Raw genomic sequence first — 72,089 nt, forward strand, 5'->3', positions numbered from 1 at the left:
AAAAGCAGATTTTATAATAGCTGTGATTGTAGATCTAGAACAGTGGCACAATGGCTGTACATACAGCTAAGTTGTGGCCTCAGCTGGTATATATTTTATTTTTGTACTACAAGAGGTGTTCTGAACCTAGTTCAGAGATAGAAAGGAAAGAAACTGCTATTTTTATCCTCAGCAAGTGTTGCACTAAACTATTCACAAGCTTGCACTCCATAAACCTGGGCATGTACCTGTTATGTGATTAGCATTCAGTCTCCCGGCTTGGCTGGCAGTAGATAAAGGGGGCTATAACTACAGAGGCTTAATCAGGGAAAAGTATACTCGTTGCTGTTGTTCATCCATTTAAAGCAGCAGTCTGTGTTTGCAGTATGTAAGGCAGACAGCACTCCATACAGAATGCATACTGGAGAGTTCATGTATTTACATAGATGAAAATATATACAAGCTAGATTTTCCCTTACAATATACCAAGTCATGACTGCCAGTTAATCTCCTGTTGACTCATGTAGCCCACAGCATTTCAAACTTTACAAGTGGTTTTTGTCCCACATAGTACACAAGTAGCTTGAATTACTGGCAATGTGGTGAGAAGCACTAGGCATCTCAGAGCTACTCATAATTTTATAGTATGCATTCACCGCATATTTCCTACCTTGCTCACAGAGTTAGCTTTCACATGTACTATGGGTATAACCAGCAACAGCTTTTGGCTCAGGTAAGCTAGTCTAAGAACAGTGACTGGTCTACAATAGCTATTAACTCTTTTCTTCTGCATATGCATCACACTGCTGATTCCGCAGCATAGAAGTATCTAGCCCTTCTTTAACAGTTTTTCTCCTTGAAATGCTGTAGTATAGTTTATTCTTGTTCTTAAAAGTTGAGGAAGAGGAAAAAGACAAAAAAAAAAAAAGAAATCCAGATGTTATTACTGTATTTTACATAGGGGTCATAATCTGCCCTGTTCCTGCCCTTTTGAGATACCCTTTTCTTTCTATCCCTCAAAAGATACACGGTTGTTTACTCTCAGATCCATTTTCATGTGGTACATGTTTGTTTTTGCCAGACCAGTGACACTGGTAAATGTGCTTGGAAGCTGATGCAAAAGTTCAGTGAAGCCCGTGGTAGATACAGGAACACTGTTTATGAGATAAAATGGTTAGTACAGCATTTCCTCAGAGCTTTTGGCAGGAAGCAGGCGCTGGTTCAATTAATAGAAAGAAAGGCATGGGGTGTGACTGTCACTGTAACTTGGTAGTTTCCTGCCCAACAGCATGCCCAGGGGATTTTATTCCAGGGCAGATGGGGATTTTATGCCGAGGTGGGGCAGATCGGCAGGAGGGATATAGGGGCTGGGCAGCCCAGGACACAGGACAGTGTCAAGGCACTCATGGGCACTCCAGTGACAGTTCACATCCAAGCTGCATCCAGATGAGTCCATGTGGTGATCTATTATATTGATCTCCACTAAAGAAAGAATTGAGTAATTTAAATGACATTATAGGATGATTAGCCATTAACCAATGGCTAATTTGGCCCTGTGTAAATTTGAAGAAGCTTTTGAAGAGACTACCCAGGTGGCCCTGCATGGTGGAAAAACAGGCATTTCCACACACCTATTTGTATTCAGGTACCAGAATAAAGTGCCTTAGACTCAGCATTTTACAATCTTGAACAGCAAGATGCTGAGCAAAGTACATAGCTGCAACAGCTTTAGCAAATACATATGTAACTTAAGAAAAGATTATAATTTAACCCTACAGAATCTTTTTAATGTCATAATATCTAGGGGAAGATTTTAATTGTCATGTCTGATCTAATTATTCATTTGACATCTGCAGTCCACTGAGAGAATTTATGGAGATTCCCTTAAAATGTCCCTTAAAAAATGTCATACACTCTCAAAAGAGCCTAGCCAAGACCCTACGAAAATAGTGGCCTCTGGTAATGTTTTTTGCTATCAATCAGAAACATTTGAATCATGTTGTAGATTTAGTGTGTACCTTTCACTGTAAGGGGACAAAAATAAATTTATAACCTAAACAATCTAATAATTTTGCTAACAAAGAAATTTACCTTTCAAAACATTGATCTCATGGCAAGTCCCAAGCATCTTTCAGCAATAGGAAAGGTTAAGGCATCAGGGCTGGCACAAGGTTATTCAGTTAGCTTTGTGTATGAGTTGATTTGGTTTGGGTTTTTTTTGCAATCACTTGTCTAGACTGATGGGTTAGTATGTAAACATGAATACATATTGAAGTTGAAGAACAGAATTTTGTTTTAGAGGGATCACAGGGACTATAGAGTTAGCTAATGAAGTAGTATCTCATAGTGATCAGTGCCCAGTGACCTTGGAGTTTAAACACTTCAGAGCAAAAGCCTGCTGAGGTGAGCAGGTGCCAGGTGAATTCATACATTACAAATACCCCAAAGGAACAATCATCTGTTTAGATGTTTCTTTTTTTCGACTTTGGGCTATGTCCCAGAATTCTCCTTGGACATAACCTTGAAATGATCAAAACCTGTGATTTTATACCAGAAACCCGACCCAACCCACCTGTCTTCTAAATTGTTTGCTAACAGTTTACACTTCTTGATTTTCAGATTGACTGGATTTGATATAGGATACAAGACAAGGATGATTTTCTTATTTTTCTGTTTAAGATCAGTAGTGTTTCCTTACTTCCCATTAAAATAGCCAGTGTTAGTCCTATGAGCAAAGAAATCTGAGAATGATCATTAAAACTCTAAATACAGACATACTCCTCACAGAAAACCTAAATGGGCAGCAGGCTGACAGACATGCACACACCACACACACGTGAAATGCCACTATTTTTTAATGCAAATCTTTACAAATTGAAATTCAAGCTCAAACATGAACCTCTCTGAGCACATTTTTTAATTAGAAAAGTATTATCCCTAGCTTTGCAGATGGGGAAGATGTTACATAATTAGCAAATAGTGAAATCAACAGAAAATCTCAAAGTTCTTGACTCTAGTTCAGAAAATTCAGGCAAACTTCTTCAAGACGTAAATCTCAGGTCTTTTCCTCTAAGTCCCTATGGAATGTTACTCCAGAAAAGTGAAAGAAGGTGTCACATTCAGGTATCTATACTACAGAAAGGATTTTTTCAGAGCTCAGGAATTCATTAATTCTTTGGAAAGTGCTAGGGAAATCTACCCAGATTACTGAATGGCTTTCACTCCAAAGTCACAGGAGAAGCTTACAGGTTTTTATGGTCAAAGTCAGATATTCCAGCCTGTCTGAGCATTTTATCATGTAGAAGCAGTTGCCTTTCTAAATAAAATCAAATAGAAGGGAATGGAGCAGAGAATAAGGAGCTTATCTATGTAAAACAAGCATTAAGTGTGTGAGACTACATGGAAGAGAGAGAAAAATACTGTAGCACAGTTGGAAAAATCCTTGACACAAACAAGAGTATTAGCGGGACATGTTTGTTCTTGACCTGAACACTGCAATGCTTCCAAGCAGGGAACATGCTTTCATTAAAAATAGGCATTAATTCTAATTCTTCAGAGATGAACTTCAACTGATTTGGAATTCAGTTAAGCCTTAAAGCATTCACATATTTGAGGATTATCTAAATTTTTCCATAACTGGGGGTCTCATACTTCTTGCTTTCCATAAGGCTGAGGTTACTCTGCACACCGGGCACTCTTTGACATTCTCTTCTCCAGCTCCCTCATCACCCTCTATGCTGGGTGATCACCCCTTCTTCTGGGTTTTGTGTGTCTCCTAGCCCCCAAATAGCCTTATGCTGTCTCTGTATTAGCTATGTAACCCTACTGTTTCTTCCGTGCCAGGATTCCTAAATATCTCTTTCTGAGGAGTTTTCAGTGACTCTGTTTACTCTTTTCTTACAGTAGGGCTTTTATGCTATTGCTCTCTGCTAAGGCTCCGTGTTGCACTGCTTTCTTTGTGGCATGTCTCCAGCTAGCAGTCTCTGGGAACTGCCCTGTTTGCTGCTCTTCATGGCAGCTTCCCTACTCCTTCAGAAGGCCTAGAGTTTCCCAGCCCCACTTACTCCTCAGTGCTCAACACTTTGTCATTTCACATTCCCATATTTTTTTATCTGGGATAAGTTATTCGGTTTATATGCTTCAGACTCCCATTCCACAGAAAATGTTTAACAACATTAGAGACAAGAGTCAATCAGCACTTGTTGGATGCTCAGCAGTTTCCCATCCCTTTTCTCCTTTTCTCTCCACAATCACGTGTTTTGATTCTCCACCAAGGGAAAATCATTCTTTTCAGCCAGCTATTCCCAATTCCTGAGTCCTCCCATACATTTTATGGAAAGCATCAGCATATTGTGCTAATAGGTTGAGGCTGACAATGGAAGGAGGAAGATCTACCTAGCATTGGTTTCACGAGGCTATAGTAATTTTAAATTAAGTTCACATGGGATTTTAATAGAATTCTCTATAAATTCTAGACGCTCCATGGCCTTCCAGATCAGAGAAATAATAAAGGTATTTTTTTTTACCTTCTCACTGAGTCCACCTGTATCTTAGAACTTACAGAAATAATCTAGTTATCTGCAGAATGTGTGAACAGAGGAGATTCACAAACACACAAAGTCTAATTTCCCTTCAGAATGGTGCCCCTGTTAATAGTCAAAGGATCCCTATCTAGGCTATGTATGGGATGGCGAGAGTTGAAAAAACCAGCAAATGAAGGACGAGAAAAAAAATTCATGTTCAGGGTTAGAATTTTCCATGCTCCTTATTCACTTTAAAAACTAGCTGCCAAAAGGTCAATGTTATAAAAGAGGAAAGTAAAATAGATAATATGGACAGCTGAAATGTACTATCCCTGTAGACCTGATTTTTCAGAAACTGTTACCTTGCAGTAAGACCTAGAAAAAAAAATAATTTTTTTAAGTCATTCTCCCATGGGAGAGCAATTTCACATGCAGGCAGATGCCAGTATCATTAGTTCCTTGGCATTATTTCCTTGCAGAACAGCTGATGATAGCAAATAACAGGACAGTCTACTTGCACTAGAATACAGATAATTTCTCTTTGTGACATATAAAGCTTTACTGCTTCAGAGAAATATTTACAATGAGAGCAAAATAATGAAGTAAAGTGTCAATGTACAGATCTAAGAGTAGTATTTACCTTTCCAAGATCTGAATACAACCCACAAGCACTAGATTGCAGCATGATTTGTTACTGCTGGGCACCTTGCATTGACTTTCACATGCATACAAAGCGAGTGGAGAATTCTACCTACGTATCAGCCTGCTTTGCTGTAAGTACAAAGGGCACTTTGATCCCAGTTCAGGAGATTACTGTAATATAGATTTTTTCAAAAACCAGCTTTGCCTAAAGAGAACAACTGCATAAAGCAGCCTGAAGGCATGAAAGCCACGGGAGAATACAGTCCATGACTTCTAAGACCTGCACCATAATCCTATTCGAGTTAAGAGGCAAAATTGCTTTTTGTTAGAATACTGTGAAATCAGTAAAAACTAAGTGTCCCAGCTCCTGAGAACAGAAGTGTAGACTCAGGGTTGTTTAGGACATGGGGAGAAGGAAGTACCAAACAGGGCTGTTCCTTTGTCTCTCAACTAGTACAAGGTACAGTACAGACAACTTTTTATGTGATGCAGCTGGAGAAACCCTGCTACACCATGCCTGTTCCCCCAGTTGACAACTTCTCCCAACTTAGGTTGGGGCTGAGTTCACCCCTGTAAAACCTCTTACCTAAATGTACATTTCAGAGCATAACAATAACATTTCCAGCATAATAAGGGTTTGGCAACTATAACGTTAGCTAGATATTAGCATAAGCTACCAGTCTATGCTAGTTGCCTTGGCTCCTTCTTGGGTACGTGGAGCAAGAGAGGACTCCTTTCACTTTTCTGAGATCTTTATCTTCCCAAGGGGACAGAACTCTCCAGGTGTCCTCCCAGTGACTAAGAGGAAACCTCAATGTCTACCTGAAGATTAGGCAAGATGAATCCTTAGGAACTTCTGATGAGAGGCAGCATGTTGTCAGATCCTATCTAAATTAGGTTTCAAAAGAAACACTGCTCCTTCTAAACAAGCAAAGGAACTGCTTGGGAAACTGTCTCCCAGAATGGACCATTAGCACTGCTTGAGCCAGACAGAGAACAAACTCCACCACCCATAGCAAGTCTGCATCTGTATGTGGTAACTGGTCTTCAGAAAGCATTGAATACATTGAGAAGAAACATGGAGAAGGTGCACAGAAAGCATTGGGGCATTATCGTGCACAACCTGAGGGCAAGCTAAAGAATATCTCCTGGAACCGGTTGGACTTCTGGGCACACAAAGGTCATTTACATTATTCTGTAGAGGGCTTTCTACGAGTCTAATCTCCCCAGACAAGGGTCATGTTTGTGTCCGTTACTTATTCTCTTTGCTCTAGTGATCCTGCAGTCCTTCCATTGACTGCAATGGCAGTGCTATTCATGGACTAACTCTAGGATTGGACTATTTACTAAGCAAATAGTCAGAATCAGCAGATTTTAAGTCATATGGGCACCCAATAAGCAGCCTGTTTTGTTGTAGGATTGGGTATAAAATCCCAAATCCTCCCAGCTCCAAGCTGCTGGCACCAAGGCTCACTAACAGCAAACAGAATGGCCTTTCACTCTGTGCTCTTTGTTTTCTTAGCTGGACTGGTATTTTTCTCTGAAGCTGCACCACTGGTGAGTCTCTCTTTATTCAAACTCAATCATTACAAGAATGATAATCTAGATTTTCTAGATGACCAGCATCCTCCTCATCCATGAAATTCTGTAACCATTTGGCTTTGCTGGAGTGCTATTTTACCACCATTTTTTAAGTAGCTTCTTTAGAATTCTTAAAACTACTTTTATTTTTTTGCCATTTACCCATCTATTTTAGGATATTATGAAAGGGTCAGGGATCTAGGAGGTGTGACCTTTTATTTCTGTCTGTTTCTGTCAGTTTGTGACTTGCATCCCGTATCTTCACTATAGAGGTAGCTTTACCTTCTTCACCAAACAAGCACTAAAAAAATATTTCTGAAGTATGACTAAGGATTCCATATAGTAAAATGAAGTTTAAGAAATAAATATTCTTACAGTCCTTAGGGATGTCATAGATATTTCTTTGTTGGTTTCCTATGCTAACATACCCTGCCTGCACTTAACAATAATTTACTATTTTCTTATTTGTGACCTCATTAAAAATGTATACTTTATAACATTTTCCCAGGGTCATATGCAAATCTAAATATTTATCAAGCAATCTGTTTGTATGTGTTTGTGTGTGTGTCTGTGTGTGTAATAAAGTGATCGTTATAAAGTTCTAAGATACTCTGCTTTAAGAAATAGGTGTTTGCAAACTAGCTTTGAATACCATTTGGCAAAGAACTTGCTTTGAAGTCAACGTTAATTCTGCAGTAAGAATTCATCTTTTCTTTGAAGGAAGGTTTTTGCAGGGCAGGTGAACAACAGCTCCTATACAACCTCTTCTGCTTTCCCCAAGGTCTCCCATGGCTCTGTTGATTCCAAATGCCCTCTCATGGTGAAAGTGCTGGATGCAGTCAGAGGAAGTCCTGCAGCTAACGTAGCTGTTAAAGTCTTTAAAAAGGCTGCAGATGGAAGCTGGCAGGACTTTGCTACTGGGTAAGTTATGTAGTCTTATGGACCCATTTTCAAGGTGCCTCGGGCAAACAATTGAGAAATAAAGGGAATGGAGCTCTGACGAAAAAAGCAAAAAAGTGTCACACTATCACTGTTAACAGCAGGTGAATTCTGGTCTAAAATCCATCAGATTCAAGTGGAACTTATCCATGACTGATGTACGTGCTCATTGCAAAAATATGTTGACATGCTCATCTTATCTTTGTAAGGGAATAGGTTTAATAATTAATTTTTCTCCTAGTTTCAGTACTATCTTTCCTTTCTATAAAAAAGAAAAAAAAAAAAAGCCTATTTAACAGAATTTTGTAGGTAACCCAGACTAACCTACTACCTTTATATGAAATGGATATAGAGCTTTATTTGCAGCAGTCACATACAAAATCATCTCTGTAAGCTTTGTCTGCATGGATGCAAATAATAAGCGCATTAGCCTTCTCCTGTGTAACAAACGTGCTGGTTGGAAGAAACTCTTTGACGAGAAAGTTTTAAAGAGTCCCACTGTAACACAACACAGAAGCACAATCTCAGCATTCGGTTGTGGTCATTTCTATAGAGCTGCATGGCTTTTGCTAGAACGACAGCTTAATACTTACAAAGCATCCTCAGAACATCACTGAGGGGCAGGCAATAATACTATTATCTTCAGTCTGTGGGAAAAGTATGGGTAACAGAGGAACACAGTTTACTAAAATTCAAATAGGTGAGGTACTCAGGTATTTAAGTTTCATTGTAAAAACTCATTGAATCAGATTTTTAAATAAGTCCAGAGAAATCTCTAGTAACAGCAGGATATTCAAGCACAGAATGACAAGCACAAGCATGGACAGGAGCCACCAGAGAATCCAACTGCCTTTTACTAGGATTTTTATAGCATGATTTACATAAAAGCTGCAGAAAAAAAAAAACAGAGAAGACTACAAGGAGAGAGATACCTTTCTCTCCATCTGAAGGGTTTCTTTTTATAAAACTCAAAACAAAAAATACTTTTCCCCATTGAAAAGGAACAAGAAAGTTTAGGAGATTGAAGGAGAAACAAACACCTCCACTCCCAAATGCTGAGTGTTAATCTAGGAACAAATAACTCTCGGAATGGATTTATATACTTCAACGAACAGAGAAACCCCATGAAAAAAATATGCATTGTTTTCAAGGAAAGCGGAGACAAGGATAATGTCTTGTCCTTAGTGAGTATTTCTGCCATTATTAGGACACCCTGAATATTTCAAATGTTTCATCAAGTGCTCTTGAACATGTAATACAAAATACAATTTACAGAGGGATAAGATAAATGCAACATCAGTGTTACATGTCCTCACTTTTTCAGCATAACAGTGTTTTCTTGTCCAGTTTGCAATGCTGCTCTCAAAAAGCCCAAGGAGACAAATCCCACGGTTCTTCTTAGCCAACCTCTGTTGACAGTTTAGGTCAGTACACCCCTGTAGAAAATCAAATCACTTCTTCTTAAATATAAATTGAGATTAACCCTAGGCAAGTGAGAAGCATCTTGCTGGGGGAAGACAGTGGAGGAACATTAAACCGCAATTTTTATTGCAGGTAAAAATTTTGACCTTTCTGTTGACTTGCATCTTAACCAAGGCTGCTTTCAGCGATACCATTGACTTTAGCTGATGACACTCGTTTGAACTTGGTTTTCAAACGTGATTACGATTTTTTTCTTTTGGGAAAACCAGAGTTTCTCTGTGTTAAACCAGATGAAAATCTGAATGCAGTCAAGGAACACAATCTGTAACTACTCCTGTCAGGTTAATAATATCTTGAAGTTACAGTACCTAGCAGATGCATATAGAAAAGTTACATTTTGTACAAATGTCTATAAAAGTTATTTTTTTACCTTTTTGTTTGTTTTTACTTTGCTAACAACATTTTAGGGAATTAAGCAAATGCACCTAGCAACTGGTGAATTTGGACTAACAGTATTTAAAAGGCAGGGAGGAAGTTCACATAGCAACAGCTGACTTTATTAAGAGGCTTGTTTCAAAAATTAGTCTAGCCAAAAATATGCAAGAAGACATAACTTGAGCTGAGACGCACTCTGAGGAAGGCTTTAGGGAACAGAGACCTGGGAAACATATGATTTGGCTTCTATGCGAGCTCCTCCCATGACTAGCTTTGACCTTCTCCTCACAGGTTTTTGGAAATCTAGGTCTTACCATGTAGTTCAAGAGTTGCATTCACCAAACATAGTTCTCATGTGACCTAGGTTGTAAATCATAAAAAAAACCCCAAAACTGCAGCATATTTGAAGTGGCTCCCCCCCACTCTCCTTTTTTTTAAAAACTCCAAAATAATAATTCATGTTCCTGAGATATTTCCTCAGCAGTCTGCATCTGAGGGCAGAGTTCATCTCAGCGCAGTATGTGTCCCAAGACTTCATAAACATCATTGCACAGTATATATTTAACCTGGTCACAATATACAACTCAGACAGTGAAAAAGAGGATCAGGATTGCAGCCTAGGCTGGAGCCATAGTAGCTTAACCAGTGGTTTGCCAATTTTTTGCTGTAAAAGCACAGCTTTTTTAACTTAACTGTCCATCTTACAGCAGATGCTGGCAGTCCAGATCCTATTAAGAATAAGCAACCATAGTGTATTTATTCCCCCACTCAGACAGAAATACTAGTCCTGTTCAGAAGGAATCACTTGTAGCATTTCGCTACCAGGGCCAAATGCAGGGCATCCTCTGCCTTGTGCTCATCCCATCCAGGCTCTGAATTGCACACTGTCCTGCTGGCTGTCAACGCAGCAGTAATGCTGAAGGGTTTGCTTGTGAGACCACTTGCATTGAATGGCTACCACTTAATAACTAAAATTAAGAAAGTGCCATTAACTCCTGGTAGTAGGCGAGAGTCTTCAAGCGAATTCTTGTTTTGTTTCCCAACTGTTCTGGATGGTTAACATCTGCAACTTTGGGTCAACACCCATCAGCAAAAGCACCATTCAAGCTGCATCCACAGTTTTCTCAAACTAAGACTTACTTGTTTACCTGAACAAAGATTTTGAGACGGACACCATTTTTCTATGTAACTGTTTTGTGTCTAGACTATCCAACTTGTATGCAGATGCATGTGAATTGCTAACTTGTACTCTGAACACTTCTGCAGGATCTCAGCAATTCTGTTTCATGGTTTCGAGGACACTCACCAATAAATTGTCCCTCCTTTTACCTACTGCCTTTTGTTAAGGTAATATAGGTTAAACCGGGATGTACTAATTAAACCAAGAGAAAACAGACGTGTACACTTCACAAATATCCTGTGAGCCATGTTTCAAATAGGGCTTGGATTCTCTGCAGGTTTGGTCTACCCTGGATACAGCTGATTTCACTTGTATTGGACCAGTGAGACTTTTGTCAAGTCTTCAAAGTGCTGAACTTGAACTATAAGAAAACCTGAAAATTAGCATGGGATTTTCAATCCTGCTACTTCTTAATTTAAGCAAAAGCTCTGTCATTCAGACTTTTTTCATTCACCACCATCAACTAAAGTTGATAAATACGATGAAGGAGGAGGCAGCAGCTGGGAAAGAAAAGCTGCAATAGCACAACTGATTCTGTCTCTGATAATCAGCATGTCACTCCTTTCTCCCCTCCCTCTCTTCCTCCTCAAGCTTTTCTGTTTTCTGCCTAGACAGCTAACCCTTGCCATAAGACTGGAAAGTTCCACTAGTTCTTCAAGTCAAGGCTTTCTTCATTTTGCCTTCAACTACTGAAGTGCTATAAATATCAAATAAGTATTTTCAGCAGGAAAAAAAAAGAACTAGCAAAAAAATCAGAAATAAAATAAAAGGAGGGAAAAGAGATAAATGGTGTTTAGGTGCAATGCCAGCTATATTTCCTTCTCGCTTCTGGAATTCATTCACCCACAGTTTATTGTTATGAGTTGAGCACATAATCTGTCTGAGCTGGGAATTCCTCTTGCTCACTTATATGGCACCCAGTGGAAGAGGCCCCTGCTCTTTGACCAAGGCATTGTAATTCAAATCAATAAAATCCTGTGATGCCAAATTGCTTCTTCAAGACACTACCACTTAGGGTCACATAAAACCACATCAGTGTATAGGGGTAAAAGATATAGCCTCAGTGCTAATAACTAGAGAACAAAGTAATTTTCCACTAAAATCTCTCTTCTCTCTTTAAATGTAATTTGAGATTTGGCATCTTGCCTTTCATCATGACAATCCTTTTCCTAAGCCACTAACATTTGGTTCCAGAGGGCACTTGGTACAAGTTAAACATGACATTGAAAGAAAGCCCTTAACTACAATCCCTGCCATAGCAACAAAAATGACAAAAAAAGCCACCCAGCTTTGATTTGTGATGTATATGGATGAGTTGGTAGCAAGGACAGGCTCTGCAATGTGGAAGCATACACCACATAGAAGGCGGGAATTATTTCAGATGATTAGAAACCATTCAATGTAGAATTTGGCTGTGCAGCACCTTTCTTATTTAATATTCCATTGTTTCTGTTTAGCATCTAAATGACAGTATAAAATATTTATGTAGATATTTTACCATTACAGTAAAACCACAGAGTATGGGGAGATCCATGAGCTCACAACAGAAGAACAGTTTGTAGAAGGAATATACAGGGTTGAGTTTGACACCAGCTCTTACTGGAAGGGACTTGGCCTTTCTCCATTCCATGAGTACGCTGATGTAAGTATTTGCAAATATACCCAATAACCTACATACTCTGTAGTGGCATCAGCTGGTAAGAACAAATACAGTCCTTTAATACTGAAGGAGCAGCATCATTCAGTGAAATGGTTCACTGCCACATAACATTGGGAAAATAAAGGCAGTATATAGCTGGCTAAGCCAAAGGAAGTAGCCAACTTCCCTGAAAATACTGACACAGCTCTTCCAAAGTGGAGCTGTGTCCATTCACCCATTCAGACCAGTAGGGACCTTTGTTCAAAAAGAGCTACATTATTCAAAAGTACACGGTGTTTAAAAAACAAACAAGAAAAAAAAGAAGACTGCTTTTATTGTTGTTGAAGGAATATAGGGATTTAGAAACCCTAATTTTATAGGAAATAAACTATTCTTTAATCAGAGGTACTTCCCCCATACCAGTCACCTGAAAATCCCTGAATTCTAGTATGACCTGTAATTACAGGAAAAAACAATTCTTTCTCATGTGCCTTTTAAAAAAAATTTATGCTCAGTACTGAAATATCCAATAGAAAAAAAAGGCATAAAAATATAAAGAAATAACCATAGTGGGAAAGGAAAAGTTGGCTGTTTCATTGATACTGAAATTTCATAAGCAGGCCAGCAATATAATCATGTTTCGTGCCTCCCTTTGCTTTCAGCCCTACACTGATTTATTGTGTGTTCTATTCTAATACATTTATTTAGCACTTCCAAAAAATTTGTTTCAATTCTTCAGGTTTAATCTGCCATTAAATTTAAGTTTCCTCAAATTAAGTAGTCTGGAATGGCTATAGGTTGTGTTGTAGAACATTTTAAACCACAAGTTTATGAAGCTCTGTGGAAGACTAAAACAAATGACTGAGGCCCAGGTCCACAGAACTCTGAGGTGCGGCTTGGGTCATTTAGATCAAATAAACAATCCTCAAAAATATTCCCTAACCATTTGGATCTCTGAAAGTTGCTGGGGCTTACAGAAGGGCTTCACCTCAAAAGGTACATAAAAGCGCCTGGTTGAGAGTCTTCCAGCTAGGCTCTTGAAGAAGCCTTCCTTTGACGTAATAGCCTACAGGTCAACAAATTAGCCTGGGAAGCAGGCAGAGTTCAATGACTGTCTATGTACAAGGTAACTGAAGCCTACAGTCCTCACATCCCAGCAGCTTAGACTTTGGCAGGATCAGGATGTAGGAGGGAACTCTCTAGTCCTCTTGTAGAAAGTACGTCATGGTTCAGAAAATAGAGCAAATATTAGGCTAAAGAGAGCCGAAGAAAGTGGGACCTTAACCCAGGTGATGACACTTTCCTGGGAACTTGGTGTTCCAAGTTCCAGGGACTGATTTGGAGAGCAGCAAATTTGAATTATCTTAGCACAAGGGTCTCTCCTTGTTCTGGGGAGTCTAGCCACTCAGTTCTTAATGCAAGAACTGACCCACCACTAGCTATGTTAAAAACAGTAGAGGCACTGAAGTACAGAAAGCGGCTTTGGGGTCCAACTGCCTACCTTGCTTGGAGACCTCACACAGAAATTGTATTTAAGTTCACTAGATGGGATTTCACCTCTCTGTCTTTCTTATTGGTCGTTTGAGATACCTCCCCCTCATCCTCCCATTCCACATCACAAACTAGTTTGCCTGGCTCAGGTGTAGGTATCTCCAACTAGCTTCACCACAGCCAAGGCTCTTTGTGGACCTCAGTCCAAATCTCACAAATTTCTCAGTCTTCAGCAAGCATCACAAACTAATGGGGAGCATTACCTATCAGAAGCGTAAAATCATTGACTAGACAGAACTGGCCAAGTATTCTGCAGAGGAAATGGAGTGTGCTTCCTAATTCTTAATAAGGTAGTTTTGAATGTACGTTGTTCATCGTGATCACAAGTTTTCTCTCTTCCAGGTGGTGTTCACTGCTAATGATTCCGGTCACCGCCACTATACCATTGCCGCTCTCCTCAGTCCTTACTCTTATTCAACCACTGCTGTTGTCAGTGAGCCCCAGGAATAAACACGTACTGTCGCTACACACACACCCTCCTCCACTAGAACTATCGTAGGCTTTTAGGAGGAAGGTTTTTCCTACTGCTAATGGATAACTTTTTGCTACATTAGTTTTTTTTCCATTTTGTAACCTGGCTAACCTCAGACAAGTCAATAAAATGTTACTTCTTTAAAACAGTTTGGATGCTATTGGTTAAGTTTTATTGTGTTCTAAGGTGTCATGTTTTGCATTCAAGTGCAAAGGACATCTGGAAAACATGCATGGCATAGCACTTGATTTGGTTCTGTCATCTTCCTCCATCACCTTAAAAAAGTCTCACCAAATGCACTGGCTCAAAGTAAGAAAGTTACAGAGTTATGCTACCACCTTAAATAATTTGACCAAACACATGTACTCAAAATCAGAACGTCATCCATGTTGCTCATAGTTTACACACAGAAGAGATGGTCCCACTATCAACTAGGTCACAGGGTAAATGGGAGAAATTCTGAATACCTAGCAGCAGAACAAACAATGCAGAAAGACTGTTGAAATATATATATCCAGAGAGCTGAAAGAGTTAAAATCTGTGTACCCTTACTTAAAACTTCAGGTAAACCTCAAACCTTTGTCATTTCAAGAGGAAAGTTTGCTTCAGAACTTCCTAGATTGATTGAGCAGCAATTCCAATTAGCCCCATTTTTAACAACTCTTATCTTTAACCCAGTTGGCTACTGTATTCAGGTGCATTCCAATTAAATCTCTAGTAAGTCAAATCTCTAGCCATCATTAAAAAAAAGTCCTAAAATAGAAGCATCATCTTAATATTCTCTTCATATTTTTAGAAACAGGAAAAGGTAAGCTGTAGAGTGACTGCGATTCAATAAACTGACCAAAGACTTTGAGGGCTTTAGCAGCGATTTCTGTAGACTGATGGCCTATGGTATTTAAAATAACCTGAAGCAGAGGAATTGTTTTTTAACAGGATTACAGAAACTACAGAGATAGTTACTGAAAGCATGCCATTCAGAAACCATCAGCACTCATCTGCCACTGACCTTGGAGTTTATCTCTACACCCAGAGCCTGCTTGGGATGACTGCATACCAAGCGAATTCACAACTTATAAAAGTTTGCCTTCAACTTTTCACTATTTGGTTACCTTTGTCCCCCGATTTCTGGACACTACCATAGTTACACAACTCCTGTAAGCAGTGCAAACACCATCAGTAGCACCCATCTTAAAGCATGCAGATTTCATGGGATCCTGCTATTCCTGGAGCTTGAACACCAGTAGGTTTGATTTGCAGTGGGCTATGCCCAGCCCTCAAAATAGGACATAAATACGTTCATACAGGCGTAGTCATTAAAAACAGAACAAAACAAAAAAAAAAACCCAACAAAAACAAATCAAAAACCTACTCTGCATGTAGTCATCCATCTGATGACAGGATAAACTTAGTAAGAGAGTGTACATACATGTGTTTAACCAAAGATCAGAAATACAAAGTTTAATTTCAAGAAGTAACATAAAATGAAGCAGATGCTTCTGGTGGGAACTGACTTGCAGTTGTACAGGAAAGTCCTGAACTTGTATTGAATCTAACGGAGAAGTAAAGCGATAGGACATAAAAGACTGCTTAACTGTGCTCCAGAAATGGGTATGTAGGTATCTGGTTATCATGCTGGAAACCAAAAGTAACGTATTTTTCTTCCAGGGGAATGCATAAGATAGCTAGATGGCCCACACATTATCCACCTGCCTTTTATCAGAGGTGGGGAGAAGGCCACCACAGAGAGAAATCTCTTAATAGGTAAACATGGGTGAGTCAATTATGCCAAGCCATAACCACAGAGAAATTCTCACTGAAACTGAAACTGCTGAGTTGACAAGAAATTTTAATTTCTCACAACTATGAGATCTATACAGCACTATTCCTCAACAAAAAGAGAAAAATAAAACAGAATAGACATTGTTTCCAAGAAAACAGATCACTGCAGTTGAGCTAGGCAATATTCATAGTATTTCCACAGGCAATGATAGAAGAGACTTACTTTTGCAGACAAGGTTCATGTTTGTATGGGTTACTTATTTTCTCATTGTTTACTAGGTAAATAGTGTGAATCGGCATGTTGAAAGTCATATGGGTTTTCTGATAAGTAGCCTCAGTTTAGGGGCCTCGATATAAAAATCACAGATCCCACCAGTTTCTACTTGCTGACACTGAGACTTCCTAGTGGTAGGCAAAATGGCTTTTCATTATGTATTTCTTGTTTTCTTAGCTGGCCTGGCATTTTTCTCCGAAGCTGCACCACTGGTAAGTGTCTCAGTATTGAGGTCCTGCATACTGATGTAGTCCCAGCTTTTTTTCTTTTCTTTTTTTTTTTAATATAATTAGTCTAAGTGAAAAATGCAGTATTCCATTTTATTGCAATTATTTTTATTTTATGGTATGTATTGACTGTAGTTCTCTCCTACTGCTCTTTTTCTGGTCCTTCTTTCTCCTTCTCTAGTGATCAGCGAGAGGGCTTTATGGTTAGAGAAGCAGCACTTGTCATTAGACTCAGTGACTACGTGAAAAACAATGTAAGACAAGAAAGGAAAAAAATTATCATATTCACTACACAAAAGCCTTGGGCCTGTTGAAAAGTAACTAGTAGCACTTATAACAAAATGAACAAGCTCCTGTCATGAGGGATTTCGTTTCCTGTCGTGAGATCCATGCTCGAGAATTGCCTTCTCTCATCCTTTCCCTTACTGCTCTACCCACTACAGCTCTATCCCATGCAAGCAAGAAGGGATCTCAACAGTCATTGACGCAAGCAAAGAACAGGGCCAAAGCCAGGATCGCACTTCCAGAGGGCTCATTTATTCCAGCAAAACAAGCTAGAGACACAGATGCTTCAGCCTGAAATTCTTCTAGAACAAACTTGTCCCTCTCTCTCTGCCCCTCTACTCGTTCTTCCTCTCAAGCTTTGATCTTTGGGAAAACGAATACCTGACCAACCTTTGTGAGGACACAGACTTTCATTGAGCTCCCAGGGTGTAAAAGCCAGGAAAATAGGTGGTGGCACTAGAAGCCCCCTTGCCAATGCTTCAAAAGAAACACTAGCAAGGACCCAGTGCATTCCAGAAAGGGAGCCCGAGGAGTCAGGGCGTAGAGGCGGTATGGACACATGCTGGTACCTTGGTCTGATACAGGGCAGGGTTCCTGGCCGGTGGGATATTCAGGATGTCACAGACTGTAAGAGGGGATGTAAGAGAGGGCTTTTAGTTTTTAACATCTACATCATGATTCATTTTGCAATGATTAAATGGAGATCAATTGCTATTTTGAGATAATCCCTGATTAGCACCTTCCACAAAGCTCCATCTTCTCACTTTTCATACACAGAATTAGGTAATGGAATGTCAAAGCTCTGATTCACCTCTGCCTTTGAATAGGTAAAACATCAGGGCATAACCACTGCCTGTGATGAACATGTTGGGAGTGAAACTACAGCTATCCCATCTTTGAAGTAAGGTTTTCCTCTCCTATCCCTGCATAGCTGCCAGGGGCTGACAAATCTGATCCAATGTGGTGTTAGGACAGAGTCCGTATGTGGTGCTTATTAAGTTTACAGCAGAGTAAAGATAACTCTATGGCAACAAGACATCAGAGGCCTTCAAATCCAGAAGCTGCGCTTGAATTGCCACTCCAAAATCCAGAAGAAGAGTTATCAGATTTTTAAACATTCCTACTACCTTTGATGATTTAATTATTTGCAGTTGAGGTCACAATTTAGTTACAACTTCATGCTGGAGATGATGTGTAGCTAAGCCGTGACAAAGAGAAAACAGAAATATGTTCTCATACACAGCCGCAGTGCCTCCTCAGTGCACATGGCTACAGTTGCCCCCGACAGCTCCCAATACCTTCCTTCCCAGTGCCACCCTTTCCAGCCCCCAGAAAACTTCAGGCTACATTTCTGCAGTACACAGTGATCTTGCTGAGGAAAATATGGTATATTCTGTAGTTCTAAAGAATAAGATTCCTTACTGCTTTATTATGCACCATTGCTTATCTTTCTCACAACATAAAAATTCTGTCTTCCTACCTGAAGGACTCTGCTGACTCCAAGCATCCTCTTCTTATAAAAATTCTGGATTCAGTCCGAGGAAGTCCAGCTCCAAAAGTTCCAGTTAAGTTATATAAAGAAGCTGCAGATGGATCTTGGGAACTGTTAAATTCAAAGTAAGTCATACCAAAATAACGAGTGAAAGAAAGGAAAGGCAATGGGAAGATGCCAAATAGTTGAAAAAACAGTTTTACATTCTCTAACATAAGACGTCTCCTTTACTCAGAGGAAAGACAACATACTATTGAATGAATTTGCTGCAGACTGTCTTTTAACTGTGCTACAATTTCAACTACCAAAATGGTTTTATAATGCTTTATAATTACTGTGAGCACAAGAAAGTATTTTAAACTATGCTTTAATTCAATCATTGCTTCTCTTCTATTTCATTACAAAGGATTGTATTACTTTTTAGTACCCAGCAATGAACTACTGCATTGTTAGCAGAAGAATCAGGCAGACTCTTTTAGTTGTTTGAAACTAAGACCCTGGTTGAGAATCATACCTTTATTGGCTGTTTTCCTTCTTTCTAGATGGACTTTCATTTCATACACCACAGCTTTAAAAAGAAAACACAGAACTGTTTTGAACACATACCACATCATAATTGATAGCCTTCTTTGCTTCAGGAAAAAGGAAATCAGCCAAAAGGAAAAAAATTTGGGGATAAAACTTTCTCACCTCCTCCCTCACAGAGAAGCATTTACATCTAAAATAAGAAAAAGAATCTCCCAGATATTTAAATGTTGCCAGGTCTTTTAAAAAAATATAATTGTAGAATTTCAATTGTAGATGACTTTTTTCAAATCACCCTCAATGTTAGTATTTATTAACACTTTAAAAAACTCAAAAGCAATTTTTACTTAAAGTATAATCTGAAATGAAATTGAAAAAAATTCTTAGGGGATACACAGAATGAACATTCTTTATTCAACAAGGAACATCCCACTTCCACACTTATCTCCTCAAGATAGTTGCAAAGTCTCACCGGAGACCTCTCCAGGTCTGTTAACAGTCTGTTCTACCTAAAAAAGGGAGATAGGGCTCCTAAGGGCTAAAGCTGACATAGTGCAGGAATTTCAATAGTGGGATCCCTGACTCAGATGCATTTCTAGAAAGTCCATGAAAAACTGTACGTAAGTGGCTCTTTGCTGTCATAGAGCAGTGGGCTGGCAGAAGCAACAGTGCTCTCATATGCGTCCTTGAAAAACATAGCTACAGTGAAGGCCACACATATTTGTACAAAGTGGGGAAAAACAATCTACTCACATTGTCCTACTTAAATTGCCTCCCAGCCCTCAAGTGAGAAGATAGCTTCACACATATTCTGTCACTGGAAACCCATGAAATTTTCCATTAAGAGGTGTTCAGTTTACTTATCTTCAAATCTGAGCTGAGAAGCTTTATAAAAAAGATACTCAGCTGAACAGCTGGATGTTGACTGAAACCTTAAAAACATACTTAACATTTGAAACAAAGAACAAAGTAACCTTAAGATAAGGTATGTGAAAGTCTTGATAATACTAACGCAACCTTTCCAGCCTTGTTAATTTGTAAATAATTGAATGTTAGCAAGAGATTCTGAAATAACTGTTCTCAGTTAGATATGTTTGGTTTTAGCTAAGAAAGCTTATTAGAGAAATGAACAGTTATATAACAATGATCAATCTACAACAAAGAAAAATAGAGACATTTGAATGGATAAAAAAAAAATCTGGTAACCGACTACAGAGCATCTTGTATGATACAAATGGTGTTCTATGACTTCATAGTTATAAGCCATATTAAAGCACAAATCCTAAGTAATGCACTGGACAATGACATACAAACAATTCAATTATTTTTCTCTCCATGCAATTTGAATAAAGTATGTTCAGAAAAAGATCTGGCAGCTAGAACACAAAACAGTGGTTTATGACTACTAAAATCAGGCACTAGCAGCACTGTTATTTGTGGATAACCTACCCAATCAAAAAACTAGTATTATATAACTTATTTCACAGAAATAGGTTTCAACCAAGAGACATGTTTGAGAGACAGCATTCAATATTGGTTCTGGAGTCCTAAATTGGTTGGCACTCAAAGGTGTATAGTTTCAAGCCAGTACCATGGCCTTGGATAGCACTGATAGCATCTTCAAATCAAACAAAACCATCTGTTTGTTGAGGATGGAAAACCAACTGATCAATACAGACAACAGGGAATTCCATAAGGCTACACTGTTGGTTGACCTACAGTCATTTCGAACAGCAGATCTCAAATTTCAAAAAGCCAGCTGTAAAAAGTACTCATACTGATAAAACAACTCAATACATTTAAATGAGAAAGAAAACTATGGAAAAATCAAGAGTTGACCCTATTTGCACAGTAAGTGCATCATAGAGCTTCCACATTGCTTACAGCAGTGTTGAAGTCTTCCCTCTGAGTGGGTTCATTTAATTAACTCCAAGACTCTGCCAAGAGTCTATGAACAACAATGCCAGCTTTGGCTCACCCTCAAACCACGCAGACTAGTGACATGGCAGGCAGCCATGTGCTGTGGCGATCATGGAAGTAGCAAATGCCAAGACAAGCTCTGAAGCATCCATAATACAGATGGACATAAGCCATTCCAGATCAATAGAAGTATTCATCACATTACTTAAGCTACACAGCATCACTCAAGTTCAATTGCTAAGAACTGCATTTTTCTTGGGCTTTTAACCAAAATATAAAAGTGTATTCTTCTGCTATCACACAGACAAACCAATGACAACGGAGAGCTCCATGAGCTCACAACTAAAGAACAATTTGTAACAGGGATATACAAGATTGAACTTGACACGGCCTCTTACTGGAAGAGGCTGGGCTTGAATCCCTTCCATCACCATGCTGATGTGAGTATTCATTTTCTCCTGTACTTTAGTTGCAAAGAATAAAGATACTTTATATGTCTAGGCTTCAATTACTAATTGCATGTGTTGAACTTTCTTTCACTCTAAAATATTCTTGCATTAACACCTTAAATCCACAGTCTCAAAGCTTTGTAACAACATACTCATGAGAGAACCTAGTTACTAACTTCCCCATAACTCTCAATAAGTTCTTAGATGCATTACTTACAAAGACACCTTCCATCCTTCTACCTCTACTTAAGCCTGCAATTCTTCCTGTGACTATTTCTAGACGCCTGAGGGAGAACAGCAGGTGGAATACTCTGTTAAGTCTCCTGGGAAAAGGATTTTTCTGCCTTTTGGATAGAGTATTTGTACGGCTGCAGACAAAGTTTATAATTTAGATGTTTAAAGATAATGGAATGTGTGACTGTGTTCTAGATGCTTAGGTCCTCAGTTTACCACAGAAAAAAAGTATAAATGGCCTTTTTAGTTCGCATGGGACAGATAAATTGGTTAGATGAAGGTGGTCCAAACCAGGTACCAACTGAGGCCAGCTGCAGGGTTTGGGGCTCCTTGGGGGGTGTCCTCTTCCCCTCCAGAGCATCAGTCCTTTCATATGACCTTTCAATAGCAGCAGCAGTCCTGTATGAGTTGTTTGCTGGACTGTGACAGACCAGTGAGCACCACCAGCTGTACAGTTTGCAACTGCTGCTTGAAGAGCCATTCATCTCCTTGGAGAAAAGGTGGCAAATGCCTGGGTTAATTTTTGTTTCTGCCTCCCTGAAATGGATGAGAAATTACTTTCTTATTCTAAGCAATAATGAGTCTTGCTTTCTGTGATAACTGAAATAAAAGAGGTAAGATGAAAACTTACAGCATGCAAGTAAATTGATTATGCATCAAGATAATGTTTAAGTCTATATTGCAGACTAGAAAATAATTTAATCCAGAGTGCAAGAGCCTCCTTTCTTAAAAATAAGCCTCAGAAGGGATCACGTTTTGCTCAGTTCACTGGTTGTTTCATATGCATCTTTTTTATTAATGTTGAAAGGAGCACAAGCTACACATCATGGAACATTATTAAACTGCGTCTATTTTAAAAGTTGACATCCACTGTCTCACAACACAGACTTATCTACTATGTAGAGGGATAAATGAAAGGACAGGACATGAGCTGATGGGGGAGATGTTAAAAGGGCTGTTGTAAATGATCATATGTAAAGTCATTATCATGTTGTGGCTAAAGGACTAATGCAGTCCTCTATCTACTAGGTATGTAAGTAGGATTAAAGAAACTCATTGCTTCACAGTTTGGCCTGATGATAGTTACTGTAGCACTATGTTTAATTCTGTTCCTCAAAGTTCAGGACTTCATAAGAGCAGCAAAAATATCCAAATAGTTGAAAGAATGCTTTTCTTTTTTTTTAATCAAGGCAATCAATGGGGTTCAACGTAGATCTTCAATAAGGAAAAGAAAATCTTGTTGTCATTTATGAGTACCAACAAGGAAACAGTAATTTGGATAATAAATATATTTGATAAAAATTTAAATAACAAGTGACCTGTATGGTTTTAACCAGTGGAAAAACTGTGTGACAGGAAGCCACAGATCACAGTGATCAAATCACCACAAGAGAAGGTATTTCCAAAGCTTTGTGGGAGGTTAGATAAAATGATCACAATGGTTCTATCTAGGCTCATATCTAGAGATCACTTCTCATTTGTCTTGTATTTATTTTTCCTTTTTCCAGGTGGTGTTCACAGCTAATGATGCTGGTTATCGACATTACTCCATTGTTGTTCTCCTCAGTCCCTTTTCTTACTCAACTACAGCAGTAGTTAGTGAGCCAGTGGAATAGAAGCTGACATTAAGCATGAAAATGTAGATGTGTAAATCAAAATTTCCATAAATGATAAGAACTTAGTTTCTGACTGTATCAACAGTTTTAGATTTCATAGTAGGTCACTAAAAAGTAACAGTCAAGTTGTTTATTCACTTTGTTAACTTTAGGAAGAATGTGTATTGACTTTATTTTCAAATACTCTTCGGAATAAAAGTATTCTGTATTTCTGTGTTCTCTAAGTATTGCTCTTCTGAATAAAAGTTTTGGGTTTAAAAAAACACATTAAGCTTAGAGAAAATGCATTGAAACTCCATTACTGGGTCTAAACCACAGTCTTCCATGAAGTTAATAAACTACATTCCTTCTTGCAACGGAAGCAAACAAAACACATGTGAAAGGTGTCTCATGGAAAGTAAGCACACAGGAAATGCAGTCCACCTCCTACCACCATCTGTACTTCATTACTGAAGCCCACCACAGATGAAGTCACATGGGACTACTACCCAGGGCCCCACATAATCATCAGCTAAACTCACCTCCCAATTCTGATTTTTAAGAAATAGAAGCAAGAGCAGCTTAAAAGTGACAGAAAGGTAGAATAGCATTTAAGGATGCAAAGGCTGCTACCCGTATTTAAAATGCCTTCTTTCCTGCTTTCCAATATGTTATAACTGATGACACTTTCAAGGAGAGTCCATATCCAGTGCTGCAGAAAAAATATCCATCAAACATACTTGAAGAAGCTTATTCACATTTTTTCATAAAATTCTGCAAATACCTTTGTCCCCAGCTGAAGCACTCCTAAAGATGACTTGCATATCTCTAACCTTCAAATACTTTTGTAATAGCTGTAAGATACAAAGAAAAATAAGGAGGATAACTGATGATTCCTGAGAAAACCAGCTCCCCATTTAACGCCAGAAGAAATACAGCTGAATCCTTCTATTTCCCATTCTTGTAATCCATATATAAGGAAGATTAATCCTACACAGAAATAAGTATAGAGAAAAGCCATTAGAAGATTCAACAGAATAGCAGCCCTATCTTGGAAAAGTACGCAAAAATTGTGAGTCATTTAGCCTAATAAAACCAAAAGCTGAAAGCATATAAATACCAATAAAGGAAAAATGATTTCTTGGCCTAAGGCTTGATCCCACCACAGCCTAACCTGATATATGTGGTGGCCAGATGGACCTTCCTTTTGTTGTTACTTCAAGGAACTGAGCACTAGAAAAATGAGCACTTTGTCTATAAACAAAACACAAAGAAGATATGTTGTCCACAGAACCTCAGAATAAACAAACCAACACAATCTTTAGAACATTATATTTCATAAAAGACAATGATAAAAAAGTACAAACATTTTCATGAACAACAACAAAAACAAAATTATGATAGTACACAGGAAATTCCCAGCATTTGTTTCAGTGCATTTTTCATTAAGCCTATCTTACATACCTCTACAAATAAAATAATCTTAAGTACACTTCCTCTTGCTGATATGCAATGGATCATTTTAATATTTTTAAATAACTGTCTCATTAGTAACCCACTACAACATAGTCATTAGTAAACATAACAATAGAAAAATAGACTGGCAAGATCCAAGAAAAAGGACATTTTGCACTTGCTTTTCAATATACTGTCTATTGCAAAATGGATTTTATATTTTATATTCTCCTACTTATATTTGAAATACAGCAAATGGGCTTAAGAGTATCTTAGCGTATTAACCAGATTCCACTGTTAGTATTTCTGTAATGTTTTTACTTGTTAATTTGCAAGACATTCAGAATCTTGTAAAATACTCCCTCTTTCTTCTCCCTCCATGCTCACTCCTTGAAGAGAAGACATCCTTAATTTGCCTTCTCAGCAATGCAAAAACCAATGTGATTGGCTTCTCTCTACTTTTTACAAGAATCATGAAAATATCAAAAGGAATGTGCACAACTGTGAGTTCTGCATCGCATTTATTTTGTTTGAAGGCACTGTCTATGTTAAAATTCACTACACAATAGTACTGAGTTCAGGCAGGTAGTATACAAACACTATTTTGATGTAATTTAAGATGGCAACTTTTAAAACTTCCCAACAAAGTGATAAAAGGTATTTAGAGAAGAATGTTCGTTAACAATTCATAATTTAACATCCATCACTTTGGGGCACCAAAATGTAAACTTTTTAAGAACTCAGTTATATGTCATAATCCATTCACATACTGGTTTAAATCACATTTTTCTAAGACCATACATGATTAATCACTTAGAGCTGTAAAGTTATATTAGTTCAGCCACAGCATATGTGTAATATAGTATGTATATATGTATGTATATATACATATATATGCATTAGAATTTTTAAAAATTGCACATTAATTTCACAGAATGCCTAACAAATGGGCACAAAAGCATGCTTCAGAAAACAGTACAGACCTACAGTACCAAAGGATGTTTCATAATCATAGGTGTTAAATTGTAGGTGAACTTGTACTGAAAACCAGAAATCACTTCAAAATTACATCAGGTATTTAAAAATTTATTCAACGGTTCTTAAAGAATTGTATTAGTCTGTTATGAAATAAGACTAACTTTATTTTGAAGATATAATTGTTCATACAGTGTATTAATTATCTCCCCTTTAACCATATGCTTCAGAATATTCTATACACTCAGTTATAGAAAAATATATCAGGAGGTGATCAAACCACTTAAGCATGCTTTTGAAGGATGTTTTGTTCACTTTATGCTCACTTTTTTTTACTTTCATTGCATTACATCATTCCTAAAGCATATTAGATTAACTGGTAGATTTTAAGGTAATTCAAATATGGTTTAAAATATCCCTTAAAATTGTTCTCAACTACTTAAATTAAATCATTAAATTTCTACTAAATATTTGGCATACCTACAACTAAGCTCATAACTTTACCGAAGAATGGCTAAGGGCAAAATTTGCTGCTGGGATGTCAAAGAAATAGAAGGTGTTTATGGCAAACAAACTCCAATGTACAAAGCACCACACCATCTGTGGCAGCAATTCAGGAAACCAACACACAGTAATGAGTTAAAGTTAGTATGCTTTGTCAACACTCTTACAGAACACTCTATGGATAAACAATCCTTATTATATACTGCTTTCCATTCTTCATGGGAGCAGAAGTCAGTCTTTGGTTCCTAAAGAGTTGAGTAACTGCGACAAACAAAACAGTTTAATAGATCTTGGTCAATATCTTTGCATTAACATAGAAAATAAATGATCCGGTCCTTTTCCTTAGTATTAACAAGGGATGTAAAAAAATATTAGGAAAAGGTAATAATGCTTAGCAGTGGGATACTTTTAGGTAGCATAACATTACAAGCAAACAGAAAATAAGATATGTTTTTCATTATAAGCCAAAGAAAGAGGTTAGTTACTCATACATATAACACCACAAAAATAGAGAAACAGACAGGACCAATCCTTAGTGGGACTGTGCAACCTCAATCTCATTGAAAGTCATCGACTTGAGGATACTTAGTGCATCATAGAAGCACTCAGCACTCTACCAGAATAGGCCCTTAAATAGCTATATTGATTAATATATTATGAGTGGAATTTTAAAAAGCACTTGGGATTGGCCTGCTTTCAGTTCCACTTATGTCATCATCAGTGGAACAGTCTGACCAACACCATAGTTCTGAAAATCCCACACTGCAAGCATTAGAACTATTAGAACTATGTTTTATTATTTTCTTAAAAATCTAACTTTAATATTCTTCCAATGAAGACACATTTTTGGCTCTTCTGATTTTGGAGGAATAAAAGTGCTGTTTACTAGGATTTAAAAAAAAAAAAAAAAAAAAGAACAATACCAAAATACTGTACACACCCAGACACATTGTTTTAGGCATTAAAATCCCTGACATTGACACTAGTGGCACACTTGGAAACAGTTAAGAGTTCCTGTAGACCATAATACGCAACAACCGCAAGATTTTCCATAATACGCATGCAATATGCATATAAATAGGATTTAGATGGCAGGCAGGGTATCATACAATTTTGCTGGCAATAAATAAAATGAAAAGCTTTCTTCTAGCAAGTTCATATACGAAATTGATTTTTCTATATAGATATGCAGGAGGCCTAGAGCTCAAAACTAGTATAACAGTTTACAGTCATAGCTGGCCAACAATTAATATTTCCTTCATTTCACATAAGGTATAACCTTTTTTTAAGCATACTTACATTTTACACTTGCTCTTTCATGCTAATAAAAACATTCCTATAGAATTCAAATGAGAACACACTCAAATACATACTGAAGCATAAAATATTGAGCAATTTAAAAGCAATGTACACACATTAATTTACATCACATATTTACAAAACACGTTTTAAAAAGAAACAAAAGCATTCATTTAAATACACGAGGCGGGGGTGGTTTAGTATAAAAAAATTCCTGGAAGAAGAGGCCTCTGTTCCTACTTCCAGAGAAGCTACAAGTCTGTTTTCTGCAGTTTATTTAGTTGAGTGGTTAAGATAGAGAATATGAAGAATGAAGGCTTGAACAGTAGTCTCATGCTGTAAACATCTGAGTGGTAGCTGCTGGCTTTTCTTTCAGAATGAAATGCATGATACATACAATCACTTTACTTCTCATCCCAAATATGCATCATCAAATGGTCAAAAAATCTCTAATTCTAAGCTGCTGTTTGTTGGTTTTGTTTTATAGTGCCTATTAGTAGCTTCCACTGTTAAAAGTTTATTCTGGTAGGGTAGCTTGTCATTCCACTTCCATCAATAGTCTCTAACAGGAGCAAGTTCTGGTATGAGATTAACAGTTATATTTTTATACAATCTACTGACAAGTATTTTAGGAGTATATATTAAATTGTTCAACCCATCAATATACTGACGTTCTCTGGAATACCTCAGAAGTTTATATCTGCAGAGGGAGTTGGAAGAAGAAAACATGAGAAAGATTTGCAAGAAACAATTAAATTGATGTTAGACATGACACTGTAACAGTCATTTCATTTTGAAATATGCTTTAAATTCTGAAACTACCTCTCAGCCCTTTGAAATTACCAAGTTACCTACCTAAGCTTTAAAAGCAAGCCACTGTCTGGTTTTTAATACACTTAGATTTTATGTTCACATACATAAGTTAACATTAAGACTAAATAACAAAGAAGGCATTTAATATGTACACTTTTTATCATCCAAAACTAAACTGATTTTTAAAGAACATTCAATTTCTTCATGTTCTTTTGCTCTAAAACTCAGCTATGGAGCTCAGAGAAGATTTAGGAACATTCAATTTAAAAATTATGAATAAAGCAGAAAATAAAGATGTTCCCAGAAAGAGCCATCCATTGATAACAGAATTGAGCAGTATTTCAAATTATCTAAAAACACATACCATAAATCTTTTATTTTGTGTTTCACATTCTAATTTTTAGGCGTAGCTCATCTGCTGCATTCTGGTTGCTATTCCAATCTAGGGCAGCCAGAACCTGCTAGTCAGTTAAAGTGTTTTGCATCTTTGTAGCAAAAGAAAGGAACCCCGAAAAAAACCAAAAACGTTCATGTCAATGTAAGCAGGAAATGAGAAGACCTGTACCTCAGAAAAGAATGAAATATGATGGAAGAAACCAATCCGTAAGGAGTTTTGAAGTCAGTTATCATGCAGGAGTCATTTCCCCTAGCTGTACTGCTTCCTTTTGCAGGATATCCAAATTAACCAACTAATGGAGCCCTGCCAGCACTACTGCCCCAAACTATTAAGGAACAACAACACTTTGCATCAAAGATTATGAGGATAATACCGTCTGACACACAAACTCAGCCTCTCTCATGGTTAAGTAAGAAATATCTGAAAATATGAAGTTTAGCACTAAAGAGGGAATAAGCACTGACTGCTTATTTGTATGTGTGTAAGAAAAAATTTTACATCTTTAGCTCTAATATTTGAACAGTTCTCCATCTTTCTTACCGTCCTAAAAACTGGACTTCACCTCTGTGATGATGAGGAATGGATTTGTACTTCCCTAAATCTCCCTCTGGTCTTGTTACATTGTATCCAGCATAGTGAACCCTGCAGTATAATACATGAACATTTGTATGGAGAGTATTAAAAAGATGTTTTTACAAGTTATAGTAAAAGTGAAAAATATGCATTAAATCCTTTAAAGCTAAGTCTTTACATTCACTGACAATCTCTCACTGAAAGAACCAAAACACTCCTAACACAACTAAATAAAGCTTGCAAAAAACAGTAAAGTGTGAAATAATATTAATTTTATATTTAGTATTTCCTGCTTTGTTCTTAAAGCACAACAGCATAAAAATATGAAAATACTATGGAAAAAGAACAAAAACATACAAACTCTTCCTTTAAAATATATCTTTTTATATATAAACGCATGCAGACACTTCAACAGTTTCAACAGTTCGAGTGGAACATTTTACACTTGTTTACTGTCAATATAGTCACAAATTAACCTTTCTCTCAAACACTGCTTCTAAGATATGAAAGATACTTAAACTCATGCTTACTCTACATGTCTGTGGGATGGTATTCCATAATGCTAGCAGCAAGAAAGATTAAATTAAAATCAAAAAGCAACACACAGAAGACTAGAAGGAACGAGACTAAATATGCTTAATATTGTTATCTGTTGTTATATCCGTTATTTGTTACAAGACCTGTCTCTCAAAAGCCTGTTAACTGTCCCCAGGCCAAGAAAAAAGAATATCTAACTTATCCCTTCAAAAGGTATGTTCTTTAGAAATGTTAGAATTTTTTCATTTAAAAAAAAAATTTTAAAAGGTAGCAACTGACAGAAAAAACACCTAATTGCTCTCAAAGACGGAATACCACAGAACAATGAGAAAGACATAAGCACTGAACACTCACCTGTTCCAAAGATCGTCATCTTCTCCACCCCATCCCCAAAAGGCATTTGGAAACCCATTGATCTTCTTGAATTGTTCCACTGTTAGGCCACTTACACCACCAAAGAACTCATTGTATGGAAGACTGAAAACAAAAGACAAATTCTGTATTATTAGCTGAACTTAGATAGGTAGCCCTCTCTTTGAACAATAACTTTCAAAGAAACAAGAACCCTAAACTGAGGACATGAACAGATGCTGAATGTATTCACTATGGGAAACTGGTTCAGAGATCACTGACATTAAGTAACATATATGAAAGTTAAACAAAATGTTTGCAGTAGTGTCTGATTTGCATAAAAGGTACTCTTAAACTGTAGCTCAAATTAGTATCACCACATGAAAGTGGTAGTAAGTCTATCACATATTTCAGATGGCTAATTTAGATCCACAGCTGAAGTGTTAAGTGAAGCCCTCAAACTAATGTATTTTGACACTATTCAACTGAAAAAACCCCTCTCTTTAATCAACTGAAAAAATTGCAAATCAGTAATGCATCAATTCAGTAATTTTAATTCATAACTATATTCAACAGAACTGTTAAAACTTGAGAGGAACAGTTTAACAACACATATTCAACCACAGTGAAATACATACTTATTCAAAAAAACCAATTTTCCAGTTTTTAGAAGCTAAACTTTTGAATCAAAAGGGTCTATAGGCTTTTTTGTCAGTAAGCATACAGTAATTACTAACATATTATTAAGTAATAAGCAGTTGGCCAACACGAACAGCCACTATAGCTATATAACATAACACACTAAGGCCCAGGCAATGTGATTTCCAGTTCTCAGAACACTGTCAATCTAGAAAAAAATGATAATATTTAAGTATCTATATTTACTTCCATCAATACTGACTTGCATCCTTAACCCAGAAGCTGCTACAGTGAAGTGTTTTCCTCTTTCAGAAACAGCATACAATTTCATCAAATAAAAGTAATCAAACATATTTCCCAGGAGATGCTTCCAAATCTGGAAGGAGTTAGGACTATCTACATAAAAGATTTACCATTGCTTAGGACACAATTGCCACACTGAAGGACAAATAACTCCAGAATGCAAGGGGAAAGAAAAAGAAATACAGTCATGTAATTTCTGATCTCTGTGGAAACACAGGATTCAACCAAATCTTAACAGCTTTTGGGGAAGGCTGTTACTATATATCCCATTCAACATTTAACTGAAATAATAGGTGTTCTAAAAACCCCCCAAAAACCAAACACCACCAACCCAAAAAACAACCAACAAAAAACCACCAATAACCCAAAACTAACCCACCAACCAAAAATAAAAACAACTGGGGTATGACAGTTAATGGAACTGTTTGAGGTTTTTATTCATATGTATGTATGTGTGTGTGGTACACGTGCACTTTTTTGTATGTATACAGAAATATATACATTTTTTATATTTCATAAATATGTATCTACTTCATAAGCATATTTTGTAACTATTTATCTGTATTTAGACATTTTATAAATTCCATATATGTATATATAAATACCTAAAGTATGTATTTTATAAATACATACAAAAATAGAGGAAATCTCTTATATAGTTATATGTGTTTGTTTATATCTTTTTAAATACACATAAAATCTTTAAAGGTTTGACTGCTAATTGGCTGACAACCTGAAGCCCAAACACAGAGTTATGTTTTCAATGCATTGCTTTTGATCTGTCAGGTTGACTAGGTTGTCAAGTTGATCAACTTCACAGAATTTCAGGATGGCAAATACATAGATGTAGCAAGCAATAAGCTACAGCTTTATGTGAAGTGATTGGGAGAGTGTCATGAGAGCGCAGAGTGTTAAAAAGGAAGTGAAACATCATTAATGTAAAACGGCAGAAGGAAAGGAGGTAACAAAACAGCAGGACCCACTACATTCATCAAACGTCAATAGAGACTGAACAGATACAAAATGGTCTAGCAGTAACAAAATCTTCTGTTTAAAAAGCAGTACAAAGCAGAAATAAATTGTACATTTATGAGATAATTAAGACATTTCTCCTGTGGTATTTTGCTGCAGGTCATCTGCTTATCTTTGTTAACACCACCGCAAAGGCTTATGTAGCCAGAAAAGATTGCTAATAAGCAAGGTAAGTTTTACCCCCTTAACACACGTAGCCTTTTTTTTTAAAGATCAACCTCACTGCAACAAGTTTGACACTGAAAATTATAAATAATATATTCAAATTAGGAACATATCAAATGTAGACACTAAACTTACAACTTCTTTTTAATAACTAGATATTAATTTATGTAAATAGCATGGTAGGAGGCTGTTTTATTGGTTTCACCTACTGTATATACTGTCACAAAATTCATACTTCACACACTTTAAGAATGTTTCTGGGTCTTTAAGAAACAACGTGAATAAAGCTAATTACTTACATATACATGTATTTGTCCAGCTTTGCTGCAAAATGGCGTGGCATTTCTCCACATCCATAATAATTTCGGTCATTTTCAGGTAAGTGATCCACATCATGAAATATTATGCAGTCCCAGACAGCATCCTTCATAGCCTCTTTGAAGCCAACATTAAAGAGCATTGCACGATTAAAAGGTTGTGTACCTGTCTTCAAACAGAAAACAAAGGAGACATTGTAAGAATCAAGAAGAAAGAGACAAAATTTCAATACTATGAGAAATACATCCTCTACCACACAGAAAAAAAGCATCGACAAAGATGCCTGTTACTGCTCTAGCTAAGCAGAGCAATAGCTCTGGGTAGCACCAACTACATCAACTGTATTTCATGATTTTAAAAGTCCAGCTGTTCTCCCCTCTTACACAAAACTAAACAGCACTAGCAACTTATAGCTCTACAAACTCTGAAGTATCAAAATATGGATGGTTTGGATTAATACAGCATGACATTATGAGTTAAAGAAATACTCATGCAAACTAAGAAACATTAAATTTTGTTTCTTGTTAAAACAGTCAAGTAGAATAGAAAAGACTATTTCCGTTGGAAGGGACCTACAACAATCATCTAGCCCAACTGCCCGACCACTCCAGGACTAACCAAGTTAAAGGATGTTATTATGGGCATTGTCTTAAACACTGACAGGCTTGGGGCATCGACGGCCTCTCTAGGAAGCCTGTTCCAGTGTTTGACCACCCTCTCGGTAAAGAAATGCTTCCTAATGTCCAGTCTAAACCTCCCCTGAATCAGCTTTGAACCATTCCCACGTGTCCTGTCACTGGATCCCAGGGAGAAGAGCTCAGCACCTCCCTCTCCACTTCCCCTCCTCAGGAAGCTGTAGAGAGCAACGAGGTCGCCCCTCAGCCTCCTTTTCTCCAAACTAGACAAACCCAGAGTCCGTAGCCACTCCTCACAGGACATGCCTTCCAGCCCTTTCACCAGCTTTGTTCTCCTCCTCTGGATACATTCAGGGACCTTCACATCCTTCCTAAACTGTGGGAGACAGTATTGAAGGTGAGGCTGCTGAATACAGCGGGATGATCACCTCCTTTGACCGGCTGGTCGTGCTGTGTTTGATCACCCCAGGACGCGGTTTGCCCTCTTGGCTGCCAGGACACGCTGCCGACTCACACTGAGCCTGCTGCCGACCAGCACCCCAGAGCCCTTTCTGCGGGGCTGATCTCCAGCCACTCCTCTCCAAATCTATACTTGTGCCCAGCTTTACTTCATCCTAACTGCAGAATCTGGCATTTAAACTTGTTAGATTTCATCCCATTAATCATAGCCCAATGCTCCAATCTGTCTAAATCCCTCTGCAAGGCATCCCGTCCCTCGAGAGAGTCAACAGTACCTCCCAGTTTGGTATGATCAGCAAACTTGCTAACAGTGCATTCAAGTCCTGCATCCAGATCATTGATAAATTTACTGAACAGAACCATCCCTAGAATTAAACCCTGAGGAACACTGCTGGTGACTGGTCACCAGCCAGATATAGCCCCATTTTTTTTGTCCTTGAAAACTTACAAAGACAATAGATTCAAAGAGGCCATGTTATCACCTATAAAATATTAGCCCGTATTTGAAGAAAAGCAACACGAACTTTCCTTTTTCATTCAAAGGATTAGAACAGCAGAGTAACAATTTTTAAATCCTGGATTCATCCAAATCTTGATAAGAACATCAAGTCCCCTTTAGGAAGGAATCTGGAAGAGTCGCTTTTCAATTAAATGCAGTTACCTGTTCAACAACATAGAAGGCAAATTCCAGCCGCTGCTTCTGCAACATAGGTATCAGATGACGGAAAAAAATTGGAAGATGCTCATGGCGATTCCGAAAAGGAATAAGGATCGCCACCTTTAAAAAATTACATACATATTAAACTATTATATTAGCATTTTTAAATTCTAATGTTTCAATACAGATCAAGTTTCCCATGGCTTACATAGGCTTTTCAACTTTTACATTTAAACTGGCTTGGTGTTTTACACCTTCATTCCTGCTAGTAAAGTGTGTTGGAATTTTGCTCAAACAATTAAAAAAATAAAAAAAATTCTGAGTAGAATATAAATAAGATTTTCCTTCTATGTTCACTTGCTTCTAATTATACTTTAAGCAACATACACATAGGACAAGTTTGCATCCATGACAAAACGTTTAGTAACAACAGTTAGTGAACATTTAGAAGTTCTTGACAATCCATTTCAAGTTTTTCTTCAAGCTTTAGTCTCTTCTTGAGCACAGATAGCTTAACACATATAGTATAACATAGTACGTATTATATAAAATATACAGCAGTAAAAGACTGAGTGCTTGCAATGGTAAACTATTCTTATACACTAACAGAAAAAAAAAAACCAGAAAAGCAGCATCTCACCTTCCATCGTGGCTTACAGTCTTTTGGCTTCCAGTGTCCTCCTGGTTTAATGTCTAAATCTTTTGAAAACAGTTGCTGAATTTCATCAAAACTAATTTCACTCATATTGACATCGATAAGGCCTCCTAGAGGTAAAAAAAAATATTTATTAATTTCAATTAAGACAACAGATCTAACACTATGTGGTATATCATAGACAAATAACATCAGAAATTTGTAGTTACACTACCTACAGATAAAAAAGAAACAATTTATACTACCCTTTTTATATTCAGTTTTGACAGAATGAATTTCAATATTTCCCAATATAAACATTCCTTCAATAAATCCTATATGCAAAATACTCATTTCAGAGGACACAGAACAAGCAAAGTAATTTGAATTCTATATATATTCCAGAAAATCAGTCACCCTTCAAGTACCACTGTTAACCATTCCACATCATCTGCACTACTGAACTGCTACTCAAATTCTGGGTGTCTTCCTACCTGCACTTCCACAGAAAAAGAAAATGTATCATCACTACACTCAGCAAACTTCCTCAATTTAAACTCTTGATAATTATGCACATTTCATGTACAGCCTTCATTCACTAAGTCACTACTGTCTGCATCAAACCTATTTATAGCAAGTTCCTGGACTTGAGAATTACCACTGATAGAACAAATTAGCCCAATGGGAAAAGTATTTGCAAATGGCTACTGCTGAGACTGGAATTCACTAAGATATTGAATAAAGACCACAGTATGGTAGGAAAAAAATCAGGTTAGTACTTATTATGAGAAAATATTTACACTTAGTTGATAGCTAAAAGTTGTCGGTCATTATGTATGTGTATAAATTTCAAAACTGGAAATAATGATTCATAGTAAATACCCACAGAAGTAGAAGGAATCAAGAAAATCTGGGTAGAAGAGTAGTGTAACACTCATTAACCAAAAGCTCAAGTTGTTCTTCAGCAACTACTATGCTAGATCATCAAATAAAAATCTTGCAATAACCACCTGAGAGAAACCACAAAATATTCTACTTATTTTTGTTTAAAAATTTAAGTCTTTTGGTGAGAGTTGGAAATTTAAAGTTAATGAAAGAAATCACTCCCATTTTCTCCCCTGTGCCCATACTCAAAAGATCCTCTTTGTGTCCAAAAGATTGCTTCATGTTTTAACACTGAATTGACAAGCTATCTAAATCTTTTGGAAAGATCAAAACTTTTGCAGCATGCTAGGAACAACTATTGTTTTCAAAAGAAGGCAGAAGATACTGCAAGAGCTATTTTAGTTTTGCACATGATTATATGTAGAACTACTTGTAAATGTAGAAGGTAACTTTAAAAAAAAGGAAGATGGTAGAGAAAAAAAGGATCAGGAACAGCACAATAAGGAGAAGATCTTTTAAGATCAGATTTAAACAAACACATATTTATTTATTTATTTTAGAAGAAAAAGGAAAGCTGGCAGTTCCTAGAAAAAGACTGTATAAATATACACCAGAACAAGCTAATCCTACAGAACTTTAAATACAAATAAATAAATAGATAAATAAAAAACTTAGGTTATCATTATGGTTTTATCTGAAACTCTTCAATAACCCGAAAAAGAAATCTTACAAAAAGTAGATACAAGGGCAATCAACAAAGGGCAAGTATATGTAGAGTATAAACATGTACAAATCAAATTTAAAAAAATAAATAAATCACTAAATCAATTTCAGCTACCAAGAGACAGAGAAGCAACAAGAGCCTTTCAGTTTATTTATAGAATCTAATAGGAAAATAAAGATAAATAAAGGTCAATTACTACACCAGAAAAGGAAGCAAACAACACATGATGCAAAGGACTCAGGTGCCTTAGTCTCCTGAGAAAAGTTTAGATGTGATCAGATGCTTATGGAGCTTAAATTAAAGAGGGGGGGAAAAAAAAAAAAAGGAGGAATGGTAGGAATGGTAAGCCAGTATTTATATAAGGCAGGTGCTTCTAACTTCATGAGACATGAGGAAAATCCCTCCAGACTGTTTAAAAAGTAGCTATAGTAAACCCTGAAATATTGGTACTATCAAAAGTACACAGGAGATGGGCGAATAGAAATCAGCAGTATTTCCCTGCCATTGGTGGGGGGCAGGAGAAGAGGCATCTCAGTAAATATCTGGCCTTCTTATTCACTACTTCCATTACTGTCTAGTATGTTGCAATGAAATATATTTACACAACCTGCAAAAAAAGAAAGCTGAGGAAGCAGAAAGCATTTTGAAGAACAGAATGAGAAAACAAAGTAATTTCAACAAATCAGATATATACTGAAATCAGCAGAGTGAAATTAATAAAAAAAAGTATGGATTGTTACTGAAGGAGAAATGAAGCAGACACACACAAAACAGGAAATACCTGCCTATGCTGCAATGTGCAGAAAGATATTTTGACAGTTTATAATGGATTGCCTATTAACTCGAGACAATAAGCTGTAATGCAATTGCACAAAAATGGCAAATGTCATTCTGGAATACATTAACCGCTGTTATATGAAAGACAGAAAAGGTAATTACTAGTTTGTTTTGTAACCAGGGTTTTAGCCAGTTATGATGCTTCAAAAGGAAATCAAATTAGAGAAAGTCTACAGTACAAAAATCAAGAATGACAAGAGCTTTTGAAACTATGTAGTCTAGAAAGGCTGAAAGTAATGGTTTATCTACAAAGGAAGAGGTTGACAAAAACTAAGTCTTTTCCAACACAGAGTAATTTGGCACGTAGACGGTAACCAACTTTTTTCCAAGCATCAAGGGCAAGGAGAAATCTGACCAATTTGCAAGGGGGCAGGGGGTGCGAACAAACCTAAATGCAGGTTGAGTATCAGGTTGAGTATTAGGAAAAGCTTAACTATTCAGCAAATGGAATACTAGAATATACTACTTCTGGAGACAGTAGAACTTCCTCCATTGATGATTTTTTTTTTTTAATACAAAATAGATTTTTCTAATATCTATTTAAAATGGTTTAGGTATATTCAACCCCAGTGTACTGAGGTGATCAAACTAGAAGATCTGGATATTTCTTATAGCTCATTAAGAGCCAGTTCTTAGACAAACCATGAAGTGATGTGGGCAGACTGCTTAAATATTCTTAACATGAGGGTTTTATTTCATGTAACTGAAAAAACTGATCTGCTTTCCATTTACCTCTCAAGTAGAGTATTAAAATTATGCTGATTAGACACTCTTTTGTACTGCTTCTGTCTTGAAGTAGAGGTGTCTTGCTTATGGATTAGCACAGCAATGCTCAACCAGTGGGTTAGAACCTGAAAGACTAATTCACCCACAAAAGGCACTAGCTGTTCCTATTTTAAGAGCTTACATACTTGTGACAAAACATGATTTTACCATACTCCTTTCACGATACAAATCTGGCAAGTTGACGTAAAGAAGAGTAGTTGACTTCTACAATGATCTTAGACTATTAAGCGAGTCAAAATATATATGATTCAAGAAGCTTTCTTCCCTGGCTATCTCAGGACCACCTACAACATTTCATTGCATTAAATCTTCAGAGAAGTTTTATTTAGATTATAATTAAATACAGAGATGGTGATTAAAAAGGTATACATGAAAATCAAAGGGTGAGACATACATCTCTTTGCTGAACAGTAATTTATCCAGTGAATTATTTTCTATTAAAATTATGATTTCTCTATTAAATTAAGCAGGACAGAAAAAGTACAAAGAGATTACTAACAAAAAATATGGAAAAGAGAGCAGCAATAAGGAGACCTACAGACAAATTTGGGTAAATTACATATAGCCAATGAAGTTGATAGCAAGGATGGCAGAGTAGAATGAATCCCTACTCTGACAATTCTAAATACCTGTCAGTGCAAACAAATCTGCATCAATGATTTAAGATAATATGCTATAAGTAGGCTGACCTACTAAGGTACCCTAGTATGTTCTAACTTGCTTCATCCCTCCACTCCTGGAGAGCGGACTAATACACAAGTAGAACACGCAGCAGAAGCCAATGCAGTTTTGAACTAACTAATCTGGCAGAATTCAACTGCCAGATCCCTTGAAAGTTTCATAAAAAATACTAATCTATATGCATTTTTCAATCAGCATAATCATCATTCTTGTTTCTCTGGTTATCGAGTTGACATGTTTCGAACTTTTTGTTTCCCAAAGTAGCTAAAATATTTATTATTGGAATAATTTAGCTATATTTGTTTACATGTGCAGTATTATAGAACTTCCACATGATTTTGAAAGTCAAACCCTATTTCTGGAGAGAAAGAGATTGAAATAAGGATATAATCACACCATGGTTAATTGCTACTTGGATTAAGACAGTTTTCTACATGATTTAAGCTCATAAGCAACAGCAACTGATTTATACTTTTGGCTCTATGTCTGTATATTTACAATGTAAGAGACAAAGTTTAGAATTTGGAGGTGTTGAAAAGAAACATAGATAACAGGCACTGTTACTGTACTCTTCACTGGATAAACTTCTCTGTTGAGATTAAAAAAGAAGTTATTACGGAATCTAGATTAGCCTAATAAAATCCACTATTTTTCTTTGAAGAAAAAATGAACAGCAACTCAATTTGGCTATCAGCAACATTGTTTGGTATGATATGGATTTGAACTGCTATATTAAAGACTTAATTACTTGCTCATGCTGAATGACAGCCCACAGCTTAAGTCAGGTGTCAGCCTAAAAGACAAGAGGTTAGAATTCTGGAAGGGGTCACAAATATCTTCAGAAACCATTTCATATTTTCTCTTACAAGTAAGTAGTTTACTTGTTTGATTTTAAATATAGCAAGTAACATAAACATGTTAGCATAACGGATGAACGGAACTAATGAACAGCCATTTCTAGTAACATATTTACACTTATTTACAGAGAGTTGTTGATTCTTCTTCTCTAGTTGGTACATTCTGACACCAAATGAGACATTTCAATTTAACTAATTAGCTTTGAGATCTATACTAATGCTACTATTAGTTCTTCACTCAAAAATATTAAGTCTGTCTACAAAACATTTACTAGAACTTAAGTAACTCCATGGATTACTGACTCAAGTTATGATTTCTTTCAAATGCAGAGCACAAAAAAAACATTTATATTTAATCATCCCTTGCTTCCTATGGCAACTCTGATAATGTAACAACAATTCCTAACATAGAGAGAAAAGCTGAAAATTCAATAGCAGTTTCTAAGAAGGAACTCTGGTTTAGCCAAGGGACTGCAATTTTATAAAGGTTAAATATAAGAACTATCTCTAATAGCTAACAATCAGTGGTGAAGGTCAAGGTAAAGCCATCACCACCAGGAGTGATTTGCCTCTTTCTTTTTAGTGTTCAAAATTGGTCTCCTACCTAATACTTCTCAGTCTTTAAGGATCACTTTCTCTACAAGCTGGAAGACAGCAAACAATGCCGAGAATTTTGACTGACTCTGAACAATGGCAAGTTTGCAAGAAAGGGGAATTCACATGAAAATTTACAGTTCTTAACAAGAATTTTCAAGAATATTCCCAAAGCTATACTTAGTCTACAGAAAGAAGATAAAAAAGTTATGCCAACAGCCTTTCAGCCACAGTATTATACCATTATACCAGGTTAAGGACACCGAATTACATCAAGGAACTCTTCCAATCTCATTTTGTGTAACTGCTTTAATTGTGTGTAATACCTGCTTATAAGATCTACATACACTGGGATACTGCTATTTAGGACAGCTGTGATATTATAGGTTTTATAAAAACCCAGCAAACCAGAACAGCAATGGTGCCAAAGTACTCAACACAGTTTCTTAATTCTGCATGACACTCCTCTGTATCTAAATACTTTCAAACAAAAGAATTAGAAGTTTAGATTCTAGGCTTAAAGACAAATAAAGTTAGGGTTACCTAATCAAGTTCTATTTAATAGCTTGGGATCTTAAACATCTGGGTTTGAAAGCTTAATTTTAAAATTGCCTGAGGATCACAGCTTTTCACTTATGTAATAAGTACTATTTCCTTATTATGACAGGGCTTTAGCACTCCTACATCCATCAGTTCCACTTCACTACACCATCTTGTTCAGTTTCCTATATACTGAGGTAACTGCAATTAGCTGATGAAGATTTGAGAACTAGTTTCTGACTCATGAATCTTTGTAATTAGGAATACCATTTCCAAAAAGAAAATTTTTTAACTATTCCTCAAAATATGCAACTCTGAATGGGTACTTTTTATGAAGTTAGAGTACATATTAATAAAAACATTTAGTATTTAATTTGTAGAAGTAAAATGATTTGTAAATAAAATTTAAAACACATTAGGTGATTAGTAAAGAGGCCAAAAGCTTTAATAACACAATAGTTACAGGCAAAATTCTACTAAGCGTTATTGTCCATTCTCAGATGTGTTTTATTCATTTTCTGCTATATTTGTGGACTCCTTACAGTTATATTTTAAATTAAAATAATTGTATTTTAAGCACAATCCAATGTACTAGATAAACATTAAGGTCAGTTTAAAACTTACTCATGTAAGGCAGCTTCTCTGGACAAGCCTGGTAAGGAGAGTAAGTGAAGTTTTCTGGAAGATACACTGTTGTTTGAGCAACACAGTCACTAGAATTGTTTCCTTCAGGATAATCTTAAAAAGAGGAATTGATTTTTGTAAAAACCTATGTTATCCACTGAATTTATAACATATCATCATGCAGGTGAGAGCATTAACTTTTTTAAGTAACAAATTCTTAGCAGCATGATTAAAAAAACGTTTTAATGCACTAAAAGAACAATCATTAAATTAAGATATCTTTGTTACAGCTATGACAAATATTTCCTACTAAAGTGAACTGATAAACAGTAACTATTTGGTCTTCACTCCAGTTACAGAGAAGTAGGACTTGGGTTTAGGTCTTCATAATCAAGCTATGTCATTAAGGTTTGGGTTTTTTTTTTTCCCATAAAGCTCTTTTAAAAATGAAATTAAATAAGAAATATTCTTACCTGTGCCATTCAGTGTAGCATTTTTGTTAGTGTACAATCTGATCATGTGTCCTATTGTTTTTACATTTTCTCTCAACATTATACCACGAGCTTGCACCATAAAGAGATACGTGTTTGCTGATAAAACAAAAAGCAATTTTGAATTTGAATTAAAATAAGGTATTTCCAAATTATTCTAACATTCATTTATAATGTGTTCAATATTTGTTACTATGTCTGAATCCATGGCTAGTGAACATTAATCCTTCGAGATGACGATCCACAAAGAGTGAAACCTTACAGCAACAAAACAAAAGAATATAGTGGATTCATAACCACAGGTCTATATAAAAACTCAAAATTATAAAATATCAATACACACTTTATATGACACTTTCATTTCTATTTAACTTACAAGAAGCAACTGACAGTGCCAAGAAACAACTGAATTTACCAATAGAAAGGTTTTCACATGTAGATACATCCTTTATATATGCATCTACATATACATCATAGCAACACAGAACAAAAAACATCTAGAAAATCTTTTAGTCCCATAGAATAGCCCCCCTTTTTACTCATTAGCTATCACAACTTTCAGTCAAAATGTACTGCTATTCAGTCACCCCCAACAGCTGTTTCGTTATACAACTGCTACAAATCACTGCCAATCTCAAAGTATTAGTGTTTGATAATTATATGTGAAATATTTATTATAGGCATCAAGCGTGAGTAAATCAACATTCTGAGTAATTAAGCAACTCACTAACAACCACAGCATGAAATATTCCTCTGTCTCAGCCTTGCACTCAAAGCCACAAATTTGATCTCAAGACAACTCTTTGTCCTAAACAGAAGAGAGTAAATTGGAAAAGAAGCCGCATTTATGTCTGAGTAAGCAAATGTCTATCCAGGACTCAGAGAGCTCAAAAAATAATGTAAAGGGAAGGACAAATTCCCTTTGCAGAACAGTTTTTACTCTAGGTAGCAAACAGGATCAAAGGTATCATCTGTCACTTCACCTATGTTAAGCACCCATTTTTTCTGGCACATATTTGGCTTGCTGTAACTAGTAACCACCCTAACCAAAGAATCCCTTAGACTTTGGAGGAAAGAACTAAACAACACACCAGAAAAACAATAGATTAATCTTAATCTGGCCTAAAGAGATTAAAGAAAATTAGAAAATTATCTCAGGAACTCTGCTTCATCAGATGACCCAGCACCAGTGGCATGACACAAGTAACACCAGATCAGTTGGTATCTTCTTACAGCCCAATTCAAAAAGATTAGAGCTACAAAGAACTGTTTATAAAGGAAGGACTGGGGCATTTCCAGAGGAAAATACAGTGACTACTTCTACCATATCAGCAAACAATACTACCGACACCCACAGATATACAAATACCAAAAAAATCTTTTAAGGAATAGTATTTGCAAACCCTACAATGGTTTTGTTTTAAAAAGAATGAATGGAGGGGCTCTCCTGGCTTTCAAACAACTCCTTATTAAAACAAGGAATATTATAATTTAAAAAACAGGCTCTGAACATGTCAGGTGCTATGCATGGTGCATAATTCTCAAACTCTTGGCCAGCATGACTAGCTGTTTTGGTTAACAAGAGTTTACATGTTTGTGAAAGTTACTCAGCTGCTAGGATCCTGAAGTTGTCTCAACAGCCCCTGGCCACTAAAACAGAAACAAAACAAAACAACTACAACCTTGGCCTGATGACAGAGGTACAAAATCCAACAAGAATGATTCTTACTGGGATCCAAGACAACAGATAACATTCAGATCTCCCTACAGAAAACTTGCACAAAAACTTCTCGAAATTTTAACCGAATTCACTGTAAAGTAGCACTCTGGGGTTCCAACTATTTTCTTACATTCATAGTTTTCCATTCAAATTCTGGTTTTTAGGGTGTCTGTATTAAACATAAATTAATCTACTCAAACATGTTACTGTTGCAGTTTTAGGAATGTGATATAGTACAGAACTGAGACTAAGATCTTCAAACAAGTCCACAAGAAAGTCAAGAGGGCCTTATAACTGTTCTCAATTCCTGTGGGAAACTTTACTGTAGTCCAGATAATGCAGACATAAACCTTGATAAAAAAGATTTTTTGCAAAAGCATCTGCATCTCCCCTTTGTTGAAGGACAACTTCCTTCTTCTGACAGAGGAGAAAAATCACAACAAACACACGAGACCTTTGTGAGAGACAAAGCTAGAAAACGCATTTCTCTCAAAAGCTGGTATCATGAAAAGACACAATTAAAAAAACAACCAGGCAAAGTCTGCTGCCACCTTGGCTTAAGTACTCAAGAGCTGCTCTTGCTTACAGGAAGATCTACCTGGCCTTGTCATGTTTTCATCAAGCTATTCTTGTAGTCTACCCCAATCCAACACCTCCTCTTCCTGGCTGATCTGCTTGTCAACTCACCATCCAGCTCTACCTAAATACATAAACACAATGAAACATCATCCTTCCTGCGCACACTTTGTCCCAGCTACCTGGGTCCCCAGCACAATCATAGTTACAAGGAGTACAGACCTGATCAGTTTACCCCATTGTCCTTCAACAGCTGCTTAGGTAGTAGCAGATGCTTCAATGCCAATTAATTACTTCAGAAGCTAAAAGCATCAGGCAAAAATCAAAGATAACAATTTAATCCTAAAAATAAATCTCATCTACTGGCAAAGGTTTGTCGGCAAAAACCTGTGAAGAAGAGCACAGTTCATGTCACATCAACCAGCAGCAACAGCAACAAAGCATTCAAGATAATCTACAACAGCCAGAAGCGTAACACAGAAATACATCTTTTCTCCCAGCATGGTGAGGGAAGACGACTGACAGGAGAATACCACAGGCTGCAATTTGATGACTTCCACAGCAATCCTCTTTTCAGCTGTCATTGGTACTTCAATGCTAGTCATCTTCCTGAGCTTGGCACAGGTTTCCACAAACGTTACCTATGCTGTAATGAATATGACCCTTAACATGCTGAGGTGTCCCTCAAGTGCCTGTATGCTAATGCACACAGTATGGGAAATGAACATCATGACTTAGAGATCTGTGTGCAGTTCCAGGGCTACAATCTTATCGGGATCACAGAGACATGGTGGGATGACTCCCATGACTGGATGTTGCAGCAGAGGGATACAGACTGTTTAGGAAGGACAGAAAGGGAAGATGAGGAGGCAGAGTCACTCTACGTGAGAGAGCAGCAGGAGAGCATGGAGCTCTGCCTGGGGATGGAAGAGGAGCCACCTGGGAGCTTATGGGTCAGAATTAAAGGTGACATTATAGTGGGTGTCTGCTATAGTCCACCTGACCAGGACAAACAAGTGGATCATGCCTTCTACAGACAGATAGGCAAACAGGCTCACATTCACAGGCCCTGGTCCTCATGGGGGACTTCAATCACACCAATATCTGCTGGAGTGACAACACAGCCAGATAAAAGCAGTCCAGGAGGCTCCTGGAGTACATTGACGGTAACTTCCTGACACAAGTGATAGAGGAGCCAACGAGGGGAGGTGCTCTGCTGGACCTCATACTCTACCAAGAAGAAGGGGCTCATTGGAGATGTGAAGATCCAAGGCAGCCTTGGCTGCAGTGACCATGAGATGGTGGAGTTCAGGATCCTTGGGCAGGAAGAAGAAGGCAAAGCAAGCTCACAACCCTGGACTTAGAGAGCAGACTTTGGCCCTTCAAAGGTCTGCTTGGAAGAGTCCCACAGGATAAGGACCTGAAGGAAGAGGGGGGCAAGAAAGCTGGATAATATTCAAGGATCACCTGCTCCAAGCTCAAGAGAGCTCCATCTCAATGAATATGAAGTCAAGCAAAAATGCCAAGAGACCTGCATGGATGAACAAGATGCTTCTGGAAAAAAAACAAACACAAAAAGCACACAGAAGGTAGAAGCAAGTACAGGTAATGTGGGAAGAGTACAGAAACAACACCCGAGCATCCAGGGATGCAGTTAGGACAGCTAAAGCCCAAATAGAAATGAATCTGGCCAAGGACGTCAAAGACAACAAGAAGGGTTTCTGTTAAGTACATAGGTTACACAACGACAACTAGGGAAAAAGTGGACCCATTGCTCAACAGGACAGGGGACCTGGTTACACAGGACATGGAAAAGGCTGCAGTATTGAATGCCACCTTTGCCTCAGTCTTTACTAGTAAGACTGTCCTTCAGGAATCCCAGGTCACACAGACCAACGGAAATGCTGAAGGAAGATGTACCCTTGGTGGAAGATGATCAGGTCAGGGAATACTTAAGCAAACCAGGCATACCTAAGTCCATGGGCCCTGATGGAATGCACCCACAAGTGCCAAGGGAGCTGGCAGATATCATTGCAAGGTCACTCTTGACAATCTTTGATTGATCATGGCAACTGGGAGAAGTGCCCAAAGACTGGAGGAAAGCAAATGTCACTCCTATCTTCAAGAAGGGCAAGGAGGATGACCCAGGGAACTACAGGCTGGTCAGCCTCACCTCAATCCCTGGGAAGGTGCTGGAGCAGCTCATCCTGGAGACCATTCTTCAGGTACACGAACAACAAGAAAGTCATCAGGAGTAGTCAGCATGGCTTCACCAAGGGGAAGTCATGCTTGGCCAACTTGATAAACTTCTGTGACGAAATTACTGGCCTGGTAGATAAGGAGAGCAGTGGACATTGTCTACCAGGACATCAGTAAGGCCTTTCACACTATCACATAAGATCCTCATAGAGAAGCTGTTGATGTATGGGCTGGATGAGCAAACAGTGAGATGGATTGAAAATGGGCTGAAAGGCCAGGCCCAGGGTGTGGTGGTCAGCAGCATGAAGCCTAGTTGGAGGCCAGTGACTAGCAGTGTACTCCAGGGGTCAATATTGGGTCCGGTCCTGTTTAACATCTTCATTAATCATCTGGATGATGGGGCAGTGTATCCTCAGCAAGTCTGCTGATGACACAAAACTGGGATAAGTAGCTGATATGTCAGAGGGTCATGCTGCCATCCAGGGGACCTGAACAGGCTGGAAAAATGGGCCAAAAGGACCTCATGAAGTTCAACAAGGAGGAGTGCAAAGTCCTGCACCGGGGGAGGAACACCACTAGGCACCAATATATGCTGGGGACCACCCAGCTGGAAAGCAGCTTGGCAGAAAAGGCCTTAGAGGTCCTGGTGGACACCAAGTTGAACATAAGCCAGCAATGTGCCACTGCTGCAAAGAAGGCCAATGGCATCCTGGGCTGCATGAGGAAGAATGTTGCCAGCAGGTCAAGGTGATCCTTCCCAGTCCTCACTCAGCAGTGATGAAGCCACACCTGGAGTACTGTGTCCAGTTCTGGGCTCCACACTACGAGAGACATAGACATACTGGAGAGAATCCAACAACAGGGCCATGAAGAAGACAAAGGGACTGGAGCATCTCTCCTATGAGGAAAAGCTGAGAGAGCTGGGACTGTTCAGCCTGGAGAAGAGAAGGCTCAGGGGGATCATATCAATGTATATAAAGGGTGGGTGTATATGTATATAATGTATATGAAGGGAGGATGAAAAGACGACAGAGCCAGGCTCTTTTCAGTGGTGCCCACTGACAGGACCAGAGGCAACAGGCACAAACTGAAACACAGAAGGTTCCCTCTGAACATCAGGAAACACTTTTTTACCGTCAGGGTGACCGAGCACTGGCACAGGTTGCCCATGGAGGTTGTGGAGTCTCCATCCTCAGAGATACTCTGAAGCCACCTGCACACAGTCCTGGGCAACTGGCTCCAGGTGGCCCTGCTTAAGCCAGGGGTTTAGACCAGACGACCTCCAGAGGTCCCATCTAATCTCAACTATTCTGTGATTTTCTTCCACTATTGTCTTTCTGCATATGTACCAACCATTACTCCTGTCACAGTGCAAGGCAATGCACAAACCAGGAAGGCAAAATTTCACATTTAACCAAAGAAAACATCTAACACTGTAACCACTTAGAACTAGTTTTATTCATATTCTCCTTATTTCACTGTACATGGTCCACAGTAAGTAAGAAACAGCACTTCTGATTCAAGAAACATATAGAATCCAGACTGTCACATAATTTACAAGGCAAGCAAATGGGAAGTGCAGTGCAGGGTATAAAACAACACACCCATATAGGGCACCTTGGAATAAATACCATACTTAATGTTCCACCTAAAGCAGCTGCAGTGTGAGCATGAGCTCATACTAAATTCAGATGAAATTTTCACTAGCAACTGATCCAGATCTGTATCAGCAATCATAGACACACAGCCACATGTCAGTCATCAAAAGTCCTGGGTTTAGGGCATTATTTAAAACTCATCCTGATAAAGCACATCAGCACATTAAAAGGATCATCCTGTATTTCAGAGGAAATGTTAAAAATATCATATGGATCATTTTTTGTCTCTAGTATTTATAGCTCACTAGCTATTAATAGTTTTATGTGTTAGACTGAAGAAAAGACCACTGGGGGCGAGGGGAATGCATTAATTCTTAATATATAAAAATACCTGTTAAAATGGCTCAATCTTTTACAGCAGGTAGCTTCCTGTTTAAATATTCACCCAAGGACTATTTACACCTTTTTTAAAGAAAAAAAGGTCTCATTCACAGATCTCTCCATTGGGGAATCAAACTCCTTCCAAGCAGTACACCAAAAATTAAAGCACTTCTCACAACACTGCATTAGTTTATCATCCCTTAGCTTCACAGAAAAAGCACAAAACTCAGTTTTATACAGAAACTTAGTAATTTATCATGCTGTACACATATACCAAAGCAAAGCCAAAACAATGTGCCATGCACTTAGAAGTAATCAATAGTAAAGTATATAACAAGACAACTGAAGTTAAAACTGGATCAATGACTAACATTCTGAAGAACAGTAGGAAGATAGAACTGTCATTACTTTAACAAGATAGTAAAAAAAAGCATTAATTAGATTACAAACTATGATTTCTTAAATGCCAAAGGAGAAAAGATGAACAAACTTGGAGATAACATTCCATATAAAATGCAGCTTTTATTGTACAAAAAAAAACCTCAAACCAAAAACCCCACCCCAAACCCAAAAACACAGAAGAAAAAAGCCTTATTACAAAGAACCTTTCAAAGCAATTAGCAAAAAAATTTAACACCCCCCATACTTAAAAAGTGAGAAGATGATCATCAGAGCAGCTGTAGCAACACTATATACTGATCTTCTGGAACAAAATAAACCTGAAAAGCTCAGATAGGAGATGCTTCATAGAGAATCCAGGGACGCTGCAAAATTCAAATGCAATAAACGCAGCTTCACAGAAAATTGGGTCTTGCCAAATGAGCACTGCCCCTAAAGTTACTTGTCTGCTAGTCAACACATCTTTTCATGGGACTTCTGAAAAGCACATTCAACGCATTGCATAAAAATTGACATGGATTCGAATGGGTTAACAGAAAGTTCTCCACTAATAATTGTAAATGGGGAATCATCTCATGAGGACATTTCTAGAACAAGTCCCACATGGACCTCTTCACATCTCAAGGTTATATGGTATTATTCTCAGCAATACTAGAGTTATAAATACACTACTGGCAGAGTTCATGCATGGCAAATTAACACAAAAGTGTTAAAGATTAAATTCTACAAACTAATCTAAATATACGGTAGGTAGACCTCAGCTGAAGATTGCTTCTAAAACATCACAATCACGATTCTAGGCGGTAGGAATATTTTCCACAACTACAGGATAGGGACTTTAGTCTGTAAAACAGATTCATTAAACAATTTTGCAGTGAAGGACGATACCTAAAGTAATGTAAGACTGCTGTAAATTGGTTCCAATTTACAGCAAACACAGCTAAATCCTATAGTAAGTGTTCAACTTCCATAGGATTTTATTTATTTTTACACATTTGTTGTTAATCAGAAGTTGTTTTTAAAACATATGCAACAACCAGAAAAAAGCAAAAAATTTTATTCCTTGAAACACATTTTTTACTTGATTTGTTGATGCATATTTAATATCAGTTTTGCACTATTTGTAATTTAACAATAAATCCAAACATTTCATAGGGGTGGTGAGACTGCATTTGAGTCTGCATATGTGTATCTCCTCATAAGGAAAATATATTAGAAAGATACAGATCACCTCAATATGCTGAAAGTATCAAAAACTACTGATGTTTCTGGAGGCTAATAGCATCATTCATATGGTGCAGATGGATGAACCTGTATCAGCTACAGCAGAGAGGCTTCAAAATTGTTTTTAGTGGTGGTGTTTTTTCAATACTCCAGACAAACTCTGTATACTCATTGCCACAAAGGACATGCCAAATGGATGAGTCCTCTGACTGCAAGTCTGAGAATTGAATAAATGTCAGTTCACTGTTTATTGAAGCCAGTAAAAGAGGAAATCTCATGGATCAAGTCTCCATTTATGGGTGAAGAAAAAAATATCAGAATTTCTTTCTCTAGAAATATTTTTAAGCATGATAAATGATACAACATTCAATACAATTTCTAACACATTTGATACTATTTTATACTCCAATCTTGGGCTATTAGTTGATTACATAGCTAGTCAGAAATAATTCAATAGCTAATTCTGAAACAGTATCCTACAGAAATTTAAAAATTTGCATTGCTGTAACCACCACCAATACAACTTACATATTTATTTGGTTTGGTTTTTCCCTCCACTCAAGGCAGGTTCAATGAGGAAAGTAAATACTTTCCTTGAATTTCTACTATTTTAGCAAAGTTTCAACTCCCAACTTTAAAGTACATAATTAAATTTCATTAAGACATTTGTTCAGTGAAGACTGTTCTAGGCAGGCTGACTTTGGACATGAACAATTAAATGGTTTTACAGTGATATTTTAAGCCTAAACCTTGCCAATTCTTCCAGAATTTTGTTTTAATGAGTTCATTGACTGAGAAAAATAGAAAACTGTAGTACCTGTAAATCAAATATTCCAAGTATTATCATAAATTAAATTAAAAAAGAATACACATACCATAAAGGGAAGGTAAAGGAGGAAAACTGCAAATTTAAGAAAGTGAACTGACCATTGGGGATACCTTGCAAAAAAAGCATCTTTTGTATCTGAAAGTCCTGAAACCAATCTATTCACTGCATTCACAAGAATCTAGCACTGGATCCCACACAATGCACAATCATCACGTGCTGCTCCCCATAATACCATTGCATAATTTGAATACCAAAGATTACCCAAAACAAACTAAGTGCTGTAGAAAAGCAAGCAGATAGAGTCACTTGCAGAAACAGCCTTATTAACAAAAAGCCAGTAGATAAGCTACCTTTCACCACAGACAGATGTGGAAATAGCTAAAGCTTTGGTCACGTCAGTAAAGTATCATAGTTCAAATAAATGTTTCCAGGGCATATAGTTTCTCCTCCTCAACAGATGAGAAGGCCACATTCAAATGACCAGCTGGCTTAAGTGAAAACTCATTTCACATGAGGTCTCATAATTACTTTGTCCTTGTGAAGTTAGCTGCACACCATAAGTGCCTGTATTTTTTTCCCTTTTCTGACTAAGACCAATACCACAAAATGAATACTCCACGGAATCTTATGCAGGCAAGTTCCCCGACTAATAATGAAGTATACCTAAGGGCTTTAGGAAAACTTATCAGATAAAGATGCAAAACAACTGATTCAGAAAGAAATATGCATGTTTAGTCAAAGCTTATCTGTTGGTAAAAGTGAAAGACAGTCATGAATGACTGAACTGCAATAATTTATTCAGCATCAGGTGCTAGGAATGACTGTGCTGGGCCAACATAATGGAAAAATCTTTGCACCTCCCAGATTAAGGCAGAAAACTTACCCATGAAACCACCTGAGCTCATAATGAGCTCAAGCCATTAGAATGACAGGGAACTTTTGATCACTGGAAATCACTGATCAAGCAGAAGAATGCATAAGCCTCATACTCCTCTTTGCACAAGGAAAAAAAGGGAAGATCCTATTCATCAGAAAGTTGACTATAATTTTTCTGTTAAAGGGTTTGGTTGTCATTTGTGGAACTGAAGTGAAAAACTGCAATGCGAGCAAGAAGACGACCACTACAGTTAATGAAATTACTCCTGCCTCCAAATGAAGCCTTTAATAATGAGTGAACTTTAATAAAGGAACACAGCTCCCAGATACATAGCTCCCAAACAACAACCAGGTCTGTTGTACAGACATTTCCCTGCAGAAATTACAAAACAAAGGGACAGACAAGTTTCATTCACTCAAGAAACTTGCAAGAGACCCATGAGAACAATTTCCTAGAAAGGACTAAAAGAAGGCGATAGCAGCAAAAAAACAGTGAACCCCTTCCTACCACATCCTGCAAAACCCATCAGCCTTTTACCAGATGACACTTCAATACAGCATCAAAGGAGGAGAGTAACAAAGGATCTGTTTTGTTTTAAACAGGCTAGCTGTATTCTTTCTATTTCAGTGCAGCCCTTGAGTTGCATTGAACCTACTGCCTTGAAGACACAGGCTCTATTACAAAATCCTCAGACAAGGTATTACCATCCACATATTGTTATGGTAAATACAGTCAACAGTACGCTGCCTTTTATTAGCAACAGCATAACCAGCATATCGATAGGAGCAGCTATTCTCCTCTATTCAGCAACTTGTGAAACCATATTTGGGGTACTGTGTCCAGTTTGGGGATCTCAGTAAGAGACAGACATTAACATAACCAGAGTAAACCCAAAGGAAACCTTCCAAGACAGAGCATATGATGTATGAGTAGAAACTGAAAGAAATGGGTTTGTTCAGTCTTAAGTAGAAATGTCTAAGGGGAGGATGAATTTTTTTGCTGTCTTCAGCTATGTAGTAGAAGTGTATAGAGAAGATGAAATTGAACACTTGGAGGACAAAGAGAAAAGACACAAGGCAATGAATACAAGGTGCAAGATGGGAAATTATGATTACATACTACAATTTTCTCACAGTTGTCAAACACTGGAACAGGTTTCCCAGAGAGACTGCAGAATCTCCATCCCTGGAGTTATTCAAAACTCAACTGGACATGGCCCTGAGCAATCCGATCTAGCAGGATCTGCTTTCAGCAGGAGGTTGGATCAGATGACTTCCAGAGGTCCCTGCCAATCTAAATTATTCTATGATCAAACAGCAAGTCTTTAGAAATACCACAACTGCCACAGATGCCAGGAACAAAGAATATTAGCACAACAGCTGAGCCCATATCCAATGGGCTCAGCACCTGGAAGCACTGCCAACCATTTATCTTGCTGATAGCATTTTCAGCTCTTTCTTCCATTTGTGCACAAGTTCAAAAAGCAATTAGGAAAATTATTTCCTAATCACAGAATAGGAAATAAATTGATACCAAATTGTGAGCTAAAACCAATGGAGATATTTCCAAGTTCCACCTAGCTTGCACAGCTGCTCTTTGGTTAGGATCACCAGAGTAGTAAAGTTTTAATAAGAGAAGCAGAAGACCAGAAGAGAGAAAACAGTAGCTGTTTTTTCCTCCTCAATCGCATTCCACCATTCAGGATTTCTAGTTACTGATGTCAAAGACAGACTGCATCTTCCCTGATCGCTGCACTGTTCCTTAACCAGTTCTTACGAGAACTACAGAGGTCATCATGTCCAAGCTGGCCAAGTCAGACTGCAATTTACTACAATATGGAGAGCTCCAAAGTACTCTTCCACCCCAATCTGGTAAAGCTTCTCTGCTGGAGACAGACAGAAAGGAATAACCCAAAGATGAGCAAGAGATCACTCTCTGAGATCAGTTATGTTGTTCAATGTAATTTCAGTTATGATGCTGATAGAAAATGGGAAAAACAAAGGAAAAAATTCTCTGGCAATACTCAGATTGGCTTGGCAGTGAAATAAGATCAGCACATGCTCCCTCTTGGTCACCACTGCCTTGCTACTTTGTCTTATTCTCCACATCTTTGGATCCTTTCCATGATGTAAACTTGAACCTAAATACATGTTCTGAATAGCTGTCAGCACCAGACATTGACTACTCAAGTGCCTTTTATCGTACTGTTATCTATAACTGAAAAAGAATGTATTGATGCCAAAGATCCCAGCTCTCAGTTAGCTTCTTCAGTCTCCAACTGCAGTATACATGGATATTTGTAACTTCCAGTGAAGTTTCAGAATCACAGGCAATCTTCATTGACTAATTCAAAAACAGCAACCTCAGTCTGTATCTTTTCATTTTATGTACAAGAGAAGGAGCACCAGATGAAGTACTGTCAGAAAAGTGGTCTTTCTGGAGAAGTAGCACCTGTTATCTGCTTCCATCAAATATTTGAGGCTATCACATACAAGTATCATTTAAACATTTAAATGGGATTTTCATATTTTAAACATTTAAAACGTTTTCTACCATTTTACCTTGCAATCCTATCCCTCTAGGTTTTGCTTCAAAACATCCACTCCATTAAACAGGGAAAGTTAAAACCAGAAAAACAGTTGTCTTCTCTAATCGGCAGTTAGATATCAGTCTGCTTCTGTGTTTGAGCTTCTCTGACTATCAAGACCGCCAGGGTGCTGAGGTAAGGCTGCAGCCATCTCTACCTCATCCCATCTTCCGTTTTTACAGAAGAGGGGAAAGGAGGCATGTGAACAACCCCAACATAGCATATGAATTCTTCTCAACCATACAAACTTTGTATTTTTATATGATATGGAATATTATAGGTCTTGGTCTCAAAACACAGAGCAGTGTCTGAAAACCTGAAATTTAAATGCTTTTCCTCTCCTCATATTCTGAAATACATGGGATAAAAAAGTTTCTATTTCCCAAAGAACTAACATTCTGCAAGGCCTCTACCAAAAAAAAGAGACATACGACTAAGTACTGTACAAATAAAAACATTAAAATATTAGATAGAAATATTAAAGACCTTAAAATAATTAAGATTTTTCCCTCTAAAAAAATTGTCAGTATTCTAAATTGACCCAAATGGCATCTGTCACAAAATCTGCAATTTCGCTAAAAAAATGCAGTAACTCTATTTTCCAATTAGCATGAAGGAGAGAGGGAATGTGATAGTGACCTCTTTGAGAATTCTCCCAGTGCTAAGGGCTTACTTGTACAGACATCTCCTCCCTTTGATAAGCCACGAACTGCTTGCTAGGAGGGAATTCCACTCTATTAGCCCGTAAGAATTCAAATTTTCCCTCAGCTTTGACATCTCGGGAAGCCATTCTGCTACATAACCCACTTATTTTTCCCCTCCCAGTACACTGCTGGTCCATGAAACACTTGGGAGTCCAGCTTCTCCCTCTCTTTTCAGTTCCTCTGACCATCAGGAAGAGAAACCAGCCAGGGAGCAGCCCCAGTTCCCTACAACACAATTAGAACATTCCTCCTCCCTGCGACTGTGTCTTGTAGCTTGTTGAGGGAGAAAGTGTTCCGATGAACCAAAGTATCTTCACTAAAACATATCTGTACACATAAATTATGACATATCCCAACCACTTATGACTTAACTGCAGAATATATTTCATGAAAAGCTGCTAACAGGTAAGGCAGCTGAACTTCCATAAGCAATCTTAAACCCTCCTCCTCACCACACACACAATCAGCTTTGACTTAGATATACCTATTTCATCACACTCAGGGGAAAGCAGTAAGCACACTGAAATATTCTGTTCTATCGCACTATGCAAATGGCATGAGCATACAGCATAGATTATTAGATTAATCATCTGCCTATAAACTTGGGGGGTGGGGTGCTACTGGATTTTTTTAAAATCTTCCATTCTTACATTTTCCCCAAGAATACTGCCAGAGTGCCTGTTGGTTTTAAGATAATATTTAACCTTCTTTCTCTCCATTCTACACAGTAATATTTCCAGGAGCAAATTCCTGGCAAATCAGCACCACATCTGCAAGCTGACAGGCTTAGATTACCAGTGTAAAACTTTCCTATTGCCCTTTCCTTCACTATTTTCTATATTCTGTCCCCCAGTAAGGCCAGCACAGCATGGCAGCATTTCAAACTGGATCCAAGAAGTGCTGCAGACAAAGAATAACTCCAATACTGTAGGGTTTTGATTTAAGCTGGATGAGTTCACAACACAACCGCATACACAGTTAGGGTAGCACACCATTGAACAGTAGCTGGAAAGAGTGTAATCCCACAAACTCGTGTAACTACTGAAGATTTTTGTATTGTTAAACCACAGCCTGAAAGGGCTAACTGCAGTATACAATATGAGATAGCCACACAGATCAGTTTGAGTACTATTTTTTCCTTAAGGTTGATCAGACCTAAATAACCTACCTCAAGAATACTTTTGGTGCATACTGTTGATTTCATTTCACTCCTGGCACAAAGGAAACTGAACAGACATGTAAACCCCAATAGCTGAGCAGCAAAATGAAGTCAGGAAAGAAAAGTCTCATCACTAGATGCTCTGATTCTGAACAAGGTACTGCATAAGCCTTGTTTCATAAGAAGAGGACATACTTCTAAGAAGATACCCATTGAAGAAGAAAAATTTAAATAATTAAGTAAAACTCCAGCTGCGTACATTACGTAAGATGTTAAGAGTTTCACTTATAAAGATGCGGAAACTGCACTTTGCTTTCTAAATCATACACCAACTGCTTGTAATTAAAGTCTACTCTGATATTGCACTAGTGTCTCATAGAACTAAGATGTCTAAATGGACCCTAGCAGCATCATTCTCTCACTTACAAGACTAAATTACATCCCTTTCAGTGGGGAAACACTAACAGACAAGAAACTCAAGAACTCCAATCCATGATATATTCCCTAGTATTTTTTTTATATTCATTTGAACTGTAATAATAATTGACAGGCATGTCAATATTGTATGAAGTGCTATGAGTGTGGGAGAAGTCACTGCATCCTGAAAGGGTTTACAAGCTAAAGAGAAGATTGTGAGCAAGAGGAAGCCAAACAACATAAAGACACTAGTCAACAGGAAACAATTCCTGCAGATTCAGTGGTCAAATCAATGTGGATGTTTTATAGAAACGGCTGCAGAGGGAGTTTTAAGCAGTGAGGACAAAGAGCGAGACAGTTTTACAGGTATTTAGGTAGGACCTGATAAGCAAGGAGAAGTGCAGAAGAAAGCATCAATGTTCCCTGGGAAAAAAACAGGAAAACACTGCTCAGCTAAGACACCCAAGACAGTAAAACACCACAAATCACCGTGCAGGATACCGCTTGCCTTAGCTCAGGGGTAAAGCTAACCAGTTCTGAAAGGATCATCCAGCGAGAGAAAGCCTGATGGTCTCCCAGAAACAGTGGAAGAGCAAACTAAGGAAAACAGCACGTTTTTTTGTCTGACCCAGACTCCCACAGTTATTTTACACAGGTTTTCTTAAAGAAACTGTCTGTCTCCCCTCTGAAGCGGTTCTTCCAGAAGTGAAAGTGGAACTGTAAAACCTGTAAAGAGAGATCCCACCGACAGAAGTAAATAACAAATATCCAAATTGGTTCTTAATTTCTGTTCACGTGTGCTTTATTATTAGTGAAGCTACTAATGATGTAAAAGATGAACGCATTCAAGTGATTCCAGGAGGCAGTTTTGCAGTTCTGCAGTTCTTTCCTGGTTTCTACCGTTAATCTGTAACACGATGAAACGGTGAGCTGCTTTTTTGCCTCACTTTTCCGGCCTGGGAACCAAGAACAGCACTCACCTACCTTGCGACGGCAGATGAATCTTCTAGAGCATTTGAAACCAACAGAACAAAGATGCGAGATTAACACACGTTACCGCCGCCCCGACCCTCCCTCGGCAGCGGGGGCTCGCGTTCCGGTACCCGGGACGCCCCTCGCCCGGCGCCGCCCGTGTCCCCCGCCCCCCGCTCCCCGCGGTGCCCGTTGTGACAGGCCGGGGGAGGCGGACGCGCACCGCCGGGCCCCCCCCGCCCCGCCGCAGCGCCCACCCCCGCCCTCGCCACCACCACCCCCCCCCCCGCCTTCCCGAGGGGGCGCCTCCCGACTCACCGATCCCGGGGGCCACATAGATGAAGTAGAGGCAGGAGGAGGAGAAGGAGAAGAAGAAGATGAAGGCGAGCATGGAGCGATTGGAGACCCGCAGCACCTTCCGGAGCAGTGGCATCCTCCCTCCGCGCCGGCGGCCGGCCGCTCCGCTCAGTCCCGGCGAGCCGCGGCGGCGCTTCCCAGAGGGAGGCGGCCCGCTCCTCCCATGGGTCGGGCAGCCAGAAGGTGGCGAGGGGGCTCCGCTCGCTCGCCCCCTCCCTCCCGCCGCCTCCCCGGGAACGGGCGGGCCGGCGGGGGCCGGCAGGGGCAGCGCCGCGGCTCGAGGAGGCGGGAGGGCGGCGGCGGCGGCGCTTTGTGGCCGGCCCGGCCGCCCGCCTTCCTTCGCGCTGCGCCTCCGGCCGGGCTGAACCCGCCGCCGCGGCTCGCAGGTGGCGGCCGGAGCCGGGAGGGGCCCCTAGCGCTGCCGCGGAGCTCGGGGAACGTTCCCGCCGCTGCTCATGCCGCCGGGCGCCGCGGCCGCCCGCTCTCCCGCCTGCTGCCCTCTCACAAGCGGCGGCGGCGGCGGCGGTAGCGGCAGCAGCATCCCCGCTGCCGGCGGGCAGTCACCTCCGCGCCCAGCCCGGCCCCGCCGCTCCCGCCTCCTCCCGCACCGGCGGGGAGCTCGCTGCAGCCGCGCGGCGCGGCGCGGCCCGGCCCCGCCCCACCCCGCCGAGACCCGGCTACTGCGGCGGTTGGAGCGTGCGCGAGCCCCGGCGCGGCGGCGGCAGCGGCGGACTGCAGAACTGCGGCGGGCGGGCGCGCGCCCGCCCCGCGCTCCGGCGGAGGGGGCCGGGGGGGGGCGGCGGAGGTGCCGCCGCTCTAGTGCGGTGGCGGCGCGCGCGCCGCCCAGCGCTTCGGACCAATGGGAGCCCAGGGAGAAGCGAGCCCGCCAGCCCGATTGGCTGGTGCGTGGAGGGCGCTTGTATCACCGGGGCGGGGGGAGGGGGGCGAGGCGGGCTGGCCCGGCGTGGCCGGGGTCTGCCGGGGTCCGCGCGGCCGTCACATGAGGGCGGGGCGGGAAAAGCCGTTGTGGGGATGCGGGCGTTGAGGGGAGAGTGGGCTGCTCTCCAGGAGCTCCGGTTGTGCCTGGCCGTCAGGCGGGGGATACCTTTTCCGTGTCCTCAGCCTCGGCCTTTTGCGGGACACGGCGGGGAAGGGCCGGGTCCCGCGGCGGGAGCATCGCCAGGCCTCTCGGGAGCTCGGCCTACCCCGCCCGTGCCCGCTTTCAGAGGCGCTGTCTTCCGCCTCTCTTCCCCTTCACAGTCGGTACTGCCCCTCTGCCAAGTGCCGTCACAGGCTGCTCTCGTCGTAGTTGAGCCGCTTTTGGTCCAGAACGGTTGGAAGTGGGAGTCAGGACTAACAGACTCAACAGTTCTCCACAGAGCAGATTAGAAAGCATTTCCTGAAAATTTGGCTACACTTGTGCTTTCAAATTTTCTGAACTCATATGCGATAATCCACACACTCCATTAGCAGTTTGCTCTTGAGCCCACTGCATGAAAAAGGTATTTTAAAAGTCGGTAACATAAGCTTCACATCAAGCAGCTGTTCTTCTTTCTTGCTTTAGCAACTAACCTTGGCTACCACAAGTTGCTAGGTGATAGGGCCAAGTCAGGGATCGCTCCATTCCCCTGCAGAACACTGTCACCGATGGGAAGATGTGTGCCATGGGCTTGGCACCTGGCCAGGATGTGGCTGAGTGCACCTGAGATGGCAGCGGGATCTGGTTGCATGAGAATACAGGTCTGTATTGTTAACGTGTGTTGAGTTTATTCAGACATAGGGTAAAACAAATGGAGATACAGAATTGCTCCCCCCCCGTACTATTTCATCTCAGTCATTACACTTGCGCTATCGTTTTTATGCAATAGGCGTTACTGATAGCTTCATTTTGTTTTACCCAGTACAGCTCATGGTCAAATAGAGTTGTTTAAGCTGAGGGGATGACCTTACCACTTCTTTCACTTCAGTCACAGGCGAACAGCTTCCAAACACTGCAGGCTTCCATATCAATATTTTTGTATCAAAAATGTAAAAAGCCTGAGTCACTTGACATGTAAAAGTCTGAGCCAGAAATACAAGATTATTGGTTAATCAGTAAAGTAATGATGCAAGTAAGTCATAGTAATAACAAAACTGCATGTTTTCTTAAAAGACCTTTTACTTAAACAGTCAAAAAGAGGTTACTCTATCCTCCAATCTTGCCAGATCTTGAATAGGAACATTTCTATGTACAGTAGAATACAGTATACACAGTAATGATCTATACCCACATCATGGAATTTCCTGATTGTCACTTTGATGCAGAGCATAGACATAAGAATTTTCCAGTAAGGGTTTCCACAGGAGAGAGACTAATTCTGCTCCTTCAGCTCTGAAACAGAGATTTGTCAGTAATATTTTGATGGATGTTATTGCAATGGGTATCAGATAGATGGATAGACTGAGTGATGCATTTTATCACAAAATTGTTCCTGAATTGCCAGTAGTGGCTATGTAACTGGATGTATGTCATTTATTTTATTGAGCAGAGTGTAAAACTAACTATAAAAATACAACATCGAACTACTATATACGTATATGACTTCAATTTTAAGCATCAGCTGACTAATATAGAGGGTCCCTATGGACATGAACATGGGTTTGTGAAGCAAAAATGTACTGTATCTTTATGTCTTGTTACTATCTCACATTAAAGTAAAATTTATTTTATATGTGATGCAGTGCTATTACTGCGTTATTTTTACATATTAAAGCTATTGATTTACTGTGTCAACTGTAATAACTGAGTATTAATTGACACATGCTTCTCCAGTATTCCACTTTTATTAGTGGGTTTGATATTGTTTTAGAAGATTTGCTTGTATGCTGTAAACATAGAGAGGGACATTAGAAGATCAATACAATGACAACTTGCAGGATCTTGTCAGAGACAAGAGTGAAACCCGTGATATATGAAATCTTAAGACTGGCCCTAACTTTTGTGTGGAGGAACATTAAATGGTGCCGTATACATCACTGTCTCTGCATAACTAAAAGCAAGTTCCATGTCTTCAGCTCAACAGTATTAATTTTGTTGTAATTGCTTAGACTGTTAGGTGCACTTTTCTAAGACTTTAAATGCTGCTGTGATGAGCATGAGAAAACCTGCGGAATAATAACTTAAATATATAGAGACATTTGTGGAAGAATATCAAAATGGAATTTCAGAAGATAGATGTGTCATGTTTAATTGAATCTCCAGCAGCAGGACGCTGCCGGAGCAGCAGCATGACTCACACACAGTTGTGGTAGATGACTAGGCCCGGGTATCTGCTCTGAAGAGAACACTTGAAACATCCCCCATCTTCTTTAAATATTACTTTCTTCAGTAAAAAGATTACTGCACAATAAGTAGATCACTTCTTTGAATAAGTCACAATATCGCAGTTTACTTATTATTGTAAGAAAAGGAAATTCCACTGAGTATACATTGCTGTTTGCTTTATTTCACCCTGCAATGGAATTTATGCAGAAAAGTTCTTAAAAAATTGTAGCTTATTCTGGAAGAAGATTATAGTTCAAAAAAACTCCCTCCTTATTTCTGTTTCCAGTCTAACCATCCAAAAGTGAATTTTCTATGGATCAGCATACACAAAATCAAACAAGATCTTGCCAGAGCACCAGCTGCAAAACCATCAATGTCTCCAAAGCTACAATAATCAACACATCTGTCAGTCATTCCAAAAGGTCATATATTTCATCAAGTCCAACAAATGCTGCTATAGGAAGTAGTACATGCATGAAACTAAACTAACGTGCTTCCCATGCTTCATTGGCACAATTGTGCATGATGATGTTCTGTTAACAAAATCAGGCCACTGATCTGTTGGAGAAAAGTAACCACTTTTTTGGACAGGTGAAGAGGGAGAGGTTTGATGATTTTTCATCTGGGTCCCTTCTGGAATCCATTTGAAAGAGTGACACCCAAAACCATTGTGGCTTTATAATTGTGAACATAGGGTGCTGTGAGACAACGGGCAGGAAGGTATGCCAGAAGACCTTGAGGGAAGCAAATGTATCTTAAACTACTGTAGTCACTGAGTGTAGAACCTGAGCCTGACACAAGTGACACTGAAGCTGTGTCAGAGGTTCCACTATCCAAGGAAGTAGAAGGTGGTATGCTGCTTAAGTCATTTCTTAGAGCTGGGGGTTAAAATAATACACGTATGAATGTGCGGCCCATATAAGATCCAGTTTTACAGTCTGCAATACTAATTTAAAATCTCACATGTTTATGTTATTTCTTATTTCTCATACCCAGTCTTGAGTCAGGTGTAGTAACATATGGTTTAACTAGCTGGGTTTTCTCTTCTGTGTAATGATCTATCTTGAGTCTGTCTTTCCTTCAATTAATAATACTCCTGTACACATTGCCACGTTTTACCTGGCTGCCTCCATATTCTGCATTGTTCAGGCAGAAAGATTGTGTGATTCTGTCACAACTTTTCTGCTTAAAACACTTTTTATCAACAATAAAGTACTAAAGTACCACATAAATAGCGCCACTTTTGCATTGTCTTTTTTGTTTCTGCAAGTTTAATTATTAACACCAACAGCATTTTGTCTTCCTTACACCATACCTTTAAATTCCAATACAGTCATGTTTATTCGCTCTCTGGTTGCTGTCACTTTGTCTTCACTTTCAGCTAAGCCAGCCCAATTGCCTTATTTATGCTGTAGTTAATAGGCCAGCAAGCAGAATGATTCTTTAACACTCTTTTTGCAAGAACTCTCTCCTGCTCACACCACCTATTCCCCAAACAAGCCCGGTGAACTGCAGCCAAGCCACAAACCTCCCTTGGTTCCAAGCAACCCCCTGAGCCACAGGCAAAAGTATGTGATCAGCTTTCTCCTCACCACAGAGAATTCCACGAAGTCTTCCCCATGGCTTGGCTTCTTAAATCTTTTGCCATCACTGCTTTAGTTTTCTTTCTTGCCTTTTCTGTTTTCCTAAATGGTAGTAATAAAAATTGATAAACGAGCCTAACATGGTTTCATTCCTAATCCTACATGTAGCAGTTACTTTATTGGTATTGTTCATAAATATTCTGTTTTTTCATTTACTTGGCTTTAGCAGCTTGATTTTTATCAATAACACTTTGTTATACAGGGCAGCAGCATTTGGGGATCCTGTACAATAATTTATATGTAATCCTTCTTGCGAGGTCAACAAGGAGTTAAAATGCCTTGAGTTAAAAAGTTCAGGGTAAGAAGCATGAGAACAGGCCTGACAATTCCAAAAAAATGCATGGTCTGTGTAAGATTTTTAAAGATTAAGATAAAGATTAATTATGATTAAAGATTAAATCAAGTTGTGTCAGGGTGATCTAGACTGTAATTTGGCACAGAAGGTTAGTGCCCTTCAACGTGGCGCACAAACACATAAAACTCACACCAATAAATACTGAGAACTAGAGTAATGTACTTAAGTTTTGGGTCATGTGGCTTAACCTCATTACATCAGTTATAATCTCATTATTAAATCAAATGTCAAATTGGAAGTATTTTGAGAATGTTTTGGATTTTTCTGGTAGTACAACTTTGGACCTGAAACATATTTTTAATAACTGCTGTCTCCAAAAATATGTTTGTAAGTGTGTTGTAGTTGCTACCATGAAAGAGTATTATCCAACAAGAAGGGTTGTGAATCTGTTTTCTTTCACAGGTGGAATGAAAAAAAAGAAACATTAGGCAAGGCATTGTATTCTTTGCTCCCAGCATTCCTCCCATATGTTTCCCAGGTTGTGATATTTTGCAAAATCATACTCTTTTATCCTCAGTTAAGTTAGCAGATGACAACTAGGTTCATATTTCACCCATATGTAACTTTTCTAGCTGATACTGCTTTTTTTGATTTGAAGTAGATCCAGATGCCATTTCTTATAAAAAGCCTCAATTACTACTTTAGGAAGGATGACCTCCATGGAAAGAAAGGCAACTTTTTCTAAGCTAATCTTGAATCTCTAGCTCACAAACAGTGTCCATTTTAGAGCTAACCCAGGCAACATCCAGAAGAGGGAGGAAAGCTGTTAGTTTTCATGAAGAGGCTCACCCTGGGTTCTCATGTTGTTTTAACACAACAGAGAATCCAAAATAAAGTCACTTCTCTCAGTAACAATTAAAACAAAAATCAGAAAATAATATTTTTGGAGGGGAGGGTTGCTTTTGAAATTTTAATGTTAAATGTTAGAAAGCTAATTCCATTAAATTAATTTACTAGCCGTTATATATCCATCTACCAATAACTAAGTTGCAAAACTCCTCAGCCAAGTTGTAACACCCAGTTTTATAAAGTCAAGAGACAGGAGTATGTAATAAAGTATTACATGCCATATTAATACTTTATGAAAGAAAATAGAGCATGTAGTTAGGGGGTGGGTTAAGTTTTGAACTCAAAAAATGAGGTTAAATATTCCTATTTAAGAATTTGTCAAGAATTTTCTGCCAGCAGAAGGCCAGTTCATCGAAGCCAAAATACTGGAACATACCAGCTTAGGTGAAACTTTTCTTCGAAAATGTGTCTGAAGTTCAGAATGCCTTTTCAGAGGATTTCAATCCTTATATCCCTAATTTCAGGTCAGTATCAAACAGACACTAAGCAACAATTTGGCAGTTGCAGAATTTTGGGAACAGGCCTATGTCTGTCTGCATGTGTGTGCATCCATTCTACTACAGAATGAGAATGTTTGCAGACTTTGCTTCTACAGGGTTGGAGTTTGGTGCCCTGTAACTTTTGTCATTTTTATACTTTCATGAAATCTATCATGGTAAGGAAGTTTTAACTGTCTTATCTTTCCAATGATAAAGTACTTGTGTTCAATCAATTTCTCAGAGTCGGTTCAGAGCAGCTAGTAGTTTATATCACTAACAAACTTCTGTAGTACTGAAAGGGACAAATAAAGGGAGGCACAGTAAATAAAAGAATTAATTGTCACCTTTGGATTTACAGATGAGTCTTTTACCAAAATCAATAGGAATGGGGGATTGACATTTCAGGGCGTCATATGATCAAATAAACCATTATCATATCATTACACATCAGCAAACTCTGAGGCTGAGTATGCCTCTAGCCTTTTTGCCCCATAGCACAGATCAGAGCCGCAGAACACGTGTTGTTGTGCAGTCCTTTATTGATATTAGTTAAAGAGAGTAGAGACCTGTGCAATTAGATAGAGGGGATAATCCCGTCACATAACCTTAGGCTATCTCACATAATCAACCAAGAGAAAGAAGCACCTAATCTACATTTTACAGACTCTACTGTTGGCATAAGGAGCCTCAGTTCACTAGGCTGTGTGTTTATTCACCATGTCAGAGGTACATGAGATATCCAGAATGACAAATAATCATTACTGTGGGAAAACATTCATTGTCTTAACCAGTGCTGTCATGTATTTTAAAAAGAATGAATCTAATAAGGATTATTAGATTATCTAATAAGGCAATTTATAAATTTTTCTGTGTCGTGGGTATAACTATTTTCTATGCCATAACATTGTAAGCATCTTATGTGGAAAAGACAGTACCTTGTGTTAGATCATGTACAGGTTCCTTTAAAATGGTACGTGGATAGTTGTTTGAAATCTACATAGCAAGGATAATGTTCTAGTAAAAAATATTTTTATTGCTGTAAAAGTGCAGTATGAAGAGAGATCAATAGAAGAGTAGGTTTACTATTTGGGTATCATGGGAGTTATTTCACTGTAACATGTACAGGTGAAAAATAAATGCAAAAGGAGACATAATCACCACTAACTAATATAAAATACTATTTTTACAGAAATCAGAATTTAAATGGCCTGAATTACTGACATCAGAATTAGTCTGAAACCTCTATTTGCTACACTTGGACAAATAGGTGTCCCTTAAAACATTTCTGAAAAAGGAGTGTGACTAAGAAATCCTAAGAGCAGACTGCAGGCTAAGCTTACACTCTTGGACTGCTTCCCTAATCTCACTTTTAAAGATGTCATTCAAGTCTTAAAAATCAGAGTACAAAACTAAATCATGCAGTTTGGCTGGTAATCGCTTCAGTGGTGAAATAAATTAATAGAAGATTTTGTGGAAGGCTTGAGGACTTTTGCTTTGCTTTGTTTTTTGTGGCTAAAATCTTATCTTCAGAGACACAATTCCTTTGCATATATAAATAGAAACAATCTGGTCCCACTCTTTCTACTGCAATTAGGAAAAAAGCAATCAGAGTTTGTTAAACAGACTTCAGAGAGAGTAGAGTCTTACGTCTTAGAAGACAGATGTTTTCTGATTAAGCTTTCTATTGCAGTCTCATTTAGAAATTGCAGAAGTCACAGATAACTTTAGCAAAGGTTACAGTTGGTGCAATTCCACTACTTTGTTCAGTTCTCAATACCAGCTTTAGTTTGTGAGACAGTGTTTAAATAGTTTGAACCTTCTTAAGAGCTGAAGGAATGCTACTGTCCTCAGAAAAACTCTTTGGTGTACTCTAAACCTAAATAATAGAGTCTAATTTTTTCCTAAATTGTCATCTTGCTACTTTTCTGATTATGCTATGCAAAAAGGGAGTGCTAAAAATGAGTAAATGTATTTTCATGAATACAATCTCATTTACACAGAGGGTCATGTACTGACAGTTGTGTAGAGATGGTGATGCTGACCATAATTGTTGTTGCTTATACTTCCCACTACAAAATCTCCATTTATTTGCTTATGATTTAAGTAACCATTAATTTGTTAAGATAAAAAAAATCTGTGTAACGTGTATTTTCCTAGGTTGAACTTTTCCCAAGCCTAGGAAAAAATTCTCTATGTAGAAGAAAAAGAAAGCAAAAATCCCCCAAGCTCTTCACCTCTCTTGCTCCTCAAGAGAAAAACAGCAAGACCATTTGGTCATAATTTAAATTATCTATATTTTGAAAGAGAAATAGTGGCCTTTTACACTATCTGTTTGCTCAGTCATGGGCATGAACATCTTCCCAAATGTTGCCAAATAGTAAGCATTTGAAAAAATGCAGCTGATTTCTTAGAACAAGTGAAATTCTAAAGATTCTGCCCCCACCGAGCATGTGCCAACCTCTCAGAGTTTCAAGAACTGACAATTAAAGTATGTTTGCCAAAAAGATTAAAGAATATAATGGTATTGCAGTTCCTCCTTGGTGAAGTGAGACATTCTGGGAGGAAAGGATATTATATATATTGTACCTGATACAACAAACACCCAGTCTTTGAAGTTGTAGAAATAGTTACAAATTCCAGTGAACATTCCAGACCCCATAAGAATACCAAACTGGAAGGTTGTTTTTTTTTAAAATCATATTTAGGCCTAGATTTAAAATAGATTTTGAATCAAAATTCTAGCTTACCTTTGTTAGAGTTAGCTAAAACTCCTTACTTCTGTGAGTAACTTTCCTTGCATTGTATTTCTAAGTATGTCTGACTGCTTATAGGTTAGTGGTTATCTGCTGCATCATGCCACAAGACCTCCTTTCCACTCTCCAGGCCATAGCATCAGTCACAAGAAATAAGGCTAAAAAAGGCTAAAATAGCCTTTGGCATAACCTACAGGAACCTGAGACCTGATCTAGGACTGTACTACTATCTGAGGGCCTCCAAGGCTCACTACAGTTTTGGTTTTTTTCTGCTAGTGATACACTTCCTATCCCAAAGTTGACAAAGGACAAGTATCCTACACAACTCTAAGGCAGTTCTAGGATAGCCATCTATTCCCGTTATTTATTATTGGTATTGTGATGGTGCCTAACAGTCCCAGTCACGAAGAGAACCCTAGGTTTGTCCTATGGTCTGTATAAATGAGAAAATGAAAATAAACCCTACATCAGGAATTTATGTCTTTCCTACATTCAGCATCTGGTTCTTCCATTATAGGTATTTATACACACACAGAGACACACACACAAATGTCTACAGCTTGCAAAAATATAAATCTTTTCATCTACTTCTCAAAGCTGGTAATTTATCTTAATCTGAAACACAATGGCAAAAATTAAGTTCGTGGAGCTCCATATGCTTAGTAAGAACAACCAAAACCTGCTATGGATATCAGTCTGCAAAAAACTGATTAGATACAATAATTGTGTATCGTTGCTCAAGAGAGTTTTTCACAAGGGAAAACTTGGTAAGATTAATTTTTCCAAGTTCCCATGGTAAAAGCAGTAAGAAATACTAAATTCTTATGAGCTGTGGTTGTGAAATTATTTTTTGTGTTCTCAAATATAAACAACAATCAGGTCTTACATATATTTAAATTTATTTAGGAATAAAGATTTTTTAAAAAACTAAAGGAAGAACAGCATCTTAGAGAAATTCTTGAATCTGAACATTTTCTGAGCATCTACTTTTTTCCCCAAGGTCTTTTGGTAGAATGACATTGCAAGCATTTAAATACAAACTGGTAAGAAGAGAAAATGAAAGGATAAAAGGGAAATAGGTTCTGCATTTCAGAACACTTTTGGAGAGAATCAAACAGACCAAAAAATGGGTATGAAATTATATTTAAATTGAGGATTAGTGACATGGCACTAAATGCACATGCAATCAGATACAGGCAATCTGGAAAATGTTTTGTGATGGGGGAGAAGGTATTTTCATTCATAATACCTTCCACATAGAAATGTAAATGTTCTCTCTAGTTTACTTAACATCTATTTTCCATGGGTAACACTCCTCTTGGAAGAGAATTCTGAGATTTAGTGATGGTAGGGAATAGGACTTGACAGCATAGGAAGGCAGAGATTACCTAATTGTTACTGTGTACTATATTGAAAGACTAACATCCTTCTGTTCTGCTTTTTTTCTATTAGACCTAGGATAATCTTTATTTGATTTATTTTCAAGTTAGCATGTTCTTTGTTTGTCATGAGGTTTTCTGCAGCTACCTGTTTCATATCAGTGGGTACCTTCCCCACATTTTTCAGCTGATTGCCTAAATAAAAAGTTCCAATTCAATTCTCCCAAGGGAAAAAAATGCAACTTCTGTGGAAAGCAAACAAAAAGTCACAGGAAAAACTTTACAATGCAGAAACTATGCACAGAGCAACCAATAAATACTGGCACAGTTACTCGACATCTATGTGGTCTGTTCAAGTTTCTAGTTGTTTCTTTTCCTTTTTTTTTTTGTCCTACTTTTGTTACGTAGGTGTTTTTCAGGGCACTTGCTGTGACATTTGTGCTTTCACTGATTGTTTTTTAATTGCCTTCCTTTCTTCCATGATCTGTTTGTTTTCTTCGTTTCTTGTTTCTTTTTCCTGTATTGTCTTCTCAGTAAATACAGAAGTTTGTAAATAAATATGTGAACAAAAGAAGCATTTGAAAATAAATAGCCCTGTAACACAAAATAAAATTAGTAATTTATAGTATTTGTGGTTCAACAGAAAATACTTTCTAGCTTTAATTTCCTGAAAATCATGTGTTCATTTTAGTTATTCCTGTATTTGGTGTGGCTTAGTTCAAAATCCTTAGCTGATGATTTTAGAGCTCCTTATGTTCAGCTAAGTCTAGAAAGAGTTTAAATGACCCAGATGCCCTAAGAGGTAACACTAAACTATCAAATTTCCAGGGCTGTTCTCATTATCCTAGATGCATAGGGGATTTGCAGAAAGGTAGAGATTAAAATATCCAGAAAATATGCTGTTTCAGTCCTGCAGGGAACTTTGTGATGTTTGTGTCCACACAGGTTTCATTGATGGATCAGGAATTAAGTAGGAAATGTATTTTTCTAAAAGTGTTGTATAAAAAACTTCTCTTTTTCAATGGATAAATTCATGCTTGCAGTTCTGATCATTGCACCTCCAAAGACTATAATTTAAAAGGGTACAAGGAGAGGTGAAAAAAGAGAAGCAGTGCTGTGGGTGACTTTCATACAGAGGAAACTAAATGAGTTGGGATACTTCAGTTTGGAATCTGACAGCTACAACAAGGTAATTAGTGAATGATTATTCTTTTTTTTTTCATCCAAATGCAGAAACTGGGAATTCTCCAATTAAATGATTAGGCTGCAAGTTTAAAGCATAAAAAAAGAAGTATATTTTCATACAATGCAAAATTAAATTTTAGAGCTCACTGCCACAGGGAGTTATAGGGGGCAAATGTTAATGCGGTTTGAGAAAAATTAGTCAAAGTCACAGGAGATACATTTAATAATTACTGATGGACTCAATGGTTCTGTCTGAATTTCTGGTTCCAATAACCCTCAACGTGCTGACCACAGAAGCTGAGGAGTTTCTGTGTCATGGAGAAGCAAGTGTATCCACCCTCTTTCTTGACATAGTCCTTCTGTCTGGGAAAGCACAGTGAGCTAAATGAATCCCAACCATTATGGACATTTAAAAATTTTGCAGTATGAACAATCACAGCAGGTTAATCAAGCAAATAAAGTGTTGAATTATTTTCTGCAAATACTGCATTTTGGGACATTTCCTAGACATGCATTAGCTGTTCTGACAGGAAACCAGAAATCACTTGAGACTCTCAGCTGCTGTAAAGTGTCACAGTTCCAGTAAGCCAAAAGATCAATCAGCATATTATAGAAGACAAACAGAAATCCACTCTTTAGCAAGGGTCAATATTTGCTGTTGCCTCAGTCTATAAAAAAATAAAATGTCATAGTGTCTGAATAGAAGGGAATAGTCTTTAAAAATAAGAAGAGGGAAGGAGCAAAACTGATCATTTTTAATACAGAATGCTTCCCAGTGAGAAAGGAAAAAAACTGTGCTAGAGACAGTACACACATTAGGAAGAAAAAAGAGGAAAAAAAGGTTCCGTATGGCAAAAGAAAGGTGGATTCTTAAATAGCATCATTGCGCATATACTGCTGTGGTTTCCAGCAGAGATAAATAAAGCATTTTTCTGCAAAGCATCAGGATAAATATGATATCAATCTTTCAATCTTTGGAAATAGACTGTGTTCTTATATTAAAGTATTGCCTGAATAGTACATAACCAGCAAAAATATAGGAAAAAACCCCTTTGGTTACCAGAGAGCTAGGGAGAGAAAAGTACCCAGTTCTCCAGGATGCTAAAAGCTAGAAATTATTTAGTGGTGAATAATCAGTGTGAAACCAGCAGCCTGACTCCATTACCTTATGCCATGTAGGTCAACAGGAAAGACAGAGAGACAGAGACAGGTATTTAAATTAAAGATTATTTTCACTCAGCTTGCATAAATGCAAATCGTACCCATGTTGTTTGCCTCGTCCATGAACAAGGCAATGAAGTTTCACATTTCTGGCTTTAGAATTTTGAAATACATAAACAGCTAACTTAGAATGAGATAAATAGCTTTCAGGAAATATTTGGGGTTTTTTCTTTCTCTGTCTTTCTACTCAGTGTAAAGCCTAGGCAACTTGTTTAAACATTAGCAATTCAATCCCATCTTCAGAGTTAAGAAATTTTACATCTGTCGTTTTTAGACTTTTCTAATAGATGGCCTGGGAACATCAGACTCTTCAGAAAGACTGAGGGAAGGGTGAAAGGATATTAGTATCAGCCAAAATAAATTGTGTGTGTAATAGTTGAGAATGGCTGTATGTTGACTGAAATTCATTATAGGGCCATTCCTATCAATAGAATGAGGACTTTCTTTCACAACGACTTCTTCTGATCCCATCATCTTCATCGATTGCTTTCAGTTGGCCTTTCACACCTACCGTTAGCCTACTGCAGTACCATTTCTAAAAGTATGGTTTTTTTGCCATGTATATTTTGTTGCATTTCAATTTCATGTTGCAGAGTTCCTGGGAAAGAACATTGAATTCATGGTCACAGGTCACACTTCATAACCTCAAGGAACTCTTTAATAGACTACAAGGTGACTAAAGCATAAAAGACACTCTAAAAGCACTTTATGGGAGTTACTTGCAGCAAGCGTCAGTTGTTAGTGACCCAACACAAAATGTCATCTAGATTCCACATATTAATGATCCCTTGTAACCTAGGTAACTCGTTTTAATTACATATGCAGGAACAGAAATGCCAGCTCTTTATGATGAACCAGAAAGGTGGTGTTCTTAGTAATAAGCCAGCCTAAAAATTAATTATAAACTCCAATAACAGACAACTGACATGAAAATTTGGAGCATCTACTTTAGTTGTATGTCAAATATTCTTCTGTTGTCTGTTCTTATGATACGCATTATTTCCATGAAA

General features: G+C 38.2%; 3 protein-coding genes across 4 annotated transcripts; 2 read left to right on the forward strand and 1 right to left on the reverse strand.

Annotated features, from left to right (window-relative positions):
• The first annotated feature begins 6,603 nt into the window (after positions 1-6,603).
• Positions 6,604-14,511, forward strand: LOC142029453 (transthyretin). Its single transcript, XM_075024302.1, has 4 exons — positions 6,604-6,701; positions 7,507-7,646; positions 12,208-12,343; positions 14,234-14,511. Exons 1-4 carry the CDS (start codon positions 6,633-6,635, stop codon positions 14,339-14,341), a joined length of 453 nt encoding a protein of 150 aa, XP_074880403.1. The 5' UTR covers positions 6,604-6,632; the 3' UTR covers positions 14,342-14,511.
• Positions 14,512-15,934: 1,423 nt separating this feature from the next.
• LOC142029454 (transthyretin-like) lies at positions 15,935-23,271 on the forward strand. Of its 2 annotated transcripts, XM_075024304.1 has the most exons (5): positions 15,935-15,974; positions 16,597-16,631; positions 18,418-18,548; positions 21,173-21,308; positions 23,060-23,271. In XM_075024304.1, exons 1-5 carry the CDS (start codon positions 15,971-15,973, stop codon positions 23,165-23,167), a joined length of 414 nt encoding a protein of 137 aa, XP_074880405.1. In that variant the 5' UTR covers positions 15,935-15,970; the 3' UTR covers positions 23,168-23,271. The 2 variants fall into 2 exon arrangements, with proteins under 2 accessions (XP_074880405.1, XP_074880404.1); XM_075024303.1 differs by lacking the exon at positions 15,935-15,974 and having other exon boundaries at positions 16,482-16,631.
• A 1,201-nt stretch (positions 23,272-24,472) lies between these two features.
• B4GALT6 (beta-1,4-galactosyltransferase 6) lies at positions 24,473-58,044 on the reverse strand. Its single transcript, XM_075024306.1, has 9 exons — positions 57,873-58,044; positions 41,895-42,011; positions 41,422-41,535; positions 34,900-35,024; positions 34,263-34,379; positions 32,489-32,676; positions 30,054-30,176; positions 29,130-29,231; positions 24,473-28,079 (listed from the first exon to the last, which is right to left on the reverse strand). Exons 1-9 carry the CDS (start codon positions 57,985-57,987, stop codon positions 27,932-27,934), a joined length of 1,149 nt encoding a protein of 382 aa, XP_074880407.1. The 5' UTR covers positions 57,988-58,044; the 3' UTR covers positions 24,473-27,931.
• Positions 58,045-72,089: the final 14,045 nt, after the last annotated feature.

Source organism: Buteo buteo, chromosome 3 (genome assembly GCF_964188355.1).
Source record: "Buteo buteo chromosome 3, bButBut1.hap1.1, whole genome shotgun sequence".
NCBI classification, from domain to species: Eukaryota; Metazoa; Chordata; class Aves; order Accipitriformes; family Accipitridae; genus Buteo; species Buteo buteo.

What these genes read in the sequence shown, in the direction of transcription:
- LOC142029453 (XM_075024302.1), top strand. Translation starts at nt 6,633, where the DNA reads ATGGCCTTTCACTCTGTGCTCTTTGTTTTCTTAGCTGGACTGGTATTT. An exon ending in TGGCAGGACTTTGCTACTGG is followed by an intron (nt 7,647 to 12,207) that starts GTAAGTTATGTA and finishes TTACCATTACAG; the next exon opens with TAAAACCACAGAGTATGGGG. An exon ending in CATTCCATGAGTACGCTGAT is followed by an intron (nt 12,344 to 14,233) that starts GTAAGTATTTGC and finishes TCTCTCTTCCAG; the next exon opens with GTGGTGTTCACTGCTAATGA.
- LOC142029454 (XM_075024303.1), top strand. Translation starts at nt 16,563, where the DNA reads ATGGCTTTTCATTATGTATTTCTTGTTTTCTTAGCTGGCCTGGCATTT. An exon ending in TGGGAACTGTTAAATTCAAA is followed by an intron (nt 18,549 to 21,172) that starts GTAAGTCATACC and finishes GCTATCACACAG; the next exon opens with ACAAACCAATGACAACGGAG. An exon ending in CCTTCCATCACCATGCTGAT is followed by an intron (nt 21,309 to 23,059) that starts GTGAGTATTCAT and finishes TCCTTTTTCCAG; the next exon opens with GTGGTGTTCACAGCTAATGA.
- B4GALT6 (XM_075024306.1), bottom strand. Translation starts at nt 57,987, where the DNA reads ATGCCACTGCTCCGGAAGGTGCTGCGGGTCTCCAATCGCTCCATGCTC. An exon ending in TGCTACACTGAATGGCACAG is followed by an intron (nt 41,536 to 41,894) that starts GTAAGAATATTT and finishes CCTCTTTTTAAG; the next exon opens with ATTATCCTGAAGGAAACAAT. An exon ending in ACTGTAAGCCACGATGGAAG is followed by an intron (nt 34,380 to 34,899) that starts GTGAGATGCTGC and finishes AATTTTTTAAAG; the next exon opens with GTGGCGATCCTTATTCCTTT.